The following is a 72,089-nucleotide window of genomic DNA, read 5'->3' on the forward strand; positions in this document are numbered from 1 at the left end:
ACATATAGTAATAAGAGTAACGTTCCTGCCAAATTTCATCATGATATCTTCAACGACTGCCAAATTACAGCTTGCAAAAGTTTTAAATTACCTTCTTTTAAAAGTAGGCGGTGCCACGCCCATTGTCCAAAATTTTACTAATTTTCTATTTTGCGTCATAAGCTCAACTGATCTACCAAGTTTCGTCGCTTTATCGGTCTTTTGTAATGAATTATCGCACTTTTTCGGTTTTTCGAAATTTTCGATATCGAAAAAGTGGGCGTGGTTATAGTCCGATATCGTTCATTTTAAATAGCGATCTGAGATGAGTGCTCAGGAACCTACATACCAAATTTCATCAAGATACCTCAAAATTTACTCAAGTTATCGTGTTAACGGACGGACGGACGGACATGGCTCAATCAAATTTTTTTTCGATCCTGATTATTTTGATATATGGAAGTCTATATCTATCTCGATTCCTTTATATATGTACAACCAACCGTTATCCAATCAAACTTAATATACTCTGTGAGCTCTGCTCAACTGAGTATAAAAATGTAAGAATGACAGGAGATGAAAGAAACTGCAAAAACTGGTGATATTCGTGCTACCATATGTACATATCGAATATGATGGTTACCGAAGTGTAGCGAAAAACAGAGCAGTCGCTTTTACATTAAAACAGGTATGCTAATTTTATAGCATTCCTCAACAGTAATTCTTTCGCAATTAGAGTATTTTCAATATATTTAACATTCCGTTATCAAGAAGAAAAGCTTTTTTTCTCTATATTTTTAAATTTGTACCAGCTCCGACGAGATATTTGAACCATTAAAGCTGATCTACAAACGGCAAAACCAATTCCCAGGTACAGGGAACAAACACGTAGCCATAAAACGCACAAAAATAAACGCGCAAGGTCAAAAGCAAAAAGGGAAGATCACTGACTTCAACCTGCCACAACCTACCGCACCAGTCACCAAGGCATAAAAACAGGTACATACAAAGCAACCCTAATTCAGGTATAACCACATAGGAACGCTACACAAAACAACCCCATTTGGTAGCATCTACGCCAATACCTGAATGTAGTATAAATACTGCACCACTTGGATTGATAGTAAATAAACCAAAACCAGGTTTCAGCAATACCAATGACGGCAACACTGCTCGTAGGTTTTTCGAAAATTCTGAGGCTAGTGCTGAGATTACGGGATTGTTACGCTCATCAAAAGATTCGACACTCTCTTTCGCGCATTAGCATCTGGGTACAATATAAATATCCAAAGATTTGACAAATTTGCGGTCGAGACTAAAAAACTATACATAGATCTCTATCCATGGTTTAATATGCCTGTTACAGTTCATAAAATCTTAGTGCATAGTACTGATATTATAAAATCAGAAATTTTACCTATTGGTCAACTTTCTGACGAAGCACAGGAAGCCCGTAATAAAGATTTGAGACGATTCAGGGATGATAACACACAAAATCAGTCGCTTGAAGCCACGAATAGAGATCTTATGAATATGTTGCTTATAACATCGGATCCTTTAGTTAACAGTTTTAGGGAGATACCTAAGAAAAAATTTAAAAGTCTGACTTCAGAAGTCTTAAATTTACTGTCCCCCGATAATGTTGAGGAGTCAATAAATACCCCAGTTGTTTCAAGCTTTCACAGTAGTGTTGCTGATGTTCATGACTATTCCACAAGTGACTCATAGAATGAAAGTGATGATAGCGAATAATAACATAATTATAAAAGATAACCTACCCTATAACTTTTTGTTGGATCAGGTTTTATCTAATTTAAATCTATAGTCTTTTCTATTTTGAGTGATACTTTACTTTTAAGTTTTTGTAATAAGTAATTTTCACATAATTAATTAAATTATTTACATTGTTATTATTATTATTGTAATTTACTTTTACATTCCTGACTGGTACTATAAAATAATTTTGTAAAAATTGTAGTGCCAGGATAAATACTCAAATAAATACAAAATATGTATGTACATATGTCCAGTCACTCACATAAATAAGTAGACACCCCTTTTTGGACAATTCTTACAATTTTCGCTTTCGCAAATTTATTTTAACTAATTTCCCATAAGAAAATTTGTCACGATCTATAACAAAAACTAAATTATATTTAAAAAATGTTTGAAAAATTCGACGAATTTTCATATTTTAACTAATTTCCCATAAGAAAATTTGTCACGATCTATAACAAAAACTAAATTATATTTAAAAAATGTTTGAAAAATTCGACGAATTTTCATAAAAAATCTTAATTTTTTTTCCGAATTTTTAGAATTTTTTAGAGTATTGAGATTTGTAGTCCATTCAATTTAAGTACAAAAAGTAATATTCTTAAGTCCTTTAAATTTTTTTGGATCTATGTCACTTATTCACATGAGTTACTGTATATGAAATAAGCAAATGTATGCATATGAAGTAAAATTTTGTAAAAAAAATAAAAAAAAGAACATATGCCTGAAAAAACGACGTACTTGTAATAAATGACTGCATATGAAACGGAAAATCTCATAACATAATTTTGTCCAGCTAGCTTGTTCTACACGAAACACTGTGCGCTGTGACAATGCAACAAAAGGAAAAAAATCCGTTAGGTGGCTCACGGATCGAAATAATTAGATAAGAATTTGAAAATTTTCAAACCAGCTTTTAAGTAACTTCTCGGTGACCTAGAGACTTGAAATTTCAAACTTAATTCAGAGGTCGATGACAGCCGATGACACGATACAAAAAGATTCGCTAGGGTGCGCACGGAATGAGATATTTAGAAAAATCTTACGAAACGGATAGAATTTTGGGATTAATTTCTATGTAAGTTCTTATTGAGCTACAACTGGAAAACTTCACAGATAGGATAAGACGCCGAGGAAATTAGGAAAAGGAGAAAAAATTCCGTTAGCTGGCGCACGGGTCGAAATATTTAGATAAGAATTTGGAAATTTGGTGTTTTGAGATCGATTTTAAAGTAACTTCTCATTGAGCTACAAACACGAAACCTCAGAAACAGGTTAAGACACCGTGAGAAAGGAACAAAAGGAGAAAAAAATTCCGTTAGGTGGCGAACGGATCGAAAAAATTAGATAATAATTTGGAAATTTGAAACCGGGTCTTAAGTAACTTCTCGATGAGCTAGAGGCTAAAAATTTAGAGCTTAATTCAGAGGTCGATGACAGCCGATGACACAATACAAAAAGTTTCGCTAGGGGGCGCACGAACTGAGATATTTAGAAAAATCAAACGGAACGGAGGGAATTTTGGGATTGATTTTTTTGTAAGTTCTCACTGAGCTACAAGCGTAAAACTTGAGAAAACTTGACGAAAATAAAAATAAAATAAAAATATTTTAAGGACTTCCTTTATATAAATTGACAGAAATCAGCGAAAAATGTCTCCTTATTTAAAGACATATTCTTGCTAAACTTTCATTTTCAAATTTTGACATAGAAATTGCAAAACTATTTATGAGAAGTAAAAATATAAAGGTGGAACGCAATTGATCGACTAATAATATCTCCTTTCCTACCAACTTTCCAATCCAAGTAATATGCACTCCACTTTTATATTTTTACTTCTCATAAATAGTTTTGCAATTTCTATGTCAAAATTTAAAAATCAAAGTTTAGCAAGAATATGTCTTTATATAAGTAGACATTTTTCGCTGATTTTTGTCCATTTATATAAAGGAAGTGCTTAAAATTTTTTTAATTTATTTTTATTTTTACATTATTCAGCTTTACCATAGAAAATCTTTAAAGGTTCAGGTTGTTGTGTACTTCTGTTAACTTATAAAACCACATATGTATTTCAAATCACAGCTAACGTATCAATAATGCATTTATCTATTAGACTAAGCTAAGTTGTCACATTGACGTAAACAAAACAGGGTGAAAAAAAATAATGGCGCGATTCACCCCTCCTACCTACAATACACCAAACACTAGGCATTTTCAAATAACTTTTGATCCCAACAAAATAACAAACTACAACAATAACTACGTATTTTTGTAACGACATTGACAAATGAATTAGGAATTACACATAACACCGAACGCTAAGTGCGGTCATAGATTTCCGGTCACCCCAAGGGAAATATGAAAACAAGAAAAACCGCTACAAAAAAACCAAGCAAAAAATCGCAGCAGCTGTCCTCCATCCCTTGGCGTAGTAGAGTAATGGTTGGTTGCGTTACCTATTTACATTTGGCCTCACTTGCAAAGCAATGGTTCACCTTTTTAAACAGGGAGGTAAGGTTGGTTGGTGTTGGTTGGGGCATACAAAATTTTAAGTACTATACAGGCGTCCAAGTGAAAGCTTCCCAAGATGTTTGTGCACATGCACTGCACGACTCATGGCTTATTGAATAGTTAAGCAAAATCATTTAGTTCAAAGAAGAAAATGTTTCACTCTTTACTGATAAGCAATTCTATTAAGATGATTTGCTAAGTTCACGTTATGTTAGCGAAGCACCCTTTTAAAAAACTGACTCATACTTCAATGAATGAAATACGACTTATCTGATATTTTTTCGCGTATTAGTTGCGAATTAGCATCGAAAAGATAAATTTTGTCACTATTTTTTAGTGCTTTGGTAGATCACGTTTAGGGGCTTCGCTGGCGCAAAACAAAAAGTACTTAAAAAATAGTGACAATATTTTTCTTTTCGCAACTATTTAGCGCCTATATTGCAACAAAATATCAGCTAAGGTGCATTTCAATCAGAGAAGTGTGAGTCTGTTCTTACGAGGGCGCCTCGCTAAATTTACGAAGCATCAAAGAAAAATCATATTAAAAATTCCTGCTAAGTCGTAGCTATCTAAGTTGCTTAGCTTACTTTAGGCGAACTTAGCGTAGCATCCCAAATGAAGCCCGTTCATAAGGGCAACACATTTTTTCTTCACGCAAAAAAATTACGAATAATTTGTGGCGTAATACTAAACTATTATTTTTTGATTTTCCGAAGGTGCTACGCTAGCTTTCCCTTCCTTAAATATGAATATAAAAGCTTAAATAATTCCAGTAAATAATTGGTCTTAAAGCAAAACTTAGTATATGAATAAAAAAAATTGTATAATACTTTGACCATGGACACACCCATAACGGTGTGAGTACTAAATTAACAGCTGATTCAGCCACCACACATCAGGGAAATGCGTAGTTGTCTAAAAGATAAGGTTGTACATTAGGCATGTTGTAGTGAGTGCGGTAAATAAAGTGAAAAATTATTTTTTAAAATGTTCGTATGAAAAATTTAGTGATTCAAGCTTTTGAAAGATTTTAAAACGAAAACAAAAAAAAAATATATATATATATATTATTGGAAAATTACTTCAAGGTAAGCAAATGTGTTTGACTGGTTGTAATAGCTATAAGCCGCTCCCAGCAAAAAAAAAAAATCGATCAAATTAGAAAACAAAATGTTAAATTTTGTGCACCCCTGTAACATTTGGTTTTGCCATGTTTCCAAAAACCCATTAATCACATACACGCTTTTGCTCTACCCATCCATTTTTATAAACAACCTCTAGGGGTTCGTTGTAACGTTGACATTTTTAAATTTTTGTAGAGATTTTTTTTTTCTTGTTTCTTTTTTTTATGCTGAATACCTACCAATACTTCATGTTTAAAGGTTAGAAAATTGCTTTAATTATATTTGATGTGATTGGCAGTATGAAAATATTTGGGCTCGATATTATGGTATGTACCACATTGTCCCATGCCTGAGCTTTGAAACAGCTCTTGGAGCCACAGTACACATGAATACCGATGACTCCAAACTAACGAAAGGGATCGGGTCTGCTATTTACTGTGTCGATCCAGAAATTAGTACATCCTGCAGGCTCACTGCAGTGTCGATCAGGTGGAAACTATAGACGTGAATAAAGCAGCAGACATTTTTGAGGAAGCGTTCTTAAATTGCAGTCGCGTCAATATATATACTAGGTTGGGTCGATTTGTATGGACGAAAGTTAACCGATATCGCGCCATCGATTTCGGCTCAGGAAAAAAAAGTTCCACTACGCATACCCAAAAAAAAAGTTTTCGAGCCTGCCAAAAAAAGTAGATTTTTCGACCAAAATTCTTCTAAATCTCCATAAAAGAAATTTTATTTTTTTTTTTTTCAAAAAACTGCATTTACCAATTTTGCATTTGCTAATTGACACGAAAAAAAAAATACATAAAAAGTGATTTGGATCCTTGAAAATGAAAAAAAAAAAAAAAATGTATAAAAAATCGATGAAATTTCGCAGGCCCGAAAATTATTTTTTTTGGGTATCCGTAGTAGAACTTTTTTCCTGAGCCCAAATACTATGGAAAAATCGATGGCGCGATATAGATTAATAAATCAATCCAGTCTAATATATATATTAATATCCAGACGGGGATCAAGCCAATATTCTCAAACAGTAATGTAGCAAGAAGTGACCTGGAATGCAAAGAAGCATTGAAAATTCTTCGCTCAGACCAAAGCATAAATCTTTACTGATGTTTCGGTCATAATAAGATGGAAGGGTACAATGAGTTGGAAAAATATGGTACAAAGCAGAAATCTAAAGGAAAGAGGATTTGCATATGATCCATCAAGGAAGAAATGCGGGACTCCAATATTGCCAAGATCATATGCAAATTCCACGACGTAAGACTTACAAAGTCGCTCATATTTTTAAAGATAGGTGGTTTAAGGCTCACTATGGGCATACTAACTGGACACTGCTATCTGACTTTACATGCTTAAAAGTTTGGCCTCGGCAATAACAGTACTGCCGCTATTACCGTTTACAACTCAACTCTGGTTGGGTTGAAATTTCGCAATTTGGTATTACAGATTACAACTCAACCTGTCAAAAAAAATTTCGGTTGAGTTGTTTAGCCTTACAACTTTTTGTGGCATTGCCGTTTACAACCTTGTGTTGATGTAGTTGTCAAAGACGTCAAAATCTTACAACTGCTTACTAGCAGTTGTCTCATACAATTTTGCAGTTGTTTTGAAAAAATGTTACGTTTTAAAAGACGGTTCACCACCTAATTTTTAACAAAAATTTTCAAAGTTGGTATCAAAAGACACGTTTCGACCTCCGATTTAAGAATCCGAAAACAAAAATTGTAATTCTTTACGACAGCATGACACTGCTAATACGCGTCCAAAAATATCGAGAGAGGTGCCAAAAGACGCTATTAATCTCGAGAACAATAATCCGAAAGCGGAAAATAAACATTTTATCTCTGTCCGGAGATATTTTCAGTTGAAGTTGGCGATTTTCATGTGGTTGTTGTAATGTTGTTGTCTTTTTTCGGTTTGTGTTTAATATCTTTTGAACGAGTTAAAATTTGTATTTTCCGCCTTCGGATTATTAATACTGATGTCAAGACGCGTCGTTTAATACCTCTCTCGATATTTTTGGACACGTATTAGAAGTGTCATGCTGTCGTAAAGAATTACCACAAACATTAATTCTAATAAAATCTAATTTCATGTGGTTGTTGTATTTTGCCAGATTTTTTGTATACAGCAATGCAGAAAGGTGTTGGACCCAACCAGGATTATTTTTACGAATCGCGGCCAAAGGCTGCCAACGCAGAAAGATGTTCTGTGCAAAAAAACTGTGGACCGGGCCTCATATTTCGGACCCTCTCGGGCCATTTTGTGGGTCTTTGTAAATATCTTTCGAAAGAAATAAAATTTTTAATTTTCGCTTTCGAATCCTAAAAACGGAGATGGAAACCCGTCTTTTGATACCACCTTTGATAAGAGTTAGATGGTGCACGGGCTTATAAAACGTTACCAAAAAAAAAACAAAAAATTTAAAGCCGGTAGTTAAACCTTTTTTAATCAAACAATAATAAACAATTTTGTACACATTTCTAGAAAAACCAACGTTTAAACGAATTGCATTGAATAACTTTTTGACTTTATGTAGTGACATTCCATAGTTGGACGAGGCTGGTCGCAGTTTGGATGCAGCCAAAATAGGTGAAATTATGCGAGTCCCATTGATACTAATCACTACTCCTGGGAATCCTATTTGAGTAAAATACAGTTTTTTCTGTTAGGGTTTTAATCTACTTCGCACAAATACGCTCCTCAATTATATCTAATACCAGTCCAACACCAAAATCATTTCCACAGCATATTTGATAGCTGCCGTCAGCAAGGAATCGGAGTGTGGCGCATAATTTTAAAATACGAACGCGTATGCGGAAATGGTTCTTAATTTTGTTTAGTACTGAGTAAAATGCTTCCTTTCCAATCTGCAAAATAACTTCATATGAAGCTCATTATTTGTCACTTAAACATTTTCTTACTTGGTGCTTGGTAGTTCCAAGGGATTGGAATGATCACGCGAATGTTTCCGTATTCGCGACATGTCAATCACCAACATTTTCGCCAGTTTAAAATAGATTTCATATAACATGAATAAAAAAATCACATTTGAAAATGCTTAAATTTCTGCCACAAATTGATCAGCTGTTCATTTATCTGTCAATCATCATTTTCTTAGCTTGGCAGCACCAATTCAACTTCAACTGTAATAAGTTGTAATTCGTAATACCAAACAGGAGTTGAGTTGTCTGAAAGTTGAGTTGTTTTAATTACAACCCAACCAAGTTGAGTTGTGTACCGTAATAGGCCCTTACATTTAGAAAGTGCGAGCTGCAGGAAAAAATGGTTGAGCATGTTCCGTTTTCGTGTCCTGTCGCTGTGCTTCAATAACTATGGGCGGCTAAGTTGCCACTAGTAAAGAGGTTCGAATCGCATTAGCTTCCCATACAAAGTTCATGAGGAAACTTGGTATTATATTTTTAGTAGATAAGAAATCAGATTACACATACCATATGAGCTCATACTTTTTGATGGCTATTTTTGCATTTTTTTCCTCTTTTTGTAGCGATTAAGACACTCTCAGAAGGTTTCGGAGAGTGTTAATGATGTTGATGATCCTTTTCCGGAGATATGGTGATCCGTTACGTTCCGCCAACAAACAGCATTAAGATAATATCTCGATCACTTCGTAGACGATGAAATATGACCACCTTGAATATTCTAGGTCATTCTACATTGACTGGGCAGGCTGATACGATTGCAAATCATGCTATTTTCCGAAAAGAATCTAAAGTTTTGGTTGACGTACTACCACCTTTCTAACTCAAGTGCTTTCTAGAAGCCTTTTATCCTACTATAGGGTAAATGTCTTAATCATAAACTTCATGCATAGAAGAAATATTACTGAAAGGTAGACATAATAAAACGGTAATAGGCTACACACCTGTTAAATTTTTATAAATAACTACCCTAAAGAATGTGAAAATAACAAAGAACAAGTAAGGAAGGCTAAGTTCGGGTGTAACCGAACATTACATACTCAGTTGAGAGCTATGGAGACAAAATAAGGGAAAATCACCATGTACGAAAATGAACCTAGAGTAACCCTGGAATGTGTTGTTTGTACGCTATGGGTATCAAATGAAAGGTGTTAATGAATATTTTAAAAGGGCGTAGGCCTTAGTTCTATAGGTGGACGCCTCTTCGAGATATCGCCATAAAGGTGGACCAGGGGTGACTTTAGAATTTGTTTTTACGATATGGGTATGAAAAGAAAGGTGTTAATGAGATTTTTAAAAGGGCGTTGGCCTCAGTTCTATAGGTGGGCGCCTTTTCGAGATATCGCCATAAAGGTGGACCAGGGGTGACTCTAGAATTTGTGTGTACGATATGGGTGTCAAATGAAAGGTGTTAATGAGTATTTTAAAAGTGAGTGGGCCTTAGTTCTATAGGCGGACGGCTTTTCGAGATATCGCCCTAAAGGTGGACCAGGGGTGACTCTAGAATTTGTTTGTACGATATGGGTATCAAAAGAAAGGTGTTAATGAGTATTTTAAAAGGGGTGCGCCTTAGTTCTATAGGTGGACACCTTTTCGAGATATCGCCATAAAGGTGGACCAGGGGTCACACTAGAATTTGTTGTGTACGATATGGGTATGAAATGAAAGGTGTTAATGAGTATTTTAAAAGGGAGCGGGCCTTAGTTCTATAGGTGGACGCATTTTCGAGATTTCGCCATAAAGGTGGACCAGGGGTGACTCTAGAATTTGTGTGTACGATATGGGTGTCAAATGAAAAGTGTTAATGAGTATTTTAAAAGTGAGTGGGCCTTAGTTCTATAGGCGGACGGCTTTTCGAGATATCGCCCTAAAGGTGGACCAGGGGTGACTCTAGAATTTGTTTGTACGATATGGGTATCAAAAGAAAGGTGTTAATGAGTATTTTAAAAGGGGTGGGCCTTAGTTCTATATGTGGACGCCTTTTCGAGATATCGCCATAAAAGTGGACCAGGGTTGACTCTAGAATGCGTTTGTACAATATGGGTATCAAACGAAAGGTGTTAATAAGTGTTTTAAAAGGGAGTAGGCCTTAGCTCTATAGGTGGATTACTTTTCGAGATATCGCCATAAAGGTGGACCAGGGGTGACTATAGAATTTGTTTGTACGACATGGGTATCAAATGAAAGGTGTTAATGAGTATTTTAAAAGGGAGTGAGCCTTAGCTCTATAGGTGGACTCCTTTTCGGGATATCGTTATAAAGGTGGGCCAGGGGTGACTCTAGAATGCGTTTATACAATATGGGTATCAAACGAAAGGTGTTAATGAGTATTTTAAAAGGGAGTGGGCCTTAATTCTATGGGTGGACGGCTTTTCGAAATATCGATTTAAGGTGGACCAGGGATGACACTAGAATTTGTTTGTACGATATGGGTATCAAATGAAAGGTGTTAATGATTATTTTAAAAGGGAGTGGGCCTTAGTTCTATAGGTGGACGCCTTTTCGAGATATCGCCAAAAAGGTGGACCAGGGGTGACTCTAGAATTTGTTCACGATATGGGTATCAAATGAAAGGTGTTAATGAGTATTTTAAAAGGGAGTGGGCCTTAGTTCTATAGGTGGACGCCTTTTCCGGATATCGTTATAAAGGTGGACCAGGGGTGACTCTGTAATGTGTTTGTACAATATGGGTGTCAAATTAAAGGTATTAATAAGATTTTTAAAAGGGAGTTGTGGTAGTTGTATATGTGAAGGCGTTTTCGAGATTTCGACCAAAATGTGAACCAGGGTGACCCAGAACATCATCTGTCGGGTACCGCTAATTTAATTATATATGCAATACCACGAACAGTATTCCTGCCATGATTCCAAGGGCTTTCGATTTCGCCCTGCAGAACTTTTTCATTTTCTTCTACTTAATAATGGTAGATGTCACACCCATTTTACAAAGTTTTTTTCTAAAGTTATATTTTGCATCAATAAACCAATGCAATTACCATGTTTCATCCCTTTTTTCGTATTTGGTATAGAATTATGGAATTTTTTTCATTTTTCGTAATTTTCGAAATCGAAAAAGTGGGCGTGGTCATAGTCGGATTTCGGCCATTTTTTATACGAATACAAAGTGTGTCGTATGGCGGTCACCGTGGTGTGATGGGTAGCGTGCTCCGCCTATCACACCGTATGCCCTGGGTTCAACTCCCGGGCAAAGCAACATCAAAATTTTAGAAATAAGATTTTTCAATTAGAAGAAAATTTTTCTAAGCGGGGTCGCCCCTCGGCAGTGTTTGGCAAGCACTCCGGGTGTATTTCTGCCATGAAAAGCTCTCAGTGAAAACTCATCTGCTTTGCAGATGCCGTTCGGAGTCGGCATAAAACATGTAGGTCCCGTCCGGCCAATTTGTAGGGAAAATCAAGAGGAGCACGACGCAAATTGGAAGAGAAGCTCGGCCTTAGATCTCTTCGGAGGTTATCGCGCCTTACATTTATTTTATTTTCACAAAGTGTGTTCAGATAATTATGTGAACTGAGTTTAGTAAAGATATATCGATTTGTGCTCAAGTTATCGGCTTAACGGCCGAGCGGAAGGACAGACGATCTACTGTGTATAAAAACTGGGTGTGGCTTCAACCGATTTCGCCCATTTTCACAGGAAACAGTTATCGTCCTAGAATCTAAGCGCCTACAAGGATTGGTGAATATTTGTTCGACTTATGGCATTAAATGTATCCTAGACAAATCAAATGAAAAAGGGCGGAGCCACGCCCATTTTGAAATTTTCTTTTTTTTTTTGTATTTTGTTGCACCATATCATTACTGGAGTTGAATGTTGACATAATTTACTTATATAATGTAAAGATATTAAATTTTTTGTAAAAATTTCACTTTAAAAAAAAAATTTTTTAAGTGGGCGTGGTCGTTCTCCGATTTTGCTAATTTTTATTAAGCATACATATAGTAATACAAGTAATGTTCCTGCCAAATTTCATCATGATATCTTCAACGACTGCCAAATTACAGCTTGCAAAACTTCTAAATTACCTTCTTTCAAAAGTGGGCGGTGCCACGCCCATTGTCCAAAATTTTACTTATTTTCAATTCTGCGTCATAAGTTCAACCCACCTACCAAGTTTCATCGCTTTATCCGTCTTTGGTAATGAATTATCGCACTTTTTCGATTTTTCGATATAGAAAAAGTGGGCGCGGTTATAGTCCGATATCGTTCATTTTAAATAGCGATCTGAGATAAGTGCCTAGGAACCTACATACCAAATTTCGTCAAGATACCTCAAAATTTACTAAAGTTATCGTGTTAACGGACGGACGGACGGACGGACCGACATGGCTCAATCAAATTTTTTTCGATATTGATGATTTTGATATATGGAAGTCTATATCTATCTCGATCCTTTATACCTGTACAACCAACCGTTATCCAATTAAAGTTAATATACTCTGTGAGCTCTGCTCAACTGAGTATAACAATGGAGTATGCTCTGTTTGACAATACAGAACTTTAACAAGCATTGAGCAATCGCATTGCCTATCCATACTTAAACTTCCAAACTACAACCCTTTCATTTGTTATAAATTTCTAACCTTTGCAGGTCCACTGCATTCAAGAGTCATGACATATGCTTTCCAATTGCCTTAAGTATATTCACATTTGTATGTACGTATTTGGTTTAATGTTTGTGGTGTGTATATGTTACATACTTTACGTTATCTAAATCATTGTCTTCTAAATATAGCGCAATTATTTACTTCCAATGAGTTATTCTTATTTTATTTCTCCATCTCTTTTTGAAAATAATTTTACCCATGGGACAGTCTTTTAGAAATGTCTTATTTTTCCTTCTCCTTTAGACAAACAGTTATGTTAACCAGATCAGTGATGCACACGAGAGCTTGGAAAACCAATCAGTGTTCACCTACTTGTCATGTGAGGCGACCGACAGAGATTCAGTAAAGAAAGCAGAAAATCAGTTTTAGCTTGTACGTCAAGCAGTAAATATCTCGTGAGTGAACTCTATTTTCAAATATTCTTCATGACATGGTAAACAAATACTACTAAAAACAAGTAAGGGTGTTTAAGTCGGGAATAAAAAAAAAAAAATAAATGTAAGGCGCGATAACCTCCAAAGAGATCTAAGGCCGAGCTTCTCTTCCAATTTGCGTCGTGCTCCTCTTGATTTTTCCCTACAAATTGGCCGGACGGGACCTACATGTTTTATGCCGACTCCGAACGGCATCTGCAAGGCAGATGAGTTTTCACTGAGAGCTTTTCATTGCAGAAATACAATCGGAGCGCTTGCCAGACACTGCCGAGGGGCGACCCCGCTTAGAAAAATTTTCTTCTAATTGAAAAATCTTATTTCTAAAATTTTGATGTTGCTTTGCCCGGGAGTTGAACCCAGGGCATACGGTGTGATAGGCGGAGCACGCTACCATCACACCACGGTGGCCGCCTATTTTCAAATATTTTAATATTTTCTAATTTTTTGATAAAATTGCTTTTAGAAAGTAAAATACCTTTGCTATTAAGCTCTTTTTCGCAAAGTTATAGCTTTTCTTATTCGTTTATGACTCTTTTAAAAGTCTTTTAAATAAATGTGGGCTTGGTCCCTAACCGATCTCGTCCATTTTTTCTATAAATATTTCCTGCTATAAGGAAAATATGTGTCCAATCCCATTATGATCCGTTATTTTTCTTTTAGTTATAACTCTCGAAACATAGAAAATTGCTGAGTCATAAAAGGTGTGGTGCCACGCCCATTTTCAAAATGTTTTAGTTTTTTCCTATTTCTTGTTGTGGTTTCACTTGGGAAAAAAATACCATTGATACAAAGCTCTTTTTTGCAAAGACATAGTTTTTTATTCGTCCACGACCCTTTTAAAAATCTTTTGTATAAAGTGGGCGTGATCCTTAACCAATTTCGTAAAATTTTCTTCGTAGCACTCTTCGTAGTAAAGACAATCAAATTTTGTTTCGATTTATGATGAATAATATTTGCAAAATTGATTTAGCACAAGTGCTCCACGCTCATTTTTAGAAATTTTTTAAAATTTTTATCAAGAATCTCGATATTAGTTCACTTATAAAATTTCTATATTCTAGGTGCATTATTTACTAAATTTCATCAGGTTTTTTTGTGTGTTTCCAAAATGTTATCTATATATAAAATGGTCGCTGTTATCATCCTATTTCGCTCATTTTAAAAAATGTTGGAATATGAGTGCCAATTAACCCATATACCAAATTTCAATAAGAGTTTTTAATATTTACTCAAGTTATCGTGATCAAGACAGGAGGATGGATGGACATGGCTTAATCAATTGTTTTTTTCATTCTGAGTATTTTAATATAGGGAAGTCTATAGTTGCTACCCAATGAAGCGTGATCCAGAAACGGATAGCAATTTAACATGCAAATTCAAGAACAACGCTGTGACCCTGATATCTTTCTTAATAAATTCCGGCTCTGTTGATTTCGGTTTTTTTGGACAATTTTTGACATCATACCCTCTTTAGTTGGTAACACTTACACTAGGGCATTCGATATTTAACATATTTTTTCTACTCGAAACCAAAAATTTTAACTTTAAATCTGAAAACAAATTATTAAGGCCATAAAATAACTACATTATATTAATTTTAAATTATGATAGAAAACCCACGCATTTTTTATTTGTACAATATAAGAACCATAACATAATCTTCAATCACTTTTTCACAAAGTCCTGACAGAAGTAAAATTTTTAACATCAGTCTTAGAACGATAGTTATTTAGTTTAAAACGTTCTTTGGTACCTCTCCCGAAATTTTTGGACATTTTTTAACTGTCGACCCTTTCGTTTAGCACTAGTAGTCTAGCTTTTTCTTTAGCGCAAAATCCCATACAATAATATATGGAAAACATATTGCATTTGTGGCATAGTTTTAAGAACTATTAAAACTACATAGATATTGGTTTGATAATTTGTTTTAACTTTTTTAGTAAAAGTTTATGGAGCGGTTCGGGAAAAAAACGTTGAAAATAACAGGCACCCCATTATGTGTACACATTCGTTGAGTGCTGCCTGCTCTCACAGTACTGATACTGATCCTTTCCATGAGATTTGATCGAGATCCAGAGCTCGATGACTCAATGGAACGCTACTTGGATTTATCGCGATTCGTTTATGTTGTTACGTTCCACCAAAGTTAATATACTCTAGGAGCATTCCATTGAGTTATCGAGCTCTGGCTGACGATCAAATATCATTGGAACGATCTGGATCAACTTTATGAGAGCTGGCAGCACTAATATAAACATCTGTTTTGTTGATGGTGGTGGTCCGCATTCTCTTTTACCTAACAGCGACATTTATTTTTTAGTATTTAAATAAAAAAACTAAACTATTTATTTTCCTTACATTTCCTTCAAGTTGTTTAATCTTTTTTTTATGTTTTTGCTTTTAAATATGGCGAAATCTTTTATGTATACACATATGTAAACATATTTATTTCAGTGCTACCAACTCAAAAGTGGATAGCTGTCAAAAAATCTACTACAGAAAACAAAACGAACAGAACTGCTATACGGATCAGAAATTTATTCAGATAAATATCAGGATCACAACGTTGTGGTTGCATTTGCATGTTTCTATCCGTATCTGGTTCACGCGTCATTGGAACGTTACTTCTGTGTGCAAAGCATGTTGAGTGTATAAAAAAAGATCTGCTGGCGTTGTGCATCACTGATGTAGATACATAGCTTGCATTTTCATTTTGCACAACTTCCTTATTTTCAATATTTAAGTATCAAAAGTTTTTTCGTCTTACTTTTGTACCTACCAGCAGCACCTCTAATGATATTTTTGTAATTTTTAAGTCAAAAAGTTAAATATTTACCTTTTTCCGAAGCGAATTAACCCGCATAATTTGTAGCGAACACCTTTAGAGTTCTTCTCATTTCAACAATTTTATCTAAAGAATTTTGTTTTTGAGGTTGAAAAGTTTTCGTGAGTTATTTATAGGGGTATTCTTAACTCTTAGTTTCCCCATTACCATTTTGTAGCTGTTGCGCCTCAGTTGGTTGAACAAATGATTTGCTACGGTATTAGGTCTTCATTCGTATATGTGTACATACATATGTATGGCTGTATATATATGAGTAAATCTAAAAAACACATCTATAAGTATGTGTGTGAGCATTCTTGTTTTCAGCAAACTTTTCCTACCTTTGGGCAAACTTTGCTTTTAAGTGCGAACCTTTTTGTCTTGTTAAATGACTTCATCCTATTTATTTTTGTTGATGCTTTTGAGTTGGCAAAATGAGTCCACACTCCATAGGCAAATTCAATTTAATAAAAAAAGAAATTTTTATGAATGCCAATGCATCGAACTCATCTGCTTTTTGTTTTTCGTTAGTCTTACCTGTTATGTCTTCGTATTGGTTTTGAGAAAGTTTTATTCTCTAGGGTGTCATATTTTTTCACAGAATATCAGTGTATTAATAAATTACTGAATATTTTATATTTAAAGGCAGGCATGCTTAACGAACGAAACGATATCATTTCGTTACGATAATCAACGTTAATAAACGAAACAAAGTCATTTCGTTTCGTTTATTAACGTTAAGAACGTTAAGAAGTGACTTCGTTTCGTTTATTAGCGTTGATTATCGTAACGAAATGATATCGTTTCGTTCGCTAAGCATGCCTGTTTAAAGGGATGTTGAACATTAGACTGTGCAGGAAAAAAACTGATGAAGTACCGCCCCTAAATTTTGTAGAGAGGATGTCGAAATTTTTGCCATATAAGAACTACAAAATATTTTAGCTGTGTTGATATCTACCACTAATTTCAAAACCGGTCCCACGAAAGTTGGACTCGCCAGCAGAATTTCTGAGGCTTTTGAGAAGAGCTTGTTCGGCTTCGTATTGGTAGCAAACGATACCGACAAGTTATTGTTTCGTTAACAACTTATTTCCAATAGCGAACTGTTATCGTCGAATTATCGACTTTTTATCGCCCAGCCATGGGTTTTTAGTAATTTCTTATTGGATTGTCATCGCCTTTGTATGAAGTTTCATAACAAACGTAGATAACTTTTCGTTATAAAATCAATTTCTATATAATATAAAAATAGATGACTTTTCGAAAACTTCTCGCTAAGAAATCATGCGCCGGTATCAGATTGGTAATACTCCGATAACGAATTGTTTACTTTATGATAACATTTCGACAATTTTTCTTTAAGTAATCGATCACTTTTCGACCATTATTCGATAAATTTTCCAGATCTATACTTTTCCGATAACTTTTTGATAACATATCGACAATGCTTCGATAAACAATCGATAAAATTTTGAAACTTTTCAAGCACAAAACTGTCGATAAGAAATCTCTTACTCATTGCTAAATTCTGTTAACGATACCAACCTTTTAACACTTCGATAGCAGTGTATACATCTGTTCGAGCACTTGCATGCACAAAAATTGATTAAATGATTAAAACCTTCATTTTATATGTAGGTGACATCTTTTCCTTGAGTTGCTGTGTAATTTCGCTCATATCAACTCTATCACGTACCTTGCTCCTATATTGCGCTCTCATTTTTTATTATTCCATATTTCATACCAATACCACAAACTACTCCTACAATTATACATTCTCTAGTTCTATATACCGTACATTTACCAATATTACACATTACGCCTGCAATTATATTGTAACTATATACCGTGATTATACATCAAAAGTATATAAACTCTGGAACACCTCTCTGTATAGGCGGCCTCCGGCCGCGCTTCAAAACATTAATCTTTAGACGATCCAACACCGGTTACGCAACCCACAATGTTATTTGATTTTGTCATGTCTAGATTGTGTCCTGTCGGAATTTCTGAAAATAGTCTGGCTTCTGTAAGTCGGAATTATAGGGTGTACCAAGAGAAAAGTAGTAAAAAACACAGAAAATTTCAAAATTTTTGTAAAAGTTCTCCAGACAGCTTTATTTTTTAGATTTATCACTGTTTTTCTTTTTATGTATTTTCCCCAATTTTAGAAAAAGCTATGCAAATCGATTTCGACTTCAAGATTGATTGGACTACAAAAAGACGTACTCAGAAATTTCTGAAAACTTTCAGTAAAAATGTTTTATACTATGTTCAAACAGAAAAATAAATTAAGGCAATTTCGATATAAATTGAGTGGTGTTCATACACCCCAATTTAGCTTACACGATAGTAATTTGATAGCTGGTTGGCTCATCTCTACAGCAACAACATACCTTTGTTCAGACTGTCAAAATGTGCGTGTTGGTATTAGGCGAATGGAATGGAATGAAAACATAAAACATTGAAATTTTTGTGTGTTATAAGAAAATGTGTTCAATGTTTTGGTTTCATTTTGAGTTTACCATCCTCTTTTGACAATTCCTACTCCACTGAAAAGAAAAAAATAATATGAGCTGCTGAGATTAGCCAACCGTATAGTTCAGCCATGCGTAACTGACGTTTAAATCTATTCAATAAACACACTTTACAAGGTTGCATTTGCAGTTTGAAACAATTTATTACGCAATTTTTTTTTAAATTGGCAATTTATTATTATGATTTATTATATGATAAATTGCGTAATAAATTGCCCAAAATAAATTGCCAATTTGGTGTGTGTTTGTAGATAGTGTTAACTGTTAAGATAATTTTTAGACATTTTTCGAATTTTGAATTTTTTTTTCAATTTTTTTAACATGGGTAGCATAACTTTTTTCACAATTGGTTAAAATTGTTTCCAAAATTAACGAAAATAAAAATCAACTGCCAATTTCGTGCTCACAACTGTATGTTCATGAGTAGACATTGCAAAGTGTAATGGTCATTTCATTTTCATCTTTATTATATTCATTTAACTCACATTTGTGTACACATATTCGCTTATAAAAGTACCCATACCAAATTGTTTGTTGCAATTTTAATAACATTTAGAGGACCTGTAATTTGAACATTAGCATACATGTCTGAACGATATAAATTGGGCAATAAAGCAAATTAAATAAATAAATAGCTCAGTTTTAATTGTATTGTTTAATGGATTACGAATTTTTGTTTACACTTTTACACACATTTTTTATTTTTCTCTCCTCACTTGAAAGTTGATTTATAAATGTATTTGCTTTGTTGGAATAATTTAGTTCTGCTTCCTGATAACCTCCGTTTTCACAACCAGTCTCCTCTCTCTCCTTCTCGTTCTTTGGTGTTGTTTTTGCTCTTGAGTGTTAACAGAAAAACGTTAAATTTTTTCATTTACTTATGAGAAGCCTCCGAGAAAGAAATATGCCTTCAGTGAATCGACAATGCGCGTTATATAGATACCATTATTGTGTAGTGTGAAGATTAAATTTCTCAAGGACATCGATTGCTGGAAGACGATGATAATGTATTTGTATTAGTAACATTTAAATTTTTAGTAGAAGTTTTGATGTGATAATAAATATCTATTAATAAGACTACTGAATATATATTTTTTTTTAACTTATGACTAAAGTGGGCTGTGCAACGCCTAGAAGTAAACACAAAGCAAAGTATATTACGTTTTGGTTAAAGAAGAATCAATGCGAAAGGGATATACATAATTTAACATAAAGATAAGTAACCCAGTAAGGCTAAGAATAATTTTTGAGGGTTGCATAAAACTGAACCACGTCCCGAAATATTCCAGAACGGCTCGAGTAGTCATCATACCAAAAGCGGGAAAAGCCAGTCATCTGCACCCGAAAACCTACAGGCCTATTAGTTTGACATATTTTCTATCCAAAACCCTAGAGAGATTAACATATGTGTATATAAAATCAAAATGAACGAGGAATTATTCTCTTCAGTACAACATGCTTACACCAAAGGCAAGTTAGTCGATATTGCATTGCATTAGGTGGTTATGAATACAGATAAGGCCCTGGAACACCAGGAATATGCCCTAGGTGTTTTTCTGGACATTGCCGGAGCTTTCAACAATGTCTCGAAAAGAGCAATCATGGGCAGTCTTAATTCGATTGAAGTCCATGCAGCTTTAGCAAATTGGATCGGCTCCAATTTAAGCTGCAGAATAATCACATCGCAATGGAGTTTGTGCGAGGCAACGAAATCTGTAAACAGAGGAACGCCGCAGGGTGGGGTTTTATCACCAATGCTGTGGACGCTAGTTATACACCAATTGCTTAGGGGATTGGACGGAGGACGAGTCAAACTTACGGCATATGCAGATAATGTTTCTGTCATCACAAGCGGCAGATGCCTTACAGCAATTAGCTCTCTGATGGATCAGGCACTTCGGCATGTACATGCCTGGGCGTCGTGGAAAAAACCGATATAGGATTATTTACTAGGAAATATAAGGTCCCTAATTGGACTAAACCTAAACTTGGAGGGGTAGCTCTGCAAGAAAAATATAGTACAAAGTATCTAGGAGTTATACTAGATAGTAAGTTGTCGTGAAAACTCCATTTGGAAGAGAGAGCGAAGAAAACATCCGCGGCACTCCATGCATGCAAGAGGATGCTAGGATGCACGTGGGCCCTATCACCCTAACTCCGTCTTGGGTATTTACGGCAATCGTCAAACCCATATTTTACTATGCGGTTCTTGTTTGGTGGACGGCCACACAAAATAGTACGTATACCAAAAAACTTGAGAGGGTATGCAGAGTATCTATGATTAACATAACGGGAGCCTTAAAAACTACCGCGACTGCAGACCTAAAGGCCAAAAACTCGTCTTAGCAACTGCAACACGGCTTAAGGCCTCAATGCAGGTTGAGTTCCGACCTTATGGCCGCAGCAATATAGCGCCATCTAATATCGGGCAAACGGAATATATGGTCTCGTGCCGGAGTTTCGACAATAGAGCCGGAGGGTTGGTGCCGGGGTGCAGAAATAACAGAACATACTATACACGTGTATAAGGATGGTTCCAAATTAATGGAAGGGGTTGGGTTTGCTGTTTACTGTATCTACCCAGAAATAAGTAGATCATACAGGAACGAAAAGGCGGATGAAATCAAAAGGAGACAGGAGTTGCATATGATCCATCAAGCAGGAAAGGCGTGGACAAAAGCGCGGGGCTGCAAAATTTCTATGATCATGTGCAAAGCCTACGATATTAGAAGGAAGAAACGCTTGAGTATGTTCTGTGTTCGTGTCCTGCGCTCGCCAGGTCAAGTCTCCAGCTATTAGGGGTGGCAGAGTTGCCAGATCTCGAGGCAGCAATTAAGCTGGGTCTTAGAAAATTGCTCGTATTTGCCAAGAGGAAAGCACCTGACTGGGGTTTTTCCTTTAGGTAGTCAAACAAATTCTGGTAACACTATGGACACATTTAGTCTATGTGAGTTCTTGGTTGACCCACCAGTTCAACCTAAACAAACCTAGGTAAGGCAATATAAGGAGACGGAAAATTAGGGCACAGAGAATATAGTGGAAGTTGGCACTATTTGTACAGAACAGCTTACACGTACTTATTTTTTCCCCCTAAAACAAGGACACATCGACTTATACAATCAAATAGGAACTCATCGATTTTTCACATAAGAAGAAGACATATCATTCAATCAGAAGTGCTCCAATTATGCCATTCAGTTAAGGGGGAGGGGGCCCGTGCATAACAACTAATATCGAACGAAGTGCCACCTTTGTCCATGCGTTAATTTTGTGACGGACTGCGAAAAGGTGATGGAACTGTACCGTACATTCATGGGCCATTTTGGGACTTGGGCACCGTTTCTAAGTTCACATTTTATTAATTTATTTTATTTTAATTTTTTTTTTAAGAATAAAACTGGAAAAAGGTTATTTGATAAAATTATCCCTAGCAAGCATATCGTCGCCCGCTAGCCAGAAGCATGAATAGGCAATTTTTCCGATTTTGTGTTAGAGGCCTCTTCGGATTACCCTTTAGATTCTCCAGGTTCTACTTAAATCTAGAGCTTCCTGCGTACATGGAAACCCCAATAATTTGCAATGCCATTTTCACGAATGTACAATTTAATCACCCAAAGTTGAGCCAGAAAAATGAATGTGGCATATCGTTGATATGGCTAAACAATTTTTACAATTTTTGAAAAAAAAAAAAAATAAGAACAGCACATATTCGTATGTTCGAATGTTCGGGTATACGTGCCTGGTTTTCTTCAAAAAATATTACACCGATGAAGAATTTTTAATAGCTTAATATCCTAAAAAAATAGTTGTTTAAACGAAGCCGTTGCCTCTTCCGGAATCAAAACTAAAATACTTGGAAAAATTGTGTGAAAAACTGGTTATACCAAAATAATATCATTCTTATTATAAAAATCTGGAGGGCAACGCTTTTCCCGAACCAAACATTTAAGAAGATCCTGATTCTGATGAGAATAAGAACTAGTTATACGTTTGCAATAATATCTTAAATAAAAACACATTAGTGTATATTAAATTGAATTGAATGTGTAACTTTTTTCAGTTACATACATACTTCCGATAAGTCAAAGCCGTGGATGTTTTTCCAAGTACTGTGATTCTCCGAATCCCAATCCGCCAACGGAATTGGCCTAGCAGGTCTGGGCTTGGCCCTAACTTTGTTTAAAAATCAATATGCAGTGATGTTTTTACGTCTTTTGAGGTTGGGCAAATTCTTATAGCTTATTCGGATTCAGCGCATCAAAATGCATAGAAAGCATGAGCAGATTAACCTGATCCGACTACTTTTAATTTTTTTGTATAGATGTGTTACCAAAAAGTATATCAGCTTTTTAAATTTTTGTTGTGCCAGAAAAATAAATATGCTAAATCTTGGAGAATAGAAGGGATGCGAGCAGAACAATTATCTTAGTTAAAAGAGAATAGTGTGAGAATAATATGTAAGTACATGGGTACACTAGAAACTAATTCTTCTAATTTTGAGAGAGCAATAAACTTTGAAACTCGATTTCCCAACAATTTCATTTTATCACATTCATGCTTCTGGCAAGCGGCGATATGCAATAAAACAAAAATGAAATCAATTATCGTGCAATTTAAAAAAAAAAAAAAAAAACATTTTATCAATTTTGGAATGCAGGGAGAATGTCAGCAATGCAAACATAAAAGCTTACCATCATGGCGAGTGTAAACAAAATAGTGAGGTTAGAATTAGTATGGTCATGCCATTTGAACAATATTGACATTAACAATAACCAAATATTTTCGTCACGTTTTCAGCTCAATTGCCAATTAGAAAAATTCCAATACACTTTAAAATTGTCGAAAGTTTCAAACGCCGTCAATATAGCGAGATCTTCAAGAGCGGACATATCCAATACGGAAACCGCTAGTCAAACAACGAAAACGGATGCTGATTTGTATACAAAGCGAGTCATTATAAAGAACAACAACGAAAACATAGTCAAGCTTTCACGCACAATAAAAAACATAGCAAAGAAGTGTATAAAAAAGCACATGAAAATCTACCAAAAGATGAAGAAATAAAAAAAAAAATCGTTAAAAACAAGACTCGATAAAAGGTGAGTATTTCGGAAGAAGAGGCAGAAGTGAGCAAGCAAAACGTGCTCCCAAGCGCACGCATTAATTATTTAGATCACGTTTTGTTTTCCAAATATTGCCAACTTCTTGAAGCGGTGAGCAGTATTACATGAAAAAAATGCAGAATTTAAATACCTGGGGGCGCATAAAAGTGCGTAGTCATGACAAGGAAAAACATTTAAATTCTTTAAATTCTAGATGGCGTGTGTACACCAAGCTATTCAAAATAGTTTGAAATGAAGAAAATAAAATACAAAGACATGGTTCAATTATATAGTTGGCTTATCTGTACAATAACAAAATATGTCTGTTCAAATTGTCAAAATCTGTGTATTGGTGTTGGAGCGAATGGTATGGAATGGAAACATAAAACTTAGCAGTTTTTGTATGTATAAGAAAATGTTGCCAATGTGTTTCATTTTAAGTTTCCCATCTCCTTTTGACAATCCCATCGACTATGCAATGAAATAAATAAAATCAGCTGATGAGATGAGTCAACCATATAATTGAGCCATGATACAAAGAGAAAATTTATCTTGAAGCGGTGAGCAGTATTACATGAAAAAAATGCAGAATTTAAATACCTGGGGGCGCATAAAAGTGCGTAGTCATGACAAGGAAAAACATTTAAATTCTTTAAATTCTAGATGGCGTGTGTACACCAAGCTATTCAAAATAGTTTGAAATGAAGAAAATAAAATACAAAGACATGGTTCAATTATATAGTTGGCTTATCTGTACAATAACAAAATATGTCTGTTCAAATTGTCAAAATCTGTGTATTGGTGTTGGAGCGAATGGTATGGAATGGAAACATAAAACTTAGCAGTTTTTGTATGTATAAGAAAATGTTGCCAATGTGTTTCATTTTAAGTTTCCCATCTCCTTTTGACAATCCCATCGACTATGCAATGAAATAAATAAAATCAGCTGATGAGATGAGTCAACCATATAATTGAGCCATGATACAAAGAGAAAATTTATCTTGAAGCGGTGAGCAGTATTACATGAAAAAAATGCAGAATTTAAATACCTGGGGGCGCATAAAAGTGCGTAGTCATGACAAGGAAAAACATTTAAATTCTTTAAATTCTAGATGGCGTGTGTACACCAAGCTATTCAAAATAGTTTGAAATGAAGAAAATAAAATACAAAGACATGGTTCAATTATATAGTTGGCTTATCTGTACAATAACAAAATATGTCTGTTCAAATTGTCAAAATCTGTGTATTGGTGTTGGAGCGAATGGTATGGAATGGAAACATAAAACTTAGCAGTTTTTGTATGTATAAGAAAATGTTGCCAATGTGTTTCATTTTAAGTTTCCCATCTCCTTTTGACAATCCCATCGACTATGCAATGAAATAAATAAAATCAGCTGATGAGATGAGTCAACCATATAATTGAGCCATGATACAAAGAGAAAATTTAGCATGTAAGGACAGGGCAGGGTTCGGCTCTGCCGTGGTACTCATACCTTTCATGAATGGAGCTTCCCCCAGCGGGTTAGGGGGGGTCAGAATATACCCGCGGTAGGTATGCCTGTCGTAAGAGGCGACTAAAATACCAGATTCCAGGGGCTGTGTAGCGCAACCCTGCAGGTTGCCAGCGCAACATATAGCTTCTCCAAACCCAATTGTCAACCTCACCTATCCGCGGCGAATCCTGTTTCACTAACAGACGAGGCTCTGGCGACGCTAAGCTCCTTATGGAACTTGGGGTTGGGGAGGGCGGGGATGGCCTGAAGGTTTAATGTGGTCACATAAATCGTTCCCGAGATGGTTGGGCCAGCACCTTAATGGTGCTGTGGTACCGGAGCGTACCGGATCTGTATCCGGCAAAGGACCATCACATCGATAACACTCCCCAAAGCCTTCGGGGAGCAACCTTATCGCTACAACAACAACAACAACAACATGAATGGAGCTGAACAATTATCTGATCAAATTTCAACATTTTCGGTCGAGTGTATAAGATGTGTATTATATAAGCTGGGAACAACTGGCATGATCAAGAATGCAGCTTTTCAACAGAAAGAAATGGCGCTGCCTTCAAAGCGAACGCAATAAAAATAGTATGTGAACGCTACCGGGAGTTGAAAAGAGAAGCGAGACGCCTTTACAGGAAGAAAAAAAGTAGTAACAGAAGAGCGTGAATGAAAAATTTTTAGCTGTGAGCAACTAGGAATAACGCCCTCAAATTGTAGCTACAAATTCGACGACAGAAGATTTTTAGCCCGGGAAAACTCCTGTAAAAGGAAAACAGCGACCTGATAACCGATGTCCAGAGGGTGCTTAGATTTTGGCGGGAGCACTTCTGTGTGCTTCTAAATGGAGAGAACAATGAAACGCCCATGACAGATGATAAAATAAATGACCATGACGAAGTAATAATAGACATAAAAGGATTAAGAAAAACATGACCGCGGGAGCTGAGGGATTGCTTGCGAAGCTATTCAAATACGGCGGTTGGTCACACACATGCATTAATTTCTATTCAAAATATTGTCGAACGAGTGCATTCCCCGACGAATCTAAGTGGCCCAGTCAAAAAGAAGAGGGATCTTGCAAATTGCGCCGACTATCTTGGAATCAGCCTTCTTAGTATCGCCTTTAAGGTCCTGTCAAGCATATTTTGCGAAATACCGAAGCTCACCGTGAGTCGGCTAGTTGGACCTTATCAGTACGTCTTTAGACCAGGTAAACTTATCATTGACTGAATTTTCTACGTGCTCAGTCTTGGAAGAACCCGCGAAAGAAAATTGACACTAATCCCCTCTTCGTCGATTTTAAAGCAGCCTTTGACAGCACAAAAAGGAGCTTCCGCTCGTCTGAATTTATTTTCCCGCAATTTTATAAAGCTGTGCAAAATCACGATGAGCAACACCATCAGCTCACACAAAATTGGGAATTGCCTTTCTGTGCCGTTCGAAACTAAGCGTTGCTTCCGACAGGGTTACCCCGTATCATGCAGTACCCCTATAATGAGTCTCTAGTTTTCTCTCTCTCGAGATAGGAGTTTTTGCAAGACTTGCGCATGATCTTAGATATTTTGCAGGTCAATAAAAAATAAATACTATTCAGATCATTTAAAATATCAGATCGTTCATAGCTTTAGCAACTTGCTTCCTCCTATTTTGTGATATACTACGATTCGGCAAAGAAACTCCGTGGCAAACCATAGAACGTATGCACAACAATATAAACTCACAAAGGATAAAAAACTTCACTCGGTTTGCTGTCACTGAGGCATTGAATTCTTTCATCCTATTGCTTATATAATTCATTTCACTGGGATGAAACTGAAACATTGCATTAAACATGATTTGCCTCTGAAACTGCCATTTCACTTTGCTAGTTTTCCTAAATTTTTCATACTCACCTCCATTTTGCTGAGTATCTGTGCGAACGCTGGTCTTTGTATATTTTTTACCAGTTTTCTGAAATTCTCATCGTTTTCGAGTTTATCAAAAAAGGTTGATAAAATTTGATCCTGTGGCAAAATTTCTAAAATACTATCAACCAAGCCATGCAAACCATAAGGTTGACCTTCTTGCTGGGTTTTGCCTTCATCAAGTTTTGTTGTTAGAATTGGTGCTGTTGTTGATATCGTCAATGTTTTATCGTCTAAAGTTGGTACTTTAAGTGGATGTGATGAGTTTATGTTAGTTGATGGTGTCATATTATGTCCCACTTTTGAGATTTCTAAAAAAGAAATAAATAAATATTTAAGTATAACAAATATTAATATTTATGTAAAAGTATATAAGTATTAATATAATCGTAAATGGAATAGATTTGATTAGTGCTTTCATTGCTGTTGATAGTTTTCGAGAATTTTTATTTTAGGGTAACTGGGCCTACGGAAAAGCAAAGAAACAAAAAAGGTATTCGGTAAGCTGTTGTTATATTAATGTTGTTGTTGTTGTAGCGATAAGGACGCTATCCGAAGGCCAAGGGGAGTGGTATCGATATTTATGGTCCTTTTCCGGATGCAGATCCGGTACTTTCCGGTAACAAGCACCATTAAGGTACTAGGCCGACCATCACGGGAACGATTTGGTATGACCACTTATAGCCATCCCCCTGCCACCCCCTAGATCCATACGAAACTTGGGGTCGCCAGAGCCTCGGCTGTGAAAGAAACAAGCATCGCCACGGGTAGATGAGGTTGACAATTGGGTTGGAGAAGCTATATATTGCGCTGGCAACCCCTTGAAAGGGTTGCGTTACAAAACCCCTTGAATGAGTTTGGTATTTTAGTCGCCTCTTACGACAGACAAACATCCCGCGGGTATATTCTCAGCCCCCTAAATCGCTAGGGTTGCTGTTTCCAGAGGCAAGTTGAACAGAAGGGACGACGTTGCAAACCAGGCAGAACAGCACTTTCAGAAAAAAGAGGGATGCTTCTTCAAGCCAGAAAAGCTCCCACACAAAACTAAACAAAGCAATAACGGAAAATAAAAAAAAAATACAGCAACACAATTAATTATAGCCAAAAATGTTCTGTTGGTCATATAAACAACAGAGAACTATCGATGGTGCTGATTATATCGGTCTATCGATATTATCGATAGTTTGCCAACACTTAATTTGATGCCTACTAGACTGAGTCGAGAACAAAGTTGCAAAAGACCGCCCCCCAATTTGAAGCTGAGGTTGAGCTGGTCTCAGAAATCTTTGTTTTTTTTTTTTTTAAGTAGTCAACAATCAATTTCTTGCTTTAATATACCACGAGTTTTCTCCTGAAACGATCTGTATTTTCTGTCAACGCATTTTGAGCTCTGAAGTTGTTCTCACATAGTTTTTCAGTTAAACGAATGATAGCCCCTTGAAAAACGATTATGTGAAACGACTATGATAGACGACTATGCGAAAAGGACTGCAGAGCTCATATGAATACTGTGGGGGAATCAACAAGATTTTCAAGGCTAGGAGTGTGAGTAGGAGTGGTAGTAGGAGCGGCATTAAGGGAGTGGGACGAAGATATAAAATAAAGAATGGACAAGAATAAAAAAGGAATATAAAGTAGAAGAGAATGGGATACTGAGTAAAGAGGGGAAGCGATGGCAACTTTTCATATGTAGGCAAACCAATTTTCAGGCAGAAAAAAGTCTGCCAGGTATTTTAGTTTTGTGAAATTATTCAAGACAGTAAGTACATATATTCTCTTTAATTAAGAACAAGTAAGGAAGGTTAAGTTCGGGTGTAACCGAACATTACATACTCAGTTGAGAGCTATGGTGACAACATAAGGGAAAATAACCATGTAGGAAAATGAACCGAGGGAAACCCTGGAATGTGTATCAAATGAAAGGCGTTAAAGAGTATTTTATGAGGGAGTGGGCCATAGTTCTATAGGTGGATGCCATTTAGGGATATAGCCATAAAGGTGGATCAGGGTTGACTCTAGAATGCGTTTGTACGATATGGGTTTCAAATGAAAGGTGTTAATGAGTATTTTAAAAGGGAGTACTCCTTAGTTCCATAGGTGGACGCCATTTCGAGATATCGCCACAAAGGTGGACCAGGGGTGACCCTAGAATTTGTTTGTACAATATGGGTATCAAAAAAAAGGTGTTAATGAGTATTTTAAAAGGGAGTAATCCTTAGTTCCATAGGTGGACGCCGTTTCGAGATATCGCCATAAGGTGGACCAGGGGTGACCCTAGAATTTGTTTGTACAATATGGGCATCAAACGAAAGGTGTTAATGAGTATTTTAAAAGGGAGTACTCCTTAGTTCCATAGGTGGACGCCATTTCGAGATATCGCCATAAAGGTGGACCAGGGGTGACCCTAGAATTTGTTTGTACAATATGGGTATCAAAAGAAAGGTGTTTATGAGTATTTTAAAAGGGAGTAATCCTTAGTTCCATATGTGGACGCCGTTTCGAGATATCGCCATAAAGGTGGAGCAGGGGTGACCCTAGAATTTGTTTGTACAATATGGGTATCAAAAGAAAGGTGTTAATGAGTATTTTAAAAGGGAGTGGGCCTTCGTTCTATAGGTGTTCGCCTTTTCGAGATATCGCCATAAAGGTGGACCAGGGGTGACTTTAGAATATGTTTTTACGATATGGGTATCAAATTAAAGGTATTAATGAGAGTTTTAAAATGGAGTGGTGTGAAGGCGTTTTCCAGATATCGACCAAAATGTGGACTAGGGTGACCCAGAACATCATCTGTTGGATACAGCTAATTTATTTATATATGTAATACCTGCCAAGATTTTAAGGGTTTTTTATTTCGCCCTGTAGAACTTTTTCATTTTCTTCTACTTAATATGGTAGGTGTCACAACCATTTTATAAAGTTTTTTCTAAAGTTATATTTCGCGTCAATAAAACAAGCCAATTACCTTACCATGTTTCATGCTTTTTTTCGTATTTGGTATAGAATTATGGCATTTTTTAATTTTTCGTAATTTTCGATATCGAAAAAGTGGGCGTGGTCATAGTCGGATTTCGTTCATTTTTCATACCAAGATAAAGTGAGTTCAAGTAAGCACGTGAACTAAGTTCATTAAAGATATGTCGATTTTTGCCCAAGTTATCGTGTTAACGGCCATGCGGAAGGACAGACGGACGCCTGTGTATAAAAACTGGGCGTGGCATCAACCGATTTCGCCCATTTTCACAGAAAACAGTTAATGTCATAAAATCTATGCCCCTACCAAATTTCAAAAGGATTGGTTAATTTTTGTTCGACTTATGGCGTTAAAAGTATCCTAGACAAATTAAATGAAAAAGGGCGGAGCCACGCCCATTTTGAAATTTTCTTTTATTTTTGTATTTTGTTGCACCATATCATTACTGGAGTTGAATGTTGACATAATTTACTTATATACTGTAAAGATATTAAATTTTTTGTTAAAATTTTACTTTAAAAAAATTTTTTTTTTAAAAGTGGGCGTGGTCCTTCTCCGATTTGCTAATTTTTATTAGGCGTACATATAGTAATAGAAGTAACGTTCCTGCCAAATTTCATCAAGATATCTTCAACGACTGCCAAATTACAGCTTGCAAAACTTTTAAATTACCTTCTTTTAAAAGTGGGCGGTGCCACGCCCATTGTCCAAAATTTTACTAATTTTCTATTCTGCGTCATAAGTTCAACTCATCTACCAAGTTTCGTCACTTTAGCTGTCTTTTGTAATGAATTATCGCACTTTTTCGGTTTTTCGAAATTTTCGATATCGAAAAAGTGGGCGTGGTTATAGTCCGATATCGTTCATTTTAAATAGCGATCTGAGATGTGTACTCAGAAACCTGCATACCAAATTTCATCAAGATACCTCAAAATTTACTCAAGTTATCGTGTTAACGGACGGACGGACGGACGGACGGACGGACGGACGGACGGACATGGCTCAATCAAATTTTTTTTCGATCCTGATTATTTTGATATATAGAAGTCTATATCTATCTCGATTCCTTTATATATGTACAACCAACCGTTATCCAATCAAACTTAATATACTCTGTGAGCTCTGCTCAACTGAGTATAAAAACGAATTAGAGGAAGAAATGCGAAAATGCGTCGAAGACCTGCAGGGGACGTTGAACATAAACTCTGCAAGCAAAAGCGGGCTATTTACCAAACCAGTGTCTAAGCTGAAAGCGACTGAAGTTGGGAGGAAGATTTTTTAGCGGATCCTATGATAACAACACAATATGAGACTTGAAATCAGTTTAAGGGCCACTGTCACAACACCTAAATTAATGAATATTGTGGTCTGCTCAATTAGGTAGTCAGTCACCGATCTATACGTAGCATTTTTGAGGCGAGGTAAACAATTCTTTAACATCATCTCTTGTATTATATCTTTCATGTATGAGGATAACCAATACAGGAAAACATCCTATGCCACCAAGTTAAAACAACAAAATCGATTGGGAGACTTTATCAAATGTTTTAGTTAAGCTACGGAATGCCTCCATAGTTTACGAGACACGTACTTTTATCAATTATAAAATCAATTTTGCTGGATAACGTGCCTATACAAAACTATTTATTTTACATATAATTCGACATTGAATTGCAACCCTTAACGCCCCAATATCCCATATATCGATTCAATTACAAAAACCCCATGTCTACAAGCACATGTATGTAATATTTCGCAAGCATAAGCATATCACTGCAGTCCTGTCTGGCTGGGTACTTTATCAATTGTACGCTCGTACGCGTTTTATACTTAAATAATTCAGGTCATGACCAGACCGTTTCGGTCCGGTCGCATTACAAAACAAAACGCCGCAGTTGAATTTGTTGATTCGACATGCTGCAATTTGAAAAGAGCTTGCAGGTGTGTATGTTTATTATCGCATAAGTATGCGTACGGCGCTCCCACAAAAATTGGTTAAACGGGATAAGAAACATGTCAACAGCGCTGTTTTCCACATTAAAGTAGACTACACTAGTCTTTTAATAAAGGCGTCACATAGATTAAACGTTTCCGTAGTGTTAAACGAATTTGGAAAAATTGAATACTAAAAGCAAAACACCATTAAGAACAAGGACCAATATTACAAAAAATGAAACCCTTCTCTATAAACCAGAAGGGTTCTGCATCGAAATCTGATAACTCTTGCGCCCTTGAGATTGCCAGTGCAGGACATGAGTCCATAACATGGTCAACCTCCAACGAGGACAGAAAAACTAACCGATGATATATATGTATATGTCTAACGGACAAAGTTAAACGACAATTTAAAAGAGTTACATGTAACAAATAAGAAAGGCTAAGTTCAGGTGTAACCGAACATTGCATACTTAGCTGCCAAATTACAGCTTGTAAAACTTTTAAATTACATTCTTTTAAAAGTGGGCGGTACCACGCCCATAGTCCAAAGTTTTACTAATTTTCTATTCTGCGTCATAAGGTCAACCCACCTACCAAGTTTCATCGCTTAATCCGTCTTTGGTAATGAATTATCGCACTTTTTCGGTTTCTCGAAATTTTCGATATCGAAAAAGTGGGCGTGGTTAAAGTCCAATTCCATTCATTTCCAAATTTACCAAATTTCATTAAGATACCTCAAAATTTACTCAAGTTATCGTGTTTACGGACGGACGGACGGACATGGCTAAATTAATTTCTTTTTTCTACCACATCGTTTTGATATATAGAAGTCTATACCTATCTCGATTAGTTTATGGCGCTACGGATTACCGTTATGCGAACAAAATAAATATACTCTGTGAGCTCTGCTCAGCTGAGTATAAAAAGATAGAATAGATGAGGAGGAGAAAAATAGCAGTAGAATTAAATTGTTGATAAACTATCAATTTGTTATCAAAGAGTTATTGACGAGTTATCGATGTATTATCAAGAATTTATGGACTATTTATCGAAAAATTATCGACAAGCTATTAGAAAAATGTCTATTTGTTATCGAAGTCTGAGCAAATTGTTATTCGCGTGTTTTCCAAGGTTAACGATTTATTATCCGAAAAGTATGGCTATAGCAAACCAATAAGAAATCAATAACTAGCCGAAGGCTTGGCAACAACAAGCCGAAAACAAACCAACACTTCCTCCATAAAATTCGATTTTCAGTAGCTTTATAGTTATCAATTCTAAGTCAAGTGAGTGCATAAAATCATTCAAACTCTTATTTGCCTAACCCCTAAACCGTACTTGAAAGAAAAACACCACCTTCGAGCCGGTGGTGTAAAATATATGGAAAAGGTCATCATAATGTTGGCTTCAACTTGTCGAAACATAATTTTTTCATTTGCTTTTACTAAAAGCTTATTCAAGGCTTTCAATTGAATAGGCACCTTGTCGATGGTTTTACGGCTTAGCCGAACTCCATAGCTCCCGGCTAAGTATATGAAAGCTTTAGGGCGTTCCATCTACGCCGTTCTATATCATAGGAGGGCGCCAAGATTTCGGTGACCAATAATGTTGTCTTTTGGATGATTTTCAGCCAGAGAGTATACCCGGCTTTATTTCAATGGTACGTTCGCGATATCTTGTATTGATAAGAAAGAGGAGAGATGGAGAATACAGTCACAAGCAAACGAAGACAAAAGCGCTGCAAGCGATGCGCGCTCCCTGACGGAGAGAAGAAGATTGGAGAAGGGTACGGCGCAGAGGGAGTAAGGGAGCCCACCCATAGATAGTACCGTGCAGCATTAAGAATTGTCTAACGCTTAGAAGCGGTGACCAACCCAGCAAAACTGGAGAGTGGGCGTTTCGCATGGGCCGTGAACAGAAGAATGAAAAAAAACACATAGGAAACATAAGGAAAGCAGTTCGAAAAACGGCTAAAATTTACGATTTTCCATGGAAGGCCCAAGGTAAGCCAGCCAATAAATGTTAAGCGTTCATATATTAAGATTTTTCTGAAACAATTTCTATAAGCCTTATATAGGTCGCACGATCTTTTGGTGGGTTTATATACACAAGTACTTACAAAAGTATGCATTATACATGCACGAAGGTATGTTATGCAATCACCATTGCGGCACGCAGTCACTTGAGTACTTGAACCATGACATTGAAAATAATTCAAATAATATCATTGATATAAATATATCCAGGCCCTTAGTTACAAGAAACGTAGGACGCTGCAATAAAGGACAATGTAACAGCACTCCACCTGAGTATGTTTGGTATGCAGCTAATTGAACTACGCATATGTCGGTACATTAGAGATGCCATATGTACATATTGACTGGAACCAATTCCTCAGTTATATGTTAAAGAAATGCTTAAATATTATAGGGCTTACGTAGGCTTAGTATAAAATGCACTTTATTTTTTTACTTGTCCTTTTTTGCTCGTTAATTATTTTGTTTTTCCAATGATGCTTCACTCGACAGGTATAAAGGAATAGAGATAGATATAGACTTCCATATATCAAAATCATCAGTGTCGAAAAAAAAAATTTGTCCGTCCGCCCGTCTATCCTTTAACACGATAACTTGAGTAAATATTAAGATATCTTCACCAAATTTGGTACACGAGCTTATTTGAACCCATAATAGATTGGTATTGAAAACGAGCGAAATCGGATGATAACCACGCCCACTTTTTATATATATAACACTTTGGAAAACACAAAAAAACCTGATTATTTAGTAAATAATACACCTAGAATGTTGAAATTTGACGCGTGGACTGATATTGAGACTTTTAATAAAAATTTGAAAAAAATTTAAAAAATGGGCGTGGCACAGCCCACTTGTGATAAAATCAAATTCACAAATATTATTAATCAAAAATAAAAATCGCTAAACATATCGTAACAAAATTCGGCAGAGAGGTTGCCTTTACTATAAGGAATGCTTTGAAGAAAAATTAACGAAATCGGTTAAGGACCACGCCCACTTTTATATAAAAGATTTTTAAGAGAATCGTGGACGAATAATATAAGCTATATCTTTGCAAATAAGAGCTTTATGACAATAAATAAGAAAAACTTAAAATTTTAAAAAATGGGTGGGGCACCGGCCCTTTTATGACTAAGCAATTTTCTATGTTTCGGGAGCCATAATTCGGACACAAATTAACGGATCGTAATAAACTTGGGTGCACAGATTTTCCATATAGCAGGAAATATTTCTAGAAAAAATGGACGACATCGGTTAAAGACCACGCCCACTTTTATATAAAAGATTTTTAAAAGGGTCGTAGACGAAAATAATAAGCTATATCTTAGCTAAAAAGAGCTTTGTATCAATAGAAATTTACTTTATAAATTGAATTTTAACATTAAATTGGAAAACACAAAAATTTTTGAAAATGGGTGTGGCACCGCCCCTTTTATGACTAAGCAATTTTATAGGTTTCAAGGGCCATAACTCGAAGAAAAATTAACGGATCGTAATAAAATTGGGTACACAAATTTTCCCTATATTAGAAAATATTTCTAGTAAAAATGGACGGCATCGGTTAAAGACCACGTCAGCTTAGATATAAAACAAGTTTAAAAGGATCGTATACTAGAATAATAAGCTATAACTAATATATATGTGCAACCTAGCAGGTGCAATATGGATTGTAAGGAAAACAAAAGGTAGCCTATCATGAATTGCAAAAGATATTCGGTTTTCGCTATGACGAATATATGGACATCAGCGAACAGAAAAGTAGCAGTGGCAATTTTTATCAAATTTCTTCAAATAAATTTTTATATACTCAGCGTGCTTTGCACACAGAGTATATTAACTTTGATTGGATAATGGTTGGTTGTATAGGTATAAAGGAATCGAGATAGATATAGACTTCCATATATCAAAATTATCAGTATCGAAAAAAAATTTATTGTGCCATGTCCGCCCGTCCGTTCGTCCGTTAGCACGATAACTTGAGTAAATATTGAGATATATTCACCAACTTTGGTCCAATAGCTTATCTGGGCCCAAAATAGATTGGTATTGAAAATGAGCGAAATCGGATGATAACCACGCCCACTTTTTATATATATAAAATCTTGGAAGACACAAAAAACCTAATAATTTAGTAAATAATATACCTAGAATGTTGAAATTTGACATGTGCACTGATATTGAGACTCCTGATAAAAATTTGCCCGCCCACTTGTGATAAAATCAATTTTACATATTTTATTAATCATAAATCAAAAATCGTTAAACCTTTCGTAACAAAATTCGGCATAGAGGTTGCCTTTACTATAAGGAATGCTTTGAAGAAAAATTAACGAATTCGGTTAAGGACCACGCCCACTTTTATATAAAATATTTTTAAAAGGATCGTGGACGAATAAAATAAGTTATATCTTCGCAAAAAAGAGCTTTATATCAATGGTATTTCATTTCCCAAGTGGATTTATAACAATAAATAGGAAAAACTTCAAATTTGAAAAAATGGGCGTGGCACCGCCCCTTTTACGACTAAGCAATTTTCTATGTTTCGGGAGCTATAGCTCGAAGAAAATTTAACATATCGTAATGAAATTGTGTACACATATTTTCCTTATAGCAGAAAATATTTCTTTTTAAAATGGACGGGATCGGTTAAAGACCACGGCAACTTAGATATAAAACAATTTTAAAAGGGTCGTAAACTAAAAGTAAGGTTACACCTTTACTTGTTTTTATTTTTTTTTAGTTTTCGATATTTTTAGAAGTCTTTAAAAATTGTGTATCTGAAACTATGTAAACGATCCAGATCATCGTTTTCGAAAAAGTTCGAAAAAATTTTTCACCAATGTTGTTCCCGAAAAACGGTTGTTTTTTGCATTTTTCAGAAGATAAATATGATTCTTTTAGCACGTTTTTTCACATTAACTATTAGGTGAATATCGATGGACCCTTACTTTATTTAACTATAGATATTCATCATTTGGTATTGGCTTCCATAACTAAGGCCATGCCAAATTATTACGTTCATATAATTGACATTTCCATTATATTTGTTGGATTTGTTGCCAAAAAATATTGAAACAGGTCTTTATAAAAACGACCTGTTTGTACTCAAGGGCTTTCCTCTATGCAGTGCTACCGAAGACTTAAGAGGCTTTTTTTTGTCATTCCTAAAACAAGAACTCCAAATTTGTCGTATTATACCTTATCTATGTAAAAGGTTCACTAGCACAATGTTATTATAAATATACCAGAAATTTTAATTCAAAGTAGCTATTTTGCCTTAAAAATCTGCCCCTATGCTTAAGAGGAATGTTAAAGTTATGGATTGTCATTTGCAATATTTGAATCCGGCGCTTCGGATCACCATCTTCTGGTTCTAGACCGACTTCCCCGAGGCCCGTCTATCACCTGACATACTTTGGTAAATAATAACTTAGTAACATTAGTAATACATCATGAATTCAACTTTCAAGTGTGTATGGGGGGTCTTCTGATCAAGTTTGTATAGCATATTAGAAAGACATATGTTTTATCTCCGACTTTTACCGACAAATCATAAAAGCAGTTGAAAATTTGTGAGGTAGTTTAGTAATAGAAACACATTTGAGAGTATTACGATCACTTTCAAGTGGATATGTAAAACTATGTCTCATTTAAGTTCCACAAACAGCAGTTAAATTCCACTCAATAACTGTCGTACGTACGTGCAACAAATATAGATGACAATACTTCCTATGCGCGGGTTTTCAGTAAAAATTTCAACTTCAGTTGAGGCTGCGCGTAGTTTAAATCCTTTGAATTTTACAGCTCAGTTTATGTGGTCAAAGTCGAACTGGTAATTTTTATTCTAAACTAACATTAATTTAAACTTGCACTGGGCTTTAGTACTTCCTTTTGTAGTTGTATTTCTTTTAATTTCTTCAATGGCCGCTAATTTTTCTACTCCTAATTTTTCAATGTGGTAAAAATGTTACCCGCTTCTGACCTTGAAAAATACGCCCGTAGCGTTTCACATAGCGTATATATTCTGTCTTTTTCTATTTACTTCATCAGTTGATTGCACCATGGACGTGTACTAATATTAGACAGAAATTAATAAGGCTACTAAACTACATACTCAAAAAAATTAAGAGAACTGAAAATAAAAAGTTCCAAATTTTTCTAAAGTTTCTTCGAATTTTCGAACTCCTTCGAAAATGTTTTTGGGTTTGGTTTGCATAGTTTCATATACAAAAATTTACAAAAAACTTTACTTAAAGTATTGAAAATAAAAACAGAAGAATTTAATTGAAGAAATTTTAAAAATATTGCTAAAGTCCCCTTCATCGACTGAAAAAATGTCCCTTCATTGACTGAAAAAACCTGGCAACCCTACGATGTACATATATGTAATTATACAAATTTCTATGCATGTGAATATAACCCTGAAAAAAATAGTGCGATTAGTCCCTAAAAGAGCGGTCTCCGATTGATCTCTTTTATCTACATTGGGGCATAGTTAATTCCCTCTAGTCCCTTTTGGTACAGTTGGGATTAGTAAGGTTGAAATCTGTGTAGCCCATTTTAATAAACATAAAAAAACGGCAACGAAGTAAGTTAAATAAAAAAGATTATAGATTGGTTAGAATTATTTAAGAAAAATGTGGAGCCCTGTACCAAACTTAAATGACTTGGATCATATGTTCCATTATCGTCGATTAATATCTCTTGGAATGAGTTGGCGACTTAATATATTTTTTACATAGATGTATTTAAAAATTTTTTGAAAGTTTTAATATTGCGTTTAAAATGTACATAATCTCGTACCATACCAAAACTAACACTTTTGGAGAAGAAAATAGTCTTAACCCAGATAGTCCCAAGACAAAACCGGGAAGGTAACAAAAATAATTTTTATGTTTTTGTACTTCAATTGTGATTAAAAAGACATCTCTAAACTTTTTTTAAAACATTTAATTCATGAAAGTGGATTTTAAGGCCGTACTATATTTAGTACATTGGGAACATATGCGTTGTGAACGACAAAATTAATTTTTAGTATGAAATGAAATAAAACACTTTACATGCACTCCAACATCGCATTTTGAGCATCTGGTCGTGGCCCGTTCATGACAAAATCCACAACGAGTTTGCTTATCCTGGTTAACCACGAAATGATTCATGCCATCATAGCGTAAAACAGATCCTTCCAAGCTTCCTCTGGGTTCCTTTTTGGTAAGTTTGCTCTTTCCGATTTTGCTGCAGTAATGTCGTTGCAATGACTCTCCTAAATTTCAGCTGGTCCATGTCTCCATTTTGTTTTCGATGCAATTGCCATGCATTTTGCACAGCCATGTCAATACAGTGGGTCAATAAACAATGATACCACTTTTTTCCTCTGATTGAAACTCTATATAGGCTGATATTTTGATCGGAACGATCTACTCCACCCATATTGGCATTGTACATATTTATGAGATGCGGTTGCTCCACCCTAATATTTTTTTTTGCCGTCGTGAGTAACGGTTTACTGTATGAACCGGTTGTACTCCAGCAAAGTTTGATATAAGGCAAACTACATTGTTATCATGCCACTTCACTGCTATTATATTTTCGTCAGAGATTTTTGCGTAGTCGTAGGATCATCGATCATCCTTTTTCATGATTTTTGAGTTCAACAGAGATGCATCTTTTAGTCTGTTTTCCCTTATTGTTCCGGTTGAGTATAAGTTCCACTCAGTGAGTTTTTCGATCAAAGGAACTGAACTAAAAAAGGTATCGAAAAATAGATGGAACTTCCGATCTGGCCAGTTGTCACTTAAGGCTTGTGCGTATCCCAGCACAACTCCACCTCCAACACCAAAATCCTCATACCTTTTGCTTATGTTTGTTGATGCCCCCTGATATGGTTCAAACCAATTCAAGTAACCTAACCGGGTAGCACCTACCCACAATTTATAGCCGTATCGAATCGGTTTTCCATGGATGTACTGTTTACAACCATGACGGCCATAATATGGTACCATGGCCTCATCAATTGAATGCATTTCCTCTAATGGTGCATGCTCTATGAATTTTTTATTTATTACATCGAAAAGAGGCCTTACCTTTGCAAACTTGTCATCAGTATCCAAATGTTGATTGTTGCAGACATGAAAATTGGAAAAGATCATATAGAATCGGTTTCTGGTTATTGCATCTGAGATCAGGCCATTGTGGCAATCTTTTTCGCGTTCCCAGTACATTTTTTTCTTGGAACCTGTACATATCCGCTCAATATCAAAACTCCTATGAATGCTAAAATTTCGCGCTTTTCAAAGTTTGCATTGATGTTTTTTTGTTGGGCATAGTTGTTAGTTTCAGTCAGAATTAGCTCTATTACTTCATCATCAAAAAACTTAAAAAAGAGCTCTAGAGGATTTTCCGATTCCATTGAGAATGGAGGTCTCTCGAAATCCGTAACAGAAAATTCTAAGTCCTCCTTTACCCAGTTATATCTCTTTTGTTTTTTTGCCATACGTTTTCGAAGATTCTGTTTTTTGCTAGCTCGCTCAATGGCAAGTCGTCATCGGAATCATCTGATGAAGTATGCTCGGCATTTCTTCCTTCAAATACAACTTCTGCTGGAGCCCGCAGTTGAGAAGCTGGAAGGTTATCTATCTGCAGATAGTCCTCGTCCCTGGAGTCTTCATCTGTCAATTCATCCGCTGCATCAATTGGTGGAAAAATACAAATTTCTTCAACTATATTCCCATTATCATCGTCATCCTCCAAAATAGCAAGTACTTCGTTAAGTGAAACACCCCTATGAAATAATGACAAACACAACGCATATAGTTCCAATGTACTAAATATAGTACACCCTAGTTTGTTTAGCCGAAATAGATAACATTTTTAAAAAAAACCTAAGTTTTTCATATCATACTGAATTACTGGATATCTTTCTTCAACCTACCTATAAAATTTTTCATCTTTATCTTATATAATATTTTATATTGCCTTACCTTTCGAACCGTATATGGCAATTTTCCATTTTGCAATTTTGTCAAACTTCGACAAGAAAAAACATGAAATCTTAACTCTTCCACCAACGTGCGATGTATGTCTAACGGCTGCTACAAGCATAATGAACATTTTGTTGCATTGCGCGCTAACGAGAAAGTTCAAATGCGAGCATGACGCGACATGATCTAGGTGTACTATATTTAGTACATTGGTACTATCTGGGTTAATTCGTTCCCATATGGGTAGATAGGGGATTGGTCCTATCCTATCCAATTAGTCTCTTCATAGGACATGCTCAAACAAAAGGGAACAGTTCTATGCATAAAAAGAGATCAAAACTGGCATTAGTCGCATACTCCTTTGCGCCTAATCCTGGACTCATCTTAGACTAATCGCATTTTTTGTAAGGAAAATTGCTATTAAAATAAGGAAACGTGGTACATGATATTTTGCCAGAGACCGTGGATTTACCGCCTAGTCGAGTGATCTTCCTCACTGAAGTAACTATTGTGAGAAATCAAAAATTACTTGATTGACTAGTATTCTTGATGAAAAAATTTAAGGAACTTATTCCTCCAAATAAATGAAAAGTTTTATACAAAAATTAGAATTTTTTACTCAATAAGGCCCAATTACAGAATGGCTCGTTAAATTTTTAAGTGGGTCTAAATTCATACATTTTTAAAAAATTTTTTAAATTGTGTGTCCAAGTGTGCCCAAACTGAAATTTTCCTCAACTGTAAGAAATTTGTTTAAAATTTTGTTCCTTAATTCAGGTATGTCTTTTTTTTGAGTGCAGGTATAATAACATAATTGATAATAATAATCACTACCACTTGCATATAAAAAATATCATTCGTCACTTTGTATTTTTGGCAAACAGCCGATACTGGAACTAGGCGCCTGAATTTTTTCGCTTATCATTGGTGACATTGTAGCCTTGCGGGCATTTCAGCAAACATAAAGCAGCAAGTCTTTTGAGTACTAAGGATATCTGTGAAATATTCGTCCAATTTGGAAGAAAAAAGTAGTCGCAATATAATTTGACAGAAAATGAATTGTAATGGAAAAGTTTAACAATTCTTTTCAAACTCTCTTAGCCCCGGGCCCGCGGTTTCTGAGGGGGCCCGCGATTTAGAGGTACTAAGACATTTTTTTTTAATTCAGGAGAGTCTTTAATTGTTCCATGTGCAATTTTTAAGCCGAATTTCAAAAGCAACGAAAATTGGCATTTCGTTTTAATATTATAGTGAAGTGTGAAAAATAAAAATCTATACATATAAAAAGAAAGGCTAAAATGTGTGTTAGTTGGTCGCCGGTGTTTGAAGAGATGCGTTGGTCAATTTTGTTCAAACTTTCATACAAGACGGAAAAAGCTTATTAAAATGTATGCAGATAGGCCAAATTTAGGGCAGAACAACGTTTGCCGGGTCTTCTAGTTTATTATATATTTTCATATTGACATTAGTACTTTGTTTATGTGATATAAACTATGAACATTTTTCTTTCGCTTGTTTCATTAACCATTGAGTGCGCTTGTAATTCTCAACTGATCAGTGCAATATTCTAATGTCTTTAGTTTAATTTGTTATTTTTATCTCAAATCGGGTGTTTTTATAGCAACACAAAGTGGCTCAAAACGCAACCACTATCTTAGAGCGAATGTGCTCGCCCCCAATAAATATATACAAGCTGCAACAGCGGGGTTTTCACAGCGAAATGAGGGAGCTTTTCCCTCAGAGCCCAAGTCCTACCCCCCAATTAAATACATAAAAATGTGTAACAGGTGCTTAGCACCATCTGTTTTTCTATAAGATCAAATTAATAAAAAATTAACCGGTTAGGAGGGTGGAGCCATATGTAGAAGTCAACGAAAATGGTGAAAGCTTCTAATCGCCACTCACCTGGGAATGGTCGGAGCGCTTATTTTGCATGCGGTTTGAGCAGCTCACTACTTCCGGTCGCTTGTTGCCAATTATCCTCTGGGTAGCCACTAAACATCCGTGAGCTAATGAGAGAAGGCGAAAACCTGGCTTTCATCGGCAGCGTTTGTCCACCACGAAGTGCGGCTGCAAGCAGGTGTCTATCTTGCATCAAGCGGCTCGCTATATAAACGTGCAAATAATATTTTCATCCCCGCTGAGCGGGTTAAGCGCTGGGCTTGTGACCCGCCACGCCAAACCACATTCTAATGAAAAACTCAACAAGCCTCCGATAAAAAGACAACCCTTTACTGATAAAGTAACATACAGTCCACTAAAATAACAAATAATATAATTATAAAAAAAAAAAATTATTCGCCCTCCGTTTCACCAAAGCTTAGATATGGTGAAAGTGATGCAGAAATCATTCTTCCTCTTGCAAATCGATGTTTCTTACAATTTAAGGTTTCAAGCAGAAATTGGATATACGAGTTGGCAGTGAAAACAGAGCTCAAATATGGTGCTATGGTGTGGTTGAAAGCTCGTTGGAAGAATATAAATCTCACCAGCATGCGAATGATAAAAAGGTTGCGCATATTTGCAGTCCTGGTGCCTGAACAGGTACATAGCAGAATACTTAATCTACTATTGGATGGAAAAGTTTATTCTGAAGCAATTTTTTCTCAAAATTTTTGTTATCTGTGCATTTATCAGCTAAAAAACGGGTGATATATTGTTGTTATAATCGCAAAAACGGGCGGCCACCGTGGTGTGATGGTAGCGTGCTCCGCCTATCACACCGTATGCCCTGGGTTCAACTCCCGGGCAAAGCAACATCAAAATTTTAGAAATAAGATTTTTCAATTAGAAGACAATTTTTCTAAGCGGGGTCGCCCCTCGGCAGTGTCTGGCAAGCGCTCCGATTGTATTTCTGCCATGAAAAGCTCTCAGTGAAAACTCATCTGCCTTGCAGATGCCGTTCGGAGTCGGCATAAAACATGTAGGTCCCGTCCGGCCAATTTGTAGGTAAAAATCAAGAGGAGCACGACGCAAATTGGAAGAGAAGCTCGGCCTTAGATCTCTTCGGAGGTTATCGCGCCTTACATTTATTTTTATTTATTAATCGCAAAAACAATACGCGAACTTTTAGTGGAGCACTACAGATATAAGAAACACTTTCCGTATATGCATCCGGTACGCTCTGTTACAAACACCATCTGGTATTAGCCCTACTGCTGCTGTAGTCATATGTTTAAGTCGCTCAAGCTGCTGTGATAAAAGCCGGCCTGATCATAATTAACATATAGATACTGATTTTTCCAAAATATACTCGGGATGAGTGCTTCTGGACAGATCTTCTTCAATCTAGTCAAAAGGGAACGAGTGTAAATAGAAAGCTGGTGAACAGAATCTCAGAAAATATAAATAACTGGATAACTAGCATCAAATAAAGGCGAACCCAAGGGGTGTACTCAAAACTTGTAACCGAACAGATATGGAAGCACAGCAATAAAAAACTGTAAAGAAATATGAAGCTGCCAGTGTCTGTGTTGCATTTTGAAGGTAAATCTTCTTTTTGGATTCATTTTAGAAAATCTGTAAACAATATCTTAAAGAAGATAAATAACTCAGTACGTCGCTGTTTACAAAAAAATTCTCCTGTTGTTGAAACTCGTTACTTCATGAATAGGGGGTCACAAGGAATGCGGGCGGCACCGAGTCGCTTGTGCTCGGCAACTCGCTATGCGTTGTCTTTCTTCTTTTATAAAACTTCATTTCAAAATTTATTCTAAAACAGTTACTTTTCGATTTTTATTCGAAATAATGAATATTTCGTGTCTTATTTTGTTTTTCGAATGAATAAAAAATGTTTTTAGAAACAAATTTAAAAAAAAATGCCAAGCAGTTGCATGACGAGAATAACTGTGTAAATGGAATGCGCAACAACAAAACAGAAATTTCGATGCAGAGCAACAAAAATATTCGGTTGTAAACTCGGACTAAGTAAGTTTGGACGAGTTCTTATTGGCCAAAAATTTTAGGCTGCAAAAACACTGCAGCGCTGTGCAATCGACCACCCTAGTTAAGGCGCGAATGTAACTTACACTGAAACAAGTAAGGAAGGCTAAGTTCGGGTGTAACCGAACATTACATACTCAGTTGAGAGCTACGGAGACAAAATAAGGAAAATCACCATGTAGGAAAATGAACCTAAGGTAACCCTGGAATGTGGTTGTATGACATGTGTATCAAATGGAAGGTATTAAAGAGTATTTTAAGAGAGAGTAGGCCATAGTTCTATGGATGGACGGCATTTAGGGATATCGCCATAAAGGTGGACCAGGGCTGACTCTAGAATTTGTTTGTACGATATGGGTATCAAATGAAAGGTGTTACTGAGCATTTTAAGAGGGAGTGGGCCTTAGGTCTATCGGTGGACGCCTTTTCGAGATATCGCCATTAAGGTGGACCAGGGGTGACTCTAGAATGTGTTTGTACGATTTGGGTATCAAATGAAAGGTGGTAATGAGTATTTTAAAAGGGAATGGGCTTTAGTTCTATAGGTGAACGCCTTTTCGAGAAATCGCCATAAAGGTGGACCAGGGGTGACTCTAGAATATGTTTGTACGATATGGGTATCAAATGAAAGCTGTTAATGAGTATTTTGAAAAGGAGTGATGCTTAGTTCCATAGGTGGACGCCGTTTCGAGATATCGCCATAAAGGTGGACCAGGGATGTCTCTAGAATGTGTTTGTACGATATGGGAATCAAATGAAAGGTGTTACTGAGCATTTTAAGAGGGAGTGGGCATTAGGTCTATAGGTGGACGCCTTTTCGAGATATCGCCATTAGGGTGGGCCAGGGGTGACTCTAGAATGTTTGTACAATATGGGTATCAAACGAAAAGTGTTACTGAGCATTTTAAGAGGGAGTAGGCATTAGGTCTATAGGTGGACGCCTTTTCGAAATGTCGCCATTAGGGTGGGCCAGGGGTGACTCTAGAATGTGTGTGTATGATATGGGTATCAAATGAAAGGTGGTAATGAGTATTTTAAAAGGGAGTAATACTTAGTTCTATAGGTGGACGCCTTTTCGAGATATCGCCATAAAGGTGGACCAAGGGTGACTCTAGAATGTTTGTACGATATGGGTATCCAACGAAAGGTGTTACTGAGCATTTTAAGAGGGAGTGGGCATGAGGTCTATAGGTGGACGCCTTTTCGAGATATCGCCATTAGGGTGGGCCAGGGGTGACTCTAGAATGTGTGTGTATGATATGGGTATCAAATGAAAGGTGGTAATGAGTATTTTAAAAGGGAGTAATACTTAGTTCTATAGGTGGACGCCTTTTCGAGATATCGCCATAAAGGTGGACCAAGGGTGACTCTAGAATGTTTGTACGATATGGGTATCAAACGAAAGGTGTTACTGAGCATTTTGAGAGGGAGTGGGAATTAGGTATATAGGTGGACGCCTTTTCGAAATGTCGCCATTAGGGTGGGCCAGGGGTGACTCTAGAATGTGTGTGTATGATATGGGTATCAAATGAAAGGTGGTAATGAGTATTTTAAAAGGGAGTAATACTTAGTTCTATAGGTGGACGCCTTTTCGAGATATCGCCATAAAGGTGGACCAAGGGTGACTCTAGAATGTTTGTACGATATGGGTATCAAACGAAAGGTGTTACTGAGCATTTTAAGAGGGAGTGGGAATTAGGTCTATAGGTGGACGCCTTTTCGAGATATCGCCATTAGGGTGGGCCAGGGTGACTCTAGAATATGTTTGTACGATATGGGTATCAAATGAAAGGTGGTAATGAGTATTTTAAAAGGGAGTAATCCTTAGTTCTATAGGTGGACGCCTTTTCGAGATATCGCCATAAAGGTGGACCAAGGGTGACTCTAGAATGTTTGTACGATATGGGTATCAAACGAAAGGTGTTACTGAGCATTTTAAGAGGGAGTGGGCATGAGGTCTATAGGTGGACACCTTTTCGAGATATCGCCATTAGGGTGGGCCAGGTGTGACTCTAGAATGTTTGTACGATATGGGTATCAAACGAAAGGTGTTACTGAGCATTTTAAGAGGGAGTGGGCATTAGGTCTATAGGTGTACGCCTTTTCGAGATATCGCCATTAGGGTGGGCCAGAGGAGATTCTAGAATGTTTGTACGATATGGGTATCAAACGAAAGGTGTTACTGAGCATTTTAAGAGGGAGTGGACATTAGGTCTATAGGTGGACGCCTTTTCGGGATATCACCATTAGGGTGGGCCAGGGGTGACTCTAGAATGTTTGTACGATATGGGTATCAAACGAAAGGTGTTACTGAGCATTTTAAGAGGGAGTTGGAATTAGGTCTATAGGTGGACGCCTTTTCGAGATATCGCCATTAGGGTGGGCCATGGTGACTCTAGAATATGTTTGTACGATATGGGTATCAAATGAAAGGTGGTAATGAGTATTTTAAAAGGGAGTAATCCTTAGTTCTATAGGTGGACGCCTTTTCGAGATATCTCCGTAAAGGTGGACCAAGGGTGACTCTAGAATGTTTGTACGATATGGGTATCAAACGAAAGGTGTTACTGAGCATTTTAAGAGGGAGTGGGCATTAGGTCTATAGGTGGACGCCTTTTCGAGATATCGCCATTAGGGTGGGCCAGGGGTGACTCTAGAATGTTTGTACGATATGGGTATCAAACGAAAGGTGTTACTGAGCATTTTAAGAGGGAGTGGGCATTAGGTCTATAGGTGGACGCCTTTTCGAGATATCGCCATTAGGGTGGGCCAGGGGTGACTCTAGAATGTGTTTGTACGATATGGATATCAAATTAAAGGTATTAATGAGGGTTTTAAAAGCGAGTGGCCCTTAGATGTATATGTGAAGGCGTTCTCGCGATATCGACCAAAATGTGGACCAGGTGATCCAGAAAATCATCTGTCGGGTACTGCTAATTTATTTATATATGCAATACCACTAACAGTATTCCTGCCAAGATTCCAAGGGCTGTTGATTTCGCCTTGTAGAACTTTTTCATTTTCTTCTACTTAATATGGTAGGTGTCACACCCATTTTACAAAGTTTTTTCCAAAGTTGTATTTTGCGTCAATAAACCAATCCAGTTACAATGTTTCATCCCTTTTTTCGGATTTGGTATAGAATTATGGAATTTTTTTCATTTTTCGTAATTTTCGTTATCGATAAAGTGGGCGTGGTTATGTTCGGATTTCGGCCATTTTTTATACCAAGATAAAGTGAGTTCAGATAAGTACGTGGGCTAAGTTTAGTAAAGATATATCGGTTTTTGCTCAAGTTATTGTGTTAACGGCCGAGCGGAAGGACAGACGGTGGACTGTGTATAAAAACTGGGCGTGGCTTCCACCGATTTCGTCCATTTTCACAGAGAACTGTTACCGTCAGAGAATCTATGCCCCTACCAAATTTGAGAAGGATTGGAAAATTTTTGTTCGACTTATGGCATTAAAAGTATTCTAGACAAACTAAATGAAAATGGGCGGAGCCACGCCCATTTTGAAATTTTCTTTTATTTTTGTATTTTGTTGCATCATGTCATTACTGGAGTTGAATTTTGACTTATTTTACTTATATACAGAAAAGTTATTAAATTTTTTGTTAAAATTTGAATTAAAAAATTTTTTTTTTTAAAAAGTGGGCGTGTTCTTCACCCAATTTTCATCATGATATCTTCAACGACTGCCAAATTACAGCTTGCAAAACTTTTAAACTACCTTCTTGTAAAAGTGGGCGGTGCCACGCCCATTTTCCAAAATCTTACTAATTTTCTATTCTGCGTCATAACGTCAACCCATCTACCAAGTTTCATCGCTTTAACCGCCTTTGGCAATGAATTATCGCATTTTTTCGGTTTTTCGAAATTTTCGATATCGAAAAAGTGGGCGTGGTTATAGTCCGATATCATTCATTTTATATAGCGATTTGAGATGAGTGCCCAGGAATCTACGTACCAAATTTCATCAAGATACCTCAAAATTTACTCAAGTTATCATGTTAACGGACAGACGGACGGACGGACGGACGGACATGGCTCAATCAAATTTTTTTTCGATACTGATGATTTTGATATATGGAAGTCTATATCTATCTCGATTCCTTTATACCTGTACAACCAACCGTTATCCAATCAAACTTAATATACTCCGTGAGCTCTGCTCAACTGAGTATTAAAGGTACTAGTAATGTTCTGATGCTGCAACCAGTTTAGCGCATTGTTGTTGTTGTAGCGATAACAACCCTCCCCGAAGGTTTTCGGAAGTGTCATCGATGTTGATGGTCCTTTTCCTCATGCAGATGCATTACGTTCCGGTAACAAGCACTATTAAGGTACAAGTCTGACCATCTCGGGAACAATATTATGACCAAATAAATGCAACCTTATAGGCCATCCTGCCCTCCCAGCCCATAGATCGACGAGGAACTTTGGGTTTCCAGAGCTTCAGCTTCTCCACGTGTAGGTGAGGTTGAAAATTGGTTTGGCTATAATTGGTTGGCTATAAATAGCACTAGCAACCCCCTGAACCAATTTAGTAACCTTGCAGTGAAAAGAACACCCTTTTTTCGAATGTTGAATGATGGGGAGACTGTTAAAATACTGCGCAGAGCACGCTTTCAAACCGCTCCTCTCAGGAGCTCGACCAAGCCTTCAACCAAGGACAATCTGGCTGCCCTGGCAATGGCTTAAGATCCAATAGTGGAAACAAAACTATGATGTATGTATATTTGCGGTGGGCTCAATCGATCGAACGATCAAGATACACAGATTTATATAAGTCATGATCATGACAAAATTAATACTCAGGTGTTCTTATCCCGTTGACGTTTTCCCTTATTCTGACAAGTTCGGCATGGACAATTTAGAGGGTTGTCATCGTACATATCTGCCTTTGAATTCTACAACGATCGAAGTAGATTTTACTATACGTTTAGAAATATAATAGCTATATATGAGCCGCTACCAGGATTTTTTAGATTTATGTATCATTTTGCAGAAAACTTATTTTCTTGAGGAAATTTTTATGAATAATGAAGCAATTAGAATATAATGCTTTTGTAATACTGGCAAATAGAGCTGCCGAAAAATGGCTAATAACATGACGGAACTATATAAGGTGGCAGCACGGTGACAGCTGATTTGTACTTTTTATACTCAGTTGAGCAGAGCTCACAGGGTATATTAACTTTGATTGGATAACGGTTGGTTGTACAGGTATAAAGGAATCGATATAGATATAGACTTCCATATATCAAAATCATCAGTATCGAAAAAAAATTTGATTGAGCGATGTCCGTCCGTCCGTCCGTCTGTCCGTTAACACGATAACTTGAGTAAATTTCAAGGTATCTTGATGAAATTTGGTATGTAGGTTCCTGGGCACTCACCTCAGATCGGTATTTAAAATGAACGATATCGGACTATAACCACGCCCACTTTTTCGATATCGGAAATTTCAAAAAACAGAAAAAATGCGATAATTCATTGCCAAAGACAGATAAGGCGATGGAACTTGGTAGGTCGGTTGAACTTATGACGCAGAATAGCAAATTAGTAAAATTTTGGACAATGGGCGTGGCACCGCCAACTTTTAAAAGAAGGTAATTTAAAAGTTTTGCAAGCTGTAACTTGGCAGTCGTTGAAGATATCATGAGAAAATTTGGCAGAAACGTTACTCCTTTTACTATATGTATGCTTAATAAAAATTAGCAAAATCGGAGGACAACCACGCCCACTTTAAAAAAAAATTTTTTAAAAGTCAAATTTTAGCAAAAAATTCAATATCTTTACAGTATATAAGTAAATTATATCAACATTCGACTCCAGTAATGATATTGTGCAATAAAATACAAAAATAAAAGAAAACTTCAAAATGGGAGTGGCTCCGCCCTTTTTCATTTAATTTGTCTAGGATACTTTTAATGCCATTAGTCGTTCAAAAATTTACCAATTCTTGTGAAATTTGGTAGGGGCTTAGATTCTAGGACGATAACTGTTTTCTGTGAAAAAGGGCGAAATCGGTTGAAGCCACGCTCAGTTTTTATACACAGTCGACCGTCTGTCCATCCGCTCGGCCGTTACTACGGTAACTTGAGCAAAAATCGATATACATGTCTTTACTAAACTAAGTTCACGTACTTACCTGTACTCACTTTGTATTGGTGTAAAAAATGGCCGACATCCGACTATGACCACGGCCACTTTTTCGATGTCGAAAGTTACGAAAAATCAAAAAAATGCCATATTTCTATACCAAATACGAAAAAGGGATGTAACATGGTAATTGGATTGGTTTATTGACGCAAAATATAGCTTTAGAAAAAAACTTTGCAAAATGGGTGTGACACCTACATTATAAAGTGGAAGAAAATGAAAAAGTTCTGCAGGGCGAAATCAAAAGCCCTTGGAATCTTGGCAGGAATACTGTTCGTGGTATTACATATATAAATAAATTAGCGGTACCCGACAGATGATGTTCTGGGTCACTCTGGTCCACATTTTGGTCAATATCTCGAAAACACCTTCATATATACAACTACCACCACTCCCTTATAAATTATTCATTAAGACCTTTCGTTTGATACCCATATCGTACAAACAAATTCTAGAGTCACCCCTGGTCCGCCTTTATGGCGATATCTCTAAAAGGCGTCCACCTATAGAACTAAGGCCCACGCCCTTTTAAAATATTCATTAACACCTTTCATTTGATACCCATATCGTACAAATAAATTCTAGAGTCACCCTGGTCCACCTTTATGGCGATATCTCAACAAGGCGTCCACCTATAGAACTAAGGCCCACGCCCTTTTAAAATACCCATTAACACCTTTCATTTGATACCCATATCGTACAAACAAATTCTACAGTCACCCTTGGTCCACCTTTATGGCGATATCTCGAAAAGGCGTCCACTTATTGAACTAAGTCCACGCTCTTTTAAAATACCCATTAACACTTTTCATTTGATGCCCATATCGTACAAACAAATTCTAGAGTCACCCCTGGTCCACATTTATGGAGATATCTCAACAAGGCTTCCACCTATAGAACTAAGGCCCACGCCCTTTTAAATTACTCATTAACACCTTTCATTTGATACCCATACCGTACAAACAAATTCTAGAGTCACCCTTGGTCCACCTTTATGGCGATATCTCGAAAAGGTGTCCACTTATTGAACTAAGTCCACGCTCTTTTAAAATACTCACTAACACCCTTCATTTGATACCCATATCGTACAAACAAATTCTAGATTCCGCCCTGGTCCATTTTTATGGCGATATCCCTAAATGGCGTCCACCCATAGATCTATGGCCTACTCCCTCTTAAAATACTCTTTAATACCTTCCATTTGATACACCTGTCATACAAACACATTCCAGGGTTACCCTAGGTTCTTTTTACAACATGGTGATTTTCCCTTATTTTGTCTCCATAGCTCTCAGCTTAGTATGTAATGTTCGGTTACACCCGAACTTAGCCTTCCTTACTTGTTTAATATGATTTGATACACCAACTTCCGGCGCAGTACGATTTTGACATTAGTCAATTGATTTGCAAAAACAAAGTACATGGAACTTTTATTTATGTTTGTAGCATTGTGAATCCATACAAATGCGAATGAATGATAAAAACGTTCACAATAGTAAACAGCCTCGATCACCTGTTCAATCGCTGTTCGATTACTTAAATCGTTTGTTCAATGGTGTTTATAAAACATTTTTGTTGACGACAGATATATTGCATTATTTACATATTTTAAAATGTTTGCTTAACTGGCTGCTCACATTTAATCTATTAACTAGATTTTAAAAATGAATATTAATATGTAGTCTGATTTTCTGTATACACATTTAAAATAAAAGCTGATTTGAAACACAAATGGTCAATTCATGGCAGTTCAATTTAATAACCGCAGGCAAAGTACAAACATTTCTTTCATTCTCTGGCCATTCGCGACAGCCTTTTTCCCTCTCAGCTATTATTTGACGGGTAGGCATGACAATGGAGGAATAGTAAAATTTTTCACTTGTATGAATTCACAATGGTTTTTAGGTATGACGCCCTGCTGCCACCCTGTATGGTTTCGCCATGACTAATAACATTTATACAATTTTTGATATGAACATTTGTTTTTTGTATTAATATTGGAAAAACATTCAGAATTGTACTACGATACGTTTCTGAATTTTATTTTCTTCCTCAGCTAACTTTTCGAATGCCGATTCTTAAACCCGAGTACACGTTCTTTTATACTGGTGTTAAGACTCTATGCACTCAGCTAGCAATATTTTTTTTTTTTTTTTTTGAATACCAATGAAAGCATACTTACCGTTCACCACTATCAGTACTTCATCGTTGTTTTTGTGCTGCATCTTTTTTTCTTGTTGTTGTTGCTCCAAACTATTTTGAGAATTCCTCGATTCCGCTGTTAGTTCATTCCTACGTCCAATACTCTCTACTCTAGTCAAATTAATAATATCAGAGACGAATTTCAACACATCAAAACCACTAACATTTAAATACTGCAAAAATGTGCCAACTTCCGGTGAAGCGACAATTTGCTGACGCAGCGCAATAAAATCATTTCCACTTAAATAGGCATAAGCGCGTTTCACCTCCGCATCATTGTTATAGTAATTGGTGGCAATCGATTTAACCTCCTCAGCCGGTATTAACGACACAAAATCGCTCATGTCAATCGATGGCACCGGCTGTGGTATAGAATGTGGCCCATCGGCTAGACGCAGCAACACGCCATGAAATAAAACGCCATCGGCTATAATTTCATCCGCCGCTGCAGCATTAACAGCATCAACATCGGTAGTTTTTATATTCACAGCGGCATTATCATTAGCATCCACAGCATGACTATCACTGTCAGAGTCAAAGGATTCCTGATGATATGAGCTACCCAATGCGGTCGAATCAACAGGATCACCAATAGCTGGTGCTGCAGCGGCAACAGAAACTAATGTGTCTTCACGAGCAGCAGCGGATGTTAATAATTCACTTTGTTGTTGTTGATAAGTACCATAGGGATGCGGTTCTTGCTGTTGTGTTTGCCTTCGTTTATTCTCTAACAATATCAAATCATCCATTATGTCCATCACTGACTCATTATCTGACTTAATGGTGCGCTCTTGTTGTTGTTGCTCTTGCTTTGTATACGTTTTTGTTGCTGTATCATTTTGACACAATTCATGAAAGTCCTGTCTGGTGCAACGTACAACTTCCTCAACGACAACTAATTCGGTGCCATCCGTAGTATAGCCATGTGAGGGTCGACTGTGACAACCATTTGGTAAAGTGATGAAAAGGAGATGAAGCAGAATGCATACGTTGATTGTCGACTGATGCTGCGCAATTTTAAACATTTTTGGTAAGAGTACTTTATTGTGTTATCTACAATAATAATCTCATTAACTGCGTTTTCTTTACAAAAAAGTAGGTATTATCTTTGAATGAATGTTATGCGCTTTTCACATAATCAGTAATGCACTCATATGTGCACTCATACCTTCTGGATTATCCGGTTATCTTTGTGAAAATTACGCTCATTAAAATATGCCAGTCCATATTCGCCGAAAGAAAAAAGCTAATAAAACCAACCGAATTACAAACCAATTTAACAAAAATTTCGTTCAAATCTTAACTATCGCAAATAGCTGCTGAATTAACTTCGAACCAATTGTTGATTCTGAATTGACCCTTCAATAGTCAAATCAAAACGAAAACGTTCATCATACGTAAGCTATTTCTCCGTTAACTTAACAATTATTATCACAATTGTGACTGCAGGATACTCCGAAAAAAGACTAACGTAAAATAAGGGAAACGTTTCATAAAAAAGTGTTCCTTAAACTGAAGGAAATTTCAACTTAATAAGTTTTTAATTAATTTGAGGGAACATTATATATTGTGACGAATATTAGCAACACTAAGGGATACTATCATCTCTAAGCCGACACTAAGCAGTCACTTGTATCTATATAAACAAATCAATCATTATGTCTACACATATGTACATACAAGAAGCGGAGAGATATGCACAAACACATGCATATATCTGAGATGCCCACAAAAGTATGCAATCATCGAAGTATCACTCACCTATACACGCGCATATGAGAAGCTATAAACGTGCATCTGTAGTTTATAGCTGGTGAGTTTATAGCTGGTAAACAAGTAGTAAGTTCGAGAAGGAGAAACGCCTAGAAGTCTGCCGACGAGAAAATCGAAGACTATAAAAGCAGCACCAGCTGAGGCATGGGCAATCAGTTTGTTTTAAATACGCTATTGGTTGCGAAGTATAAGCGTTATTGTGAAATATTTAAAGTAGTCTAATAAAGACCATTTTGCATTATTGAATATTGGAGTTATTTTATTCAACAGTTTAGCGATACGAACGTTAGCAGAAGGTTGCAAACAAGAGGAATTTCACTATATATATATATATATATATATATATATATATATTGATACCAATACCAGTATACAACTATATAACTTGATAATTAAGCAGCTATTAATGTGTGTTTAATATATGTGCGAATTAATTAATAAAACTTTTTTCATATGTTTATCAGCATTGCTGCAAAATTAAATATCTTTTATTAACTTCACAGATATTTTAGCGTATTTTTCTTCTTTTTTTTAAATAATTGTTTATGCTTTCCACTAGAAATTGAAACGTTTTCTGTACAAACACTCGCCTTCAAAAAAATTACCGATTTTTCGATTTAACCGCTATTCCCGGTTGATTCTGTTACCATACTGTTGTAAGTCCACAGCTTAAGAATTTTTCAATGCTCGTAGTCAATTTACACTGTTACACTAGCAGTCAATTATTTAGTTAAATTCAATTAAGCTTAATATAAACACAATACAATGAGTGAAAATGGTACAAATGCCTTCCGGTTGTGACTGCTTTGAACTCATATAGCACACATTAGGGTGGCCCGAAAATATGTTATACATGATGGTTTCAATCTCATCGCCTAAACTAGGGTAAGAATATAAATAATGTAAGAATTAACATTTCGGGCCTCATTCAATATTACGATATGAACGTTCGTTTCGCCTCAGAGACGAATCGTTCGAGTATTTGCATTATGTTAAACGATGGCAACTTATTATTTGACAATAGCTGTCGCCTTCCTGTTTGATGTAACGTAAGAAACGTTAAGGCTGAAATAAACTAAAGAGAATACTATTAAAAAAAAAAAAAACAAATGTAAGGCGCGATGACCTCCGAAGAGATTTTAGGCCGAGCTGCTCTTTTCGAATTTGCGTCGTGCTCCTTTTAATTTTTCCTACTTGTTTTATGCCGACTCCGAACGGCATCTGCAAGGCAGATGAGTTTTCAGTGAGAAGCTTTTCATAGCAGAAATACACTCAGAGTGTTTGCCAAATGCCAAGGTGCGACCCCGCATAGAAAAACTTTCTTCTAATTGAAAAAACTTGTTTTTAAAATTTTGATGTTGCCTTGTCCCGGGCTTGAACGCAGGATCTTCAGTGTGATAGGCGGTGCACGCCACCATCACACTACGGTGGCAGCCAGGTAATACCATTGCTAGACGAGATCGCTAAGAAATGATTCGTTCGTCTGAGCTATCGTTCGCAATACAGAATGACGCCCTTCATTTGAATTCTAAGAGTCACTCTAACTAAGCATACATGTATGTGACGTCTTTCTTCATATGTCTTTGGCTTATAAATTTCTATTTAAATTACATATGTGAAGGTCCATACCAAAATTAAATATTTACATATATCGGAAGTAGTTTCGAGAAAATTGGCAAAGTTTATTTGATCAAAGATACCAAACGAAAGTTGTTTTGTTTTATATGGAGTAAGTTTTCTTTATAAAAAACATAAAATGAAGACTTTTCTTGTACTTTAAACTAATATGCTAGCCGTTATAAGCTATTAAAAATGTTAATGTGTCATTTTGATATAAATGCCGAAAAAAAAATTGTTGCAAAAATTATGCAACCTCCAGATTAGCGGCTTTGATTGTTGGCTGGTTAATACTTTATAAAAAAAAAGAGTGTAAATTAATACTTTAATTCGAAACTTGTAAAAAATAGTCCTACATGATGGCTTCAAAACATCGTAATGAAGACTTGGTTGAATTTTTAAAATTCGAAATTTAAAATTTAGATAGAAATCTGCAAGTGGAAGAGATCTGCGTTAAGAAGGCAATTTTTTCACAATATGTAAACGGTGGGTTTTGGTGTGGACTTCCACATATGTACTTACAATTTAAGGTTGATTTATTAAGCATTTTTATCAAACAAGGCAACGCAATGCACCTACGTCCTCCTACGTATCCTTTATTTTAAGCGGAACAGACAACTATGTTGGGTGCTTTGTATCTTGCCAGGTTCTTGACTGGTTTGCCGATGCAATGTGCGCGGAATTGACAGGTAGAGTTGTAGAAGTCGATTGAAGTAGATCTTTTTAAACTGTTTGCAAATGCGATCATGAAAAAGTTTTGTCGTTATGATCACTTTTTCAACTCTTTTAAGTGTTTAGATAAGTTATCCCTTTCTTCTGATAAAGACAAGAATAGCCGGGATAATAAACCAAAGACAATAAAAACCCGCCTAAAGCTCTTGGTCTGAACCCCTCTCAAAATGCTCCACCTCGAAGGCCGCGAAAACAATAAAAACTCAACCTCAACTACACAATAAGAAAATTCAAGCTTCATTATGAAAGAAATATTTCTTCGTCAAAATTTTTTGGGAAAGCGAAAAACATTCTTTACATAGTCTTCATATAAATTTTTTTTTATGGAGGTTATCGATTTCTTGTAAAGGGATTGGCGGTTTTAATCGAAAAATCATCATTATTTGCAGTTTTTATCGAAAATTTATCGACGTATTATTGACAAGTATACAAATATTAATGGAAAAAAATGTTTGAAAACTTATCGGTTTGTTATTGAAAAATTACCGGTTTTTTATAGGCATTTTATCGATTTGCTTTTGAAAATTCATACATTTTTTTATAAATTATTTATTGATAATCAAAAATTAATAATATGTTATCGAAAAATTGTCGAGTTGTTATCGATTTGTGTTACCAATTTGCTTTAGGCTTGTTATCGGTTTGTTACCGACGACTCATCTCTTTGTCATGAAACAGTTAGCGATAAAATATAAATTCGATGACATATCATTCACCCGTCGATAACAAGCCCGTATTAAACCGATAGCTCAATAAAAACCGTAACTTGTCGATATCGATTGTTACCGATAGGAAGCCAACGACCCTATTTTTAAATAGCCCGAAATTTCTAGTAAAACTAAACCAAAACAGGTTTAGCTATGTTTCTGGTAAAAATGAATCTGTTTTGTTTATGCTTACACACAGAACTTAACGTTTAGTTTGTACGCACGCCTTTTTTATTCGAAAGGTTGGTTCGCCGACACCAAGTTTTCGTCCATCATGAAGCTTCGGTAAGTCTGTGTTTAATCAAACTAAAACGACAATATTATTTTGATTGCTGTAGTAAGTAAGTTCAGTGTTTTTATTACTTTGATTGGATAACGGTTGGTTGTACAGGTATAAAGGAATCGAGATAGTATAGACTTCCATATATCAAATCATCAGCGTCGAAAAAAAATTTTATTGAGTCATGTCCGTCCGTCCGTCCGTCTGTCCGTTAACATGATAACTTGAGTAAATATTGATATATCTTCACCAAATATGGTACACGCGCTTATCTGGACCCATAACAGATTGGTATTGAAAATAAGCGAAATCGGATTATAACCAAGCCCACTTTTTATATATATAACATTTTGGAAAACACAAAAAACCTGATAATTTAGTAAATAATACATCAAAAATGTTGAAATTTGACGTGTGGACTGATATTGAGACTTGATAAAAATTAAAAAAACAAATGTTTAATATGGACGTGGCACCGCCCAGTTGTGATAAAATCAGTTTTACAAATATTATTAATCATAAATCAAAAATAGTTAAACCTATCGTAACATAATTCGGCAGAGAGGTTGCCTTTACTATAACGAATGCTTTGAAAAAAAAATTAACGAAATCGGATAAGGACAACGCCCACTTTTATATAAAAGATTTTTAAAAGGGTCGTGGACGAATAAAATAAGTTATATCTTCGCAAAAATGAGCTTTATATCAATGGTATATCATTTTTTTTCTAAGCGGGGTCGCCCCTCGGCAGTGTCTGGCAAGCGCTCCGATTGTATTTCTGCCATGAAAAGCTCTCAGTGAAAACTCATCTGCCTTGCAGATGCCGTTCGGAGTCGGCATAAAACATGTAGGTCCCGTCCGGCCAATTTGTAGGGAAAAATCAAGAGGAGCACGACGCAAATTGGAAGAGAAGCTCGGCCTTAGATCCCTTCGGAGATTATCGCGCCTTACATTTATTTTTTTTTGTATCATTTTCCAAGTGGATTTAAAACTATAAGTAGGAAAACCTTCAAATATAAAGAAAATGAGTGTGGCACCACCCCTTTTATGACTAAGCAATTTTCTATGTTTCGGGAGCCATAACTCGAAGAAAAATTAACGGATCGTAATAAAATTGGCTTCACAAATTTTCCCTATATTAGAAAATATTTCTAGTAAAAATGGACGGGATGAGTTAAAGACAACGCCAACTTAGATATAAAACAAATTTAAAGGGGTCGTGGACTAGAATAATAAGCTCTAACTTAGCAAAAAATAGTTTTGAATCAATGATATTTCACTTATCAAGTTTTATTGTAAGAGGAAATGGGGAAACATTTTTTTTAAAAGGGCGGTGCCACATGTTATTTAGAAAAGTAATTTATCTAAAATGAAATGTGCATTTGACGCTCACGCTGAGTATACAATGTTGGGTTACACCCGAACTTAGACACCTTTACTTGTTATTTTCTATTTTTGAGCTGTGATAGAGTATTTTTATACTCAGCTGAGCAGAGCTCACAGAGTATATTCAGGCCTGTTCTGAATTCCGACTCGTTTTGAAAAGTAAAACGAGGCTGATTCCGAGTCGATTTCTTTTTGGTGTTCTCAATTCCGATTGAAACAAATCGATTCGAAGTCGATTTCGAATCGTTTTCTTTTCGAGTCGATAATCAAGCGAAACAGCTGTTTTTGTTTATTTTGGTTTTAGTTAAATTAAAATTGTGCAAAAATTTGAACAAAGTGCCAGAACCATGGTTTTCGGAAATGCAGAGGCAAGAAGACATGAAATTGTGCATAAAAATCGCAAAAAGCGATCAATCGAAATTGAGAACACGTCGGTTTCCTTTCGACCAGAATCGCTTTGTTTAGCTTGGAAAATTTTTGATAGGAATTTTCACATTAAGAGTTTTTATACTAAATAAACAAATAGTCCAGCAAAATAAAATTAATAATTTAATAAAACTTATTTGTGGGAAAAATAATGTAATTATCTGTGCTTAATAGGCTAGTTACTTTCCATTCCGACTGATCAGAGGCAAAACTTTTCAAATCGACCAAGTCTGGTCGGAATCGATATTCAGAACACCAATCCATTTCGATTCCGAATAAATTGGTAGGAATCGAAAACCAGAACAGGCCCGATTGATTTTTTTCGCATAACGGTGCCACGTAACGGCATAAACTAATCGAGATATCCGTCCGTCCGTCTGCCCTTAAACATGATAACTTGAGTAAATTTTGAGGTATCGTAATGAAATTTGGTATGTAAGTTTCTGGGCACTCATCTCAGATCGCTATTTAAAATGATCGAAATCGGACTATAACCACGTCCACTTTTTCGGACGATATAGCGGCATATAGGCATCTCCCTTTCGTGCTGTCGAAGGCGGCTTTAAAATCGACGAAGAAGTGATGTGTGCTGATTTTTTTTCGCGGGTTTTTTCCAAGATTTGGCGCATTATGAAAATCTGGTCGATGGTAGATTTACTAGTTTTGGAGCCGCACTGATTAGCTCCAATCAGCCGGTTCACGGTAGGCTTCAATCTTTCGCACAATACACTTGACAGGACCTTATATGCGATATTAAGAAGGCTGATTCCGCGATAGTTGGTGCAGTTTGCAGTATCCCCCTTCTTGTGGACTGGGAAAAGAACACTTAGATTCCAATCGTTGGACATGCATTCGTCCGCCCATATTTTCGAAGCAGCTGATTCATGCGCCTTACCAACTCCTTGCCTCCGTATTTGAATAGCTTTAAAAGTTTTGCAAGCTGTATTTTGGCAGCTGAGTATGTTATGTTCGGTTACATCCGAACTTAGCCTTCCTTACTTATTGTTTTTTTTTTTTTATAATATTGATGAAGGTCTCACTTTAACAGTGGCATTGACATATTTCTTTACGGAAGTACACTAATGTCTTGGACTTGGTTGATTTAGGTTATAGCACAATGACTCTGCTGCCAAACTGGTCATGTGACAATCGATCTTTTGCGGCCCTAGATATGTATTCGTGTCTCCGCTTTGTTGAGGTGTTATTAGAAAGTTGGGATTGGTTGAATATATTAAGTGGAGTTTTACGAAGGGCAGATATTATATCGGGCGACTAGATCAACACAGTGATTCGCTCAAAAAATTAAAATATTTAGGAAAAGCAAAAATCTGATTGACTTCTCTTTATGCTCCCATGAAATAGTTAGATCTTACCAAGCCTTCTCTGATTAATCAATGGAACTAATATTTAGATAATAAATAAGGAAATTCGATAGTATGCATAGCTTTAAAATTTTTGATTTCTTATATAGCTTACTATTGATCTAGGTATGCGGTATATGAGAAAAGTTTCCTCTCTCTCTCTTCACAACCATTACGGTACATAAAATATGAGAAAGTGCTTATTATTAAGCTTCAGATAAACATCGATACCCACAATTTGGTACTAAAATACATTTAACATAAAGCTTCTTAGGCCCAATTGTAGTAGAACTTCTTAACTCTTTTTAAGCTTGTCCAACTTGAATGAGTTTTGTCATTTGTAACAAGTTAACTCTGAGTTAAAAGGAAAATTTTGTGTTCTGAGGGCCTTAGAAAGCTAGAAGGTTTTAAATTTTTATGTTGTGATTCCATGTTTTAATATTTATTTAATAAAAATTTAAGATTTAAATTTTTAAGTCATAACTTTTCCTTTTAATAAATAAGAATATAATAATGTTAATTTCAAATTTTTACTATAAAAAAAAAAAAAAATTAATTGTATTTGCCGATGACTAAATTAATATTCAAACATTTCAAATAGACCATTTTGTTGTTACACTTCAATATATACAAATGTATTTACATATGCATGCATATGTATGTATGTCAAACAAAATTGCAATGTTCAGTCAAGTGAATGCACTGTCTAACTAAAGATATGTTTGTGTATGCGTATGAGCATAAATAATTCCACAAATAAATTACTTTGCAAATGCTTTTCGTAAAATTAAAATTTATGAAATTTAAAAAACTATTTTATAAATTTTGTGTTTGGTTCAAATGTTGATATACGCACGTAATTGTTTATCAAATAAAGCATTCATGACCTTTTGCATGCATATTGATTTATGATTATTTATGCATACATATATACGTATGTATGTATGTACGTGTAGAATCCATGCAAAAAATCGTGCGATTAATACGTAAAGAGATTGGTCTCCGATTGTTCTCTTTTGTCAACATTTAGGCATAATTGATCCTCTATAGTCCCTTTCGGGTACAGTTGGGATTAGTCAATTTGAAATCTATGTAGCCCATTTTAAGAAATATTAAAAAAACGGAAACGAGAAAATGAGAAAAATAAAAAAATAACAGTTGATGGAATCGAATTATTTAAGAAAAATGCGGAGTCTTATACCGAACATAAATTACTATGACTTAACGACTACGCCGGAGTTAGGTTTGAATTTTCGGATAATATTTTGTATTCCTTTTTAAAAAGCGGGCGAACTTACATCAAAAAGATTTGGTGGCTTGGGAAACTCTTCGATTCTGTTCCTGCCATGAAAAATTCTACTGAGCTATTTGAGTCCTTATTGAACTCAAAAGCTAGTAGTCTTCATTCGTTCCCATATGGGTACAAAGGAGATTGGTCCTGTCGATCCATTTCGGATATAAATGGGTACAATTAGTCTCTTCATAGGACATGTTCAAACAATAGGGAACAGTTAAACTCATACAAAGAGATCTAAACTGACATTGGTCGCATACTCCTTTGCGACTAATCCCCTATTCATCCTAGACTAATCGCATTTTTTGCAGGGATATATTTTGTTTTGCACCAGAAGTCGGCAAATATTAAAATGTTGATGTATTGGATGGAATGAGAGCTTCCCTGCAGAAAATTAGAGTTAAAATTGCTACATGCATATGGTAATTTTACATGTAGATGCACATGAAACGGCTTAAGTTGGCAAATGGCGCGAGAATAGCGACAATCACTCGCCTAAAAAATAATATGTCCGAAACTCATAGAGGTGCCACAACCAATTTTAAAAAATTTGTGGCTGACTTAAAAAATTAAAAAAAAAAAACAAAGATATATTGAGGATAACGTTTTTACTATTTCTATAAGCCACTTTAAACATATTATAGTAATTTCTTGCAGGGCAGAAACTTAGTTAATTAAGTTTGTTCTTTGGTTCAGAAAATAAGCGAGTCCAGAATGAAATTGCTACAACTATTGTGAAAATAATTAGAAAAAACCCCACATCGATTTATATGAAAGTAATTACCTATAACATTTCCAAACAGGTAAAAACCCAAACCTTTTTCGCCGTTTAGTTTATTTTGGAAGGCTGACTTACCATTTACTTTTCCCTATCATTATCAGCCCAATTCTAAATATCCCCACGGAATTTCGTTTTCGCGGATTTTTTTATTCTCGCCGAAAAATTTCTTCCTAGGAAGAACAATAATTGGGGAATAGGAATTTCGAATAGATGCTTTGCCAATTGAAATTTTGTTGTGCATTTCTATTTTTGTTTAAGAAATTGAAAAGTGTAACTGCAGTTGGGAATTTGTTTAAAATTGAAAAATAAAATATGAACAATTCATAGCATTGCACTTCATTTGGTATTGACTGAAATTATTAATGAATTGCTACCACAGCAACATCATCAGAGGATCATAAGAAGAAGACTGCGCGATAACACAAGTCCGCTGGAGTTGCCTGCTTTAATTTAGCAAAGCAATTGCCTAGCGGCCAAGCCGAGTTGAATTCATCTTTCGACATACGCCAAACCCCATTTAAGCCTTCTTAAAAAATCCTTGCGCAATACCTGTATGGCTGGATGAAATTTACTAAGAGCTCTTCTGTTGCTTATTTCTATACTTTTCGACTTAATATTAAGAGTATTGTGGTAGAGTACTAATGTAATTTAGCACAGATTTGTACTATTTACTGTTTTTTTGTAAAAGAAACAAGTTACCATATTTATTTAATTAGCGTGACTTGCTCATATTGCTTTATACAATGGTTTTTGTTGATGATTCTCTAATATCAATAAGAAACAAGTTACTCAAACTATTTTGTTGTATTCCCTTTAATTTAACAAGAGAAAAACTCTTAAAAAAGGCAGAGAACTTCCCTTTCAATCACATTCATAATACCTACTTTTCTCCAATAACCGGTTTTCCCTTTTTCGAACACTGTTCAGAATATGAGCTAAGGGAGAAATGAAAAAACTTAAAAGAAATTTTTATTTAGAATACGAGGTATGGGAGAAGAGAAAAACTCGCAAAAATTTTTTGTTTAGAATTGGGCTGTTTCTCGCAGGGATTCTTAACATTTGCCGTAGCATTGTTTATTCGTTGCTGTCTAGCTAACGACCAATCGATGGAGAGTAAGAATACATGTGAAGCAAGTCTAGCTAAAATTTAGCTCGTAATATTGACGTCGATCGCAATATTGACCAATGCTGTCCATATGTATATTAGGAGTACATCTTTATATATAAAAATCACGTGTCACTATGTTTTTCCGCGATTTACTCCTAAACTACCGAACCGATTTTGAATTTATTTTGCCCCCCGTATGTAGTTTGATCTAACTTGAAATATAGGGTAGGATATATCTCAGTTTATATTCGCAATATTATTTTATTGCAATTTTTTTTATGTTTATACGTAATAATAAAATGCTACGTATACGCAGCGGCATCCATATTTTCAGGTGGTGCGGATATTCTTCCATGTAATAAATATTATAGCGAACAATATCAAGTATAGCACATCACCAGGCCCCTTAGGGGTCAGAATATACCTGCGGTAGGTATGCCTTTCGTAAGAGGCGACTCAAATACCACATTCAAGGGGCTGTATAGCGCAACCCTTCAGGTTGCCAGCGCAATATTTAGCTTCTCCAAACCCAATTGTCAACCTCACATATCCGCGGCGAATCCCGTTTCACTAACACAGAGGTTCTGGCGACCTCAAGCTACTCATGGAACTTGAGGGTGGGGAGGGAGGGTTGGCCTGAAGGTTTAATGTGGCCACATAAATCGTTCCCGAGATGGTCGGGCTAGCCCCTTAATGGTGCTGTGCTGCCGGAGCGTACCGGATCTGTATCCGGCAAAGGACCATCACTTCTATAGCACTCCCCAAGGCCTTCGGGGAACAACCTTATCGCTACAACAACAACAACAACAACCAGGCCCACCAAGAGAGGGGGCGGGGATTACTCGGGGTTTCTGAGGGAGCCCGCGATTTAGAAGTACTAAGACATTTTTTTAAATTCGGGAGAGTCTTTAGTTGTTCCATGTGCAATTTTTAAGCCGAATTTCAAAAGCAATTAATATCTACATTTCGTTTTAATATTATAGTGAAGTGTGAAAAATAAAAATCTATATATATAAAAGGAAAGGCTAAATGTATGTTAGTTGGTCGCCGGTGTTTGAAGAGATGCGTCAGTCGATTTTATTCAAGCATGGACCAGGGTACCCCTAGAATGTGTTTATAGAATATGGATAACAAATGAAAGCAGTTGATGAGTGCTTTAGTTGAGGGTAATTTTCATACCCTTGGGTGACTAGGGTCCCCAGATATAGGCCAAAACGTGGACCCCGATACCCCTAGAATGTGTGGGATATCAAATGAAGGCTGTTGCTGAGAGCTCTAAAATAATTTTCATTGTGATATTCGATTTAGTCGCATCAACCTGGTAAAACTGATAAATATGCATGCGAAGCCGAAATAGACACATGAATTAGTAATACATACATACCTATTTACATACGTCCTATTCGATTTGCCTGAAATTTGGTATATAAGTTTGCCTATGTTAGTGTTTACGATCCTTTTTTCCGACCAGAGACGGGCTGGGACTGAGATTAGGACTAGGACTGGAACTGAGACTCGGAGTGGGACTGGGATTGGGACTGGAACAAAAGAGATAGACTGAGAAAGAGATAGAATGAGACGAAGATGGAGATAGATGAAGCGAAAAAGACGGAGGAAGGAGTGAATAAAAGGATCGGGAAAAAGTGAAGAGGGGGAGGGCAGAGTTAGACGGAAAAATCTTTTTAAAATGTATGCGGGTAGGCCAAATTTAGGGCAGAACAACATCTGCCGGGTCTGCTAGTATTTTATAAAAAAAAAATATGTATTAGGGGGTATATGTTATGCAAGAAAAATCTTGGGATAAACCATTATTTTACTGAGTAGAATTGGCAAAATTGCAAAAAAAATTAATATGTCTACTCTGTGAACTCTGCTCAGCTGAATATAAAAATAATAAACGATTTTATCTTGTTGCTTGCTAATAGGCGAATGAAGAACGCAAAATGATGCATCAAATGATGTGCGCGGTCATCGCGCTCTCACTAACACATCTGCATTTTCATTTTGCCGATGTCTGAGCTAAATTGAGCCATGGTGCGCAGATCGCTGCTTAACACTCACGGCAAAATATATTATTTCAAGGACTTTTTGCAGTTTTGAATATATAATAAAATCAATATAAACTTAAGTTCAAGATCTTAAACGAAATTTGCGAAAATTCGAATTCGAAACACAAATCCCCAGTAAAATTTTAAAGTTGTTACTAAGAATCGTCGATTTTTTTCAAAGTATGCAGTTTTGTAGATAGTGGAACTTTAGTACACCAAAACTTACTTATTTAGTCCCCTAAAAAAATTGCATGGTTTTGGCAATTTTTTGCTCGGCTGCGTTGATCATTTCCTTTCTTATAGAAAAATTACTTTAAAAACTTTGTATAGAAGAAAATGTGCTCAACTTGGCTGAGAAAAAATTAATTGCCAAAAATTAGGTTTTTTTTTGTTTTTTTTTTTTGATCAAGACAAACGCTTTATAATACTAAACTCAATGATTTACAAAACTGCATAGTCACAAAACTTTTAAATATTCTATTCACGAATTTTACGTACAATCTTGACTTTGAGTGGATTATATATTTTTATATTTTCGCCAATCAACCAGAACATGAATGTGCAATTTTTTCCGATTTTGTGTTATAGGCCTCGTTATATTACCCTTTAGATTCTCTAGGTTCTACTTAAATCCAGAGCTTCCTACGCACATGGAAACCCGAATAATTTCATGAATGTACAATTCAGTCACACAAAGTTGACTGGCAACAAGGTAATGATTTTCCTGTTTGTATGACACATTCGTTGATATGGCTAAACAATTTTTGAAAAAAAGTAAGAACAGCACACATTCGTATGTTCGAATATTCCGGTATACGTGCCTAAATGTTGAGCACCAACTCGTAACTCACCAAAACTTTTCGAGGTTCACACACAATTGTATGACGATTTTTTTATTTATAATTATTTTACTCAGGGAGCTACAAAACTACCCATGCGATATATATGCTAGTTGAGATACACAAAAGATGAGCTGTATAAGGTATTCTTCATAAAAAATTATACCGATGAAGAATTTTTAATAGCTGAATATCCGAAAAAAGATAGTTGCTTAATTGAAGAAAAGCCGAATAAAAAGTAAAATACTTGAAAAAATTGTGTGAAAAACTGGTTATATCAAAAGAATATCATTCTTTTTATAAAAATCTTGAGGGCAACGCTTTACCCAAACCCAATATTTCAGAAGATTCTGATTCTGATGAGAATAAGAAATAGTTCCAAGTTTGCAATAATATCTTAAATAAAAACACATTAGTGTATATGAAATTGAATTGAATGTGTAACTTTTTCATTTACATACATACTTTCGATAAGTCAAAGCCGCGAATGTTTTTCCAAGTACTGTGATGCTCCGAATCCCAATCCGCCACAGGAATTGGTCTAGCAGGTATTGGCTTGGCCCTAACATTATTTAAAAAATCAATCTTCAGTGATTTTTTTACGTGTTTTGAGGTTAAGGCCATACCATGACCACTTGGGCCAATTCTTATAGCGTATTTGGAGTCATCTCATCAAAATGTATAGAAAACATGAGTCGCATTACCTGATCCGATTTTTTTGTATAGCTGTGTAAACAAAAAATTAGATCATTTTTTAAAATTGTTGTTGTGCCAGAAAAATGAATGTGCTAAATCTCGGAAAATAGAAGGGATGCGAGCAGAGCGATTATCTCAGTTGAAAGAGCATAGTGTGAATATAATATATAGATACACTTTTACATTACAAACTAATTCTTTTAATTTTGAGGGAGCAATAAACTTTGAAACTCGATTTCCCAACATTTTCATTTTGGCACATTCGTGCTTCTGGCAAGGGGGCCACGATATATGTTTTTTTTTTTTAAATTGCGAAGATTATTTTGCTTAAGCAAGACTAGGTTTAAACTGTAAAATTTCCTCGTGCCAAGCTTGTAGAAAAAACTAAAACTGGAAAGAAGCTCGGCCTAAGTCACCTCGGAATTACATATAACGTGCATTTTATCTATTTATTATTATTATTTTTTTTCAAGTATGTATGTTCAAGCTTATATATTAGTGCATAAATTATTTTCTTCAATTGGCCTTATTTGTTGAGCACAACAAATTTAAGAACTTATTTATGTATATAAGGGTGTTGAAATTACAGCTTACGATTTCTTCTCGAACACAAGCGAGATTTTCGAGACCCAAGAAATCGAGAACTCGAATTCTAGCGAGATTCTAGTGTCTCGAAGTACTCGTAATACTCGCGAGCTTCTCGACTTTCAATTCAGTCGCTGCATTGGCAGTATTCTATACGTTTCGGTCTTCTTTACTTGTGGTTTTGTGTACATTTTCGCTTGTGAAATGGTAAGCTCTATATAAAACAGCCAATGAATCGATTAAATTGAATGTCGAGAAGCTCGCGAGCTTTACGAGTAGTTCGAGATTCGAGAATCTTGTGAGAAGGCAAGACTCCCGAGAAATCTCTTCCCTAACAAGTTCGAGAAATCGTAAACTCTAGTTGAAATAACATAAACAGGGAATAATTGAAAAATTGGTATAAAATATGCTAAATAACTTTGGGTATTATATATCTTTGAGCCCGCTAATATTTTTATCAAGATTAAATCGCAAAAATCTATCTAACTTTTCTTTCGTTGATTGATTGATTGAAAAAATACTAAAATAAAAGTCTTATACTTAAATATTTTATCGTTACTTTATAATGAAAACCTTAAATGAACCTAACATGCAGAGTTTATTTGTACATAACAAATACTATTTTCAAAAAAGTTTTCGAGAGCTTCAAACTCAGTTTCTTCTAGAAAAATTTCGTACAAATTGTCATAGAACTTCGCTATACTGCTTTTAACAGAAACTAAATTCGACCCAGCCTAATGTGTATGCAGTTTAATGTTCAAGTGCCTATATGACATGTAAACAAATAAATTAAAAAATGTATGATTGCATATATTTGCGTAGGAGTATATACTGGTATGAATCAATTGTCTAAACTATTCAACAAAATGATTAAAAATATTATGCCTAAAAATTTCTAGTTAATAATGTGGGTAAATAATAAGTAAGCATCAAGTACTACGTACACATATCGCGCACTTACATCAGTTGGGAACTAAATCGATAATCAAAATTTCTATGTTATGAATACCACCAAGCTTCCCAATTATATAGCTACTGAAATGTGTGCTCGTTTGACTAATACCTCACTAATTAGCGAAAAAAGACTTTGTAAGCAATATAAAATGCAATGCCTTCCAGATTGTGAGGCATTTTGGTTTTCTCTTCGGAAAAAAACATTCAAGAAAGCATGAAGCAGAAAAAATATTTTTTAAATATCTACCATCTTAATAGAAAGGTCGTATTCTACCTTAGCTATTCTGTTAATAAAGTATATTTTAAGATAGTACAAGGTTAGGTTAGGTTAGTTTGAACTGGCTGGTCCGTGAGTACCTAGACATTTTTCTAACGACCAAGTTGAAATACATTGTCTAAAACCAGGATTTATTTCATAAAATAACTTCCTCCTCTTGGCCAATACTAGAAGATTTCTTGGACCTGTACCACTTGCTGCTTCTATATCTGATAGATGTACAATTCCTTATAGCTGTAGTTTTAGCTTTGCGAGTGCAGGCCGCGAACACAAAACGTTCACGATTGTTTGCTTTGACAACCCGCACTTCCGACATCTGCTATCAATGAAAAGGCCTGATTTAAAAGCATGTGACGCCTACAGTCGCCTGTTTTCAATAATAAGGCTAATTTTGTTAGTCTTAGGTTATAAGACCTTTACATAATCTTCGACACTTTACAGATGAAGTGCGATTCTCGGGTTCTCTTAATCTCACCCAATCGGGACGTCTACGGAGCAAGCTTAGAAATCAGGGTACCAAATTTTGTTAAAGCTGCTCTTCACTTTATTTACCAGTAAAAAGTTTTTTGTTATCTGTCCAGAAATGTTAGCTACAAAGCGTCAGTTACACCAAAGCAGGCACAGCTGTAGTTAAAAAAGGGGGCCCATTCAAAAGTTGGCAATAAACAGATTCAGCAAAAAAAAGTTGTTGCCAAAACAATTTTACGTTTTAGAGTTAAGACAACATAATTTATGGCAGTAACAAGAAAGTAAGAAGAAATTGTGAAAATAGCAACAAAATAAAATTAAATTAACTGCTAGCGTAACGACGACAACAAACGACAGCAAATGGCAAAAAATGCTCTTCATTACAATAATATGTGTATATTTGTGTATAGTTGTGTCTTTGTTGTTGTGTGGTTGTATTAAGTTTGCCAAAAAAAAGTGCGTCTAATCCCTAAAGAGAGTGGCCCGTGATTAGTCCCTTTCGCCGACAGTGGGCTCTAATTGATTGCAACTACTCTCTTATGGGCACAATTGGAGTTAGTCAGTATTGAATTTGTAAAGTTTAATCAATGTAGTAAATCAGTAAGCCAACCGATATTATAAGGAGCAACTGTGCGGCCACCGTGGTGTGATGGTAGCGTGCTCCGCCTGCCACACCGTATGCCCTGGGTTCGCACCCCGGGCAAAGCAACATCAAAATGTTGGAAATAAGGTCTCTAAATTAGAAAAACATTTGTCTAAGCGGGGTCGCCCCTCGTCAGTGTTTGGCAAGAGTTCCGGGTGTATTTCTGCCATGAAAAGCTCTCAGTGAAAACTCATCTGCCTTGCAGGTGCCGTTCGGAGTCAGCATAAAACATGTAGGTCCCGTCCGGCCAATTTGTAGAGAAAATCAAGAGGAGCACGATGCAAATTGGAAGAGAAGCTCGGCCTTTGATCTCTTCGGAGGTTATCGCGCCTTACATTTATTTTTATTTTTTAGCAACTGTCCGACAAAACACTTTTAGGCATCTCTGCTCATAGGAAAAAGGTCATCTCTAAAAAAGGGATTCAAACTGCATTAGTCACATGCTTTTTAGGGAGTCATTCCTGATTCATTACAAGGTGATCGCATTGTTCGCAAGGTTGAGGTGCGTGTCATAGTTGCCGGAAGCTTTTATGTGCTAGGTGACTTGCTGGGCAGCACTTTGCTGAGCGCTTGGTTGGTGGTTGTTGGCTGACAACAAGAC

The 72,089-nt window shown here is 36.0% G+C and overlaps 1 protein-coding gene across 11 annotated transcripts; it reads right to left on the bottom strand.

Moving 5' to 3' along the window:
• Positions 1–19,199: 19,199 nt before the first annotated feature.
• On the bottom strand, positions 19,200–55,943 carry LOC137244800 (uncharacterized). 11 transcript variants are annotated; one of them, XM_067774333.1, is made up of 5 exons: positions 55,731–55,923; positions 54,682–54,759; positions 53,494–54,566; positions 27,260–27,582; positions 19,200–19,748 (listed from the first exon to the last, which is right to left on the bottom strand). In XM_067774333.1, the coding sequence occupies exons 3-5, from the start codon at positions 54,536–54,538 to the stop codon at positions 19,638–19,640; spliced, it is 1,479 nt and encodes a 492-aa protein (XP_067630434.1). In that variant the 5' UTR covers positions 54,539–54,566; positions 54,682–54,759; positions 55,731–55,923; the 3' UTR covers positions 19,200–19,637. The 11 variants fall into 11 exon arrangements, with proteins under 11 accessions (XP_067630434.1, XP_067630436.1, XP_067630438.1 ...); XM_067774335.1 differs by having other exon boundaries at positions 55,653–55,923; XM_067774337.1 differs by having other exon boundaries at positions 55,892–55,916.
• Positions 55,944–72,089: the final 16,146 nt, after the last annotated feature.

Source organism: Eurosta solidaginis, chromosome 3 (assembly GCF_040869045.1).
Source record: "Eurosta solidaginis isolate ZX-2024a chromosome 3, ASM4086904v1, whole genome shotgun sequence".
NCBI lineage: Eukaryota > Metazoa > Arthropoda > Insecta > Diptera > Tephritidae > Eurosta > Eurosta solidaginis.

What these genes read in the sequence shown, in the direction of transcription:
- LOC137244800 (XM_067774330.1), bottom strand. Translation starts at nt 54,538, where the DNA reads ATGTTTAAAATTGCGCAGCATCAGTCGACAATCAACGTATGCATTCTG. An exon ending in AGTACTGATAGTGGTGAACG is followed by an intron (nt 27,583 to 53,493) that starts GTAAGTATGCTT and finishes TTTCTTTTTTAG; the next exon opens with AAATCTCAAAAGTGGGACAT. An exon ending in AGATACTCAGCAAAATGGAG is followed by an intron (nt 19,749 to 27,259) that starts GTGAGTATGAAA and finishes ATCGTCTTCCAG; the next exon opens with CAATCGATGTCCTTGAGAAA.